This window comes from Ovis aries, chromosome 1 (genome assembly GCF_016772045.2).
Source record: "Ovis aries strain OAR_USU_Benz2616 breed Rambouillet chromosome 1, ARS-UI_Ramb_v3.0, whole genome shotgun sequence".
Lineage (NCBI taxonomy): Eukaryota > Metazoa > Chordata > Mammalia > Artiodactyla > Bovidae > Ovis > Ovis aries.
Genome location: NC_056054.1, coordinates 163,754,066 through 163,815,013, shown reverse-complemented (window position 1 = coordinate 163,815,013; position 60,948 = coordinate 163,754,066). Strand labels below are relative to the sequence as shown.

The window sequence follows — 60,948 nt, the reverse complement described above, 5'->3', positions numbered from 1 at the left end:
CCTCCTGACGCTTACATGTCCAGACATAATGGAACTGTGGCATGGATACAGGAACCAAAAATCCATCAAATCTCTGTTAGCTTCTTTCCTTATTTCTCTAAAGTGAGTGAGTGAGTGTGTGTGTGTGTGTGTGTGTGTGTGTGTGTGTGTGTGTATATGTTGAGGGGGTAGGTGAATGTCCTGCCTAGTTAACAGGAGTTATTCGAAGCGTGAAAAATATTTGGCAGCATCCTACAACTGTAGGGTAAGTATTTTTAAATCTCTATTCCTTGATCACTCAAACACACCAGGTCATGAGTTTTATGCTGCTTTAGTTCTATTCAGTTCAGTCAGTTCAGTCACTCAGTCGTATCCAACTCTTTATGACCCCATGAATTGCAGCACGCCAGGCCTCCCTGTCCATCACCAACTCCCGGAATTCACTCAGACTCACGTCCATCCAGTCGGTGATGCCATCCAGCCATCTCATCCTCTGTGGTCCCCTTTTCCTCCTGCCCCCAATCCCTCCCAGCATCAGAGTCTTTTCCAATGAGTTCTATTAGGTAGTTAGAAAAGGAAAAAGGAGTCCAGAATGGTGGTGGCTGAAAGACGAGAAAGGGAAAAACCCATGAAAATAAAACAAAGGAAGGTCAGAGGACCAGAGTGAGGACCTCAGGTAAAACAAACAGCACTCCTGGCTAGCCTAATTTACACAGGGCAGACCCAGGGGGAAGAGAGAAAAACAAAAACAGGAGCCAAAATTGGGCTGGGGGCCTCTCTCCTCTTCAGGTCTTCCAGTCGGCATGCCCTCTCGGCTTGAGGATGTATTTCCCTTTACCTTCTAAATAAAACTCAGCTGCAGCACAGAGCTGTAACACTAGTCCAACCCAGGGCTGTTACACGGATCTGTCCAAGGGCTGTAAAGCTGGTCTATCTGCTGCTTCAAATTTTTGTTGTGAGGAGACAGAACCGGAGGAAATTACAAACTCCCCCACCAGTACAATACTTTGCTTTTCTTATTTCTAAAATAATTGAGTGGGCACTGTATAGGCAAGGTCTGGGAAGATTTTAATGCTAGGCCTGTGCTATGTAGTTGATCCCAGAAATTCTTTTCCCAGAATTTTCCTATGGGCCTGATTATACCTTTTCTTACTCCCTTTAAAAACTATTTCATTGGTAAGGAGTTTCCCAGGCTCCCCCCACAATCGTCCAAGCTCTAGAAGCCTTAGAGGACTAGAACTGGGGACAAAGGGAAACACAAGAGTCAGAGGATTTGCAACTCGGTTTAAAAATTAAAGTCGGGGCAGGGGTCTCTGGCCGTATTTCTGCTCTGTTTAGCCCTTGGCGCGGCCAGCCCTATTTCGCCTTCTCCTTGTGATTGGTTGAACCGACAGAGGTTGTACGTGACAAAAAGGCCTTTCTTATCTTTGCTTTCGCTTTCCTTGCCCTCTCCCAGCACCCCAGTTCTCCTCCCATGGGACCCGCCCTTCTGGGGACTCTGGATTCTTTTATCTCCCCGGCGCGCCCCTGCAGGCGGCGATAGGAGCCGGGACTACAGATCCCGGCATCCCCCACTTCCCGCCCGCCACCGCCTCCGCCGCCGCCGGGGATCGACCCGGTAGTATCTCTTCTCCAGCCAAGGTTCCCAGTACCGGCGCCACTTGCCCCCGAGGATCTCGGGGGACTCAGGGGCCGGCCTGCGGGAGGCGGGCACTGCTCGGGGTGACAGCGCGAGAGCATGGCCATGCATCTGCGCTGGCTGAGCGCGGCTCCCTGCTGGCGCGCGGTGCGGGGCGCTTGCGGGGAGCTGCGCGCCTACGGGGAGCTGCGCGCTTGGGCCCCGCGCTGCGCAGCCGGACGCCTGTGCCGCCCCCCTGGTACCGCTTGCCGCGAGCAGAGCCGCGGGCTGGGGTACGGCCCCCCGGTGGGAGGCGGCTCCCGGCTGAGGACTCGGCTAGCCGCGGGGCTGGCGGGGCTGGTGGGACTAGCCGCCGCCGCCTTCGGGCACGTGGAGCGGGCGGAGATGGTGCGCAAGAGCTCCGGGGCGCAGAGCGCATCGCCCGGCAGGCCCGAGGAGGAGGACGATGAGCTGGCCCGCCGCTGCCGCTGCTTCATGGCCCCGCCGGTGACCGACCTGCGCGAGCTGCGGAGGAGGCCGGACGACATGAAGACCAAGATGGAGCTGCTGATACTGGAGACCCAGGCCCAGGTGTGCCAGGCGCTGGCACAGGTGGACGGGGGCGCCCGCTTCTCTGTGGACCGGTGGGAGAGGAAGGAAGGTGAGGAGGTCGGCCCCTAGCGGGAGGTGGAGATGGGGAAGAGAGGTCGGGTTTTAGTTTGCGGGGAGAAAATGACTCAGAATAAGGAATGGGAGTAGAGAAGGGGTACCTACACAGCGGCTGCCAGGTTAAAAGGTTCACCTTTAAAACGGTTGACACTGACAGGGTCATCAGCCCTCAGCTTCCAAACCTGCTGTCACTCTAGTGGACATTTCAAAAATCTTTGCAGTTTTATATGGCACTTTTCAAAGAAGTCTTAAGGTCAGTTTTAACCCACAGGCAAGGATGCCCAAGGTTGTAATTGAGCATAGATTTGTCGCTACGTTTCATCTCTTTCTCCGGGTTCGTTTAGCCATTCTCCTTCTCTGGAGATGGAAAGAGAGAGTCTCTTGCTTACTGCCAGCTAGACTCCTGCTGCTGAGGGTGTTGTGACTGTGTCTTTTGCCCAGGTTTCGCAAGAAATGGCTAGCAGTTCAGCCAAGTGCACCCATCGTATTTCCTGCTGGAAGAGTGTTTACCTCAGATGGCAAGATACTTAAGGATTAAGACCCAGTTCTTATAGACTCATATATTCATGTTATTACCTATACCGTGAAACCCTATATCTTGGTCATAAACTTAAAGGATTTTTGATCCTTCTTACCTGGAAATACTACAGCAACTTCTTATCAGCTGGTTTTGGATTGTGATATTGACACATTTATTTTAAATGAAACTAAGTCTGGTTTTCTTAGTGTTTTTCGTCTTGTAGCTTTTTATTTAAGCCTTCTTTTTTTTTTTTTTCCCCCCCTGGCCTTGCCTTCTGGCTTGTGGGACCTTAGTTCCCTGACCAGGGACTGAACCTTGGTCCTCAGCAGTTACGGTTCAGAGTCCTAACCACTGGACTGCCAGGGAATTCCCTATCTTGTAATGTTTTTAAGTGAAGACTGTTGATTCAGGAGACAACTTGGACTGGCTGTGTGACCTTCCAAAGTTACTTTTTGTGCCTCTGTTTCCTCATCTATGAAATGAAATTTTGTATGAGTGTTCAGTTCAGTTCAGTCGCTCAGTCGTGTCCAACTCTTTGCGACCCCAAGAATCGCAGCACGCCAGGCCTCCCTGTCCATCACCAACTCCTGGCGTTCACTCAGTCTCACGTCCATCGAGTCAGTGATGCCATCCAGCCATCTCATCCTCTGTCATCCCCTTCTCCTGCCCCCAATCCCTCCCAGCATGAGTCTTTTCCAGTGAGTCAACTCTTCGCATGAGGTGGCCAAAGCACTGGAGTTTCAGCCTTAGCATCATTCCCTCCAAAGAAACCCCGGGGCTGATCTCCTTCAGAATGGACTGGTTGGATCTCCTTGCAGTCCAAGGGACTCTCAACAATCTTCTCCAACACCACAACATGAATATATATGAACTGCTACAGATACTGTTTGATGCTTAGAAGGCACTGAGACAAATTGTTTGGGTCATTTGCTAGTTGTGTGTTTCTGGAGACAGTGTTTTGCTTTCTGGGCCTCAGTTTTCTCATTTGAAATATACAAGGGTTGTACTGGATCCCATCAAGCTCTAAAAATTCTTAGAAATAAAACAAGCCAAACATGAAGCTTCAGGAAACAATTAATTCTAGTGTCTTAAAAAAACAAAGCTACTGGGAGTAAAGCTCATATTGACTCTTTGCAACCCTAGGGACTGTAGCCCTCCAGACTCCTCTGTCCAAGGAATTCTCCAGGCAAGAATATTGGAGTGGATTGCCATTTCCTTCTCCAGGGGATCTTCCCCACAAAGGGATCGAACCTGCTTCTCTTACGTTTGCTGCATTGGCAGGCGGTTCTTTACCACTAGCACTGCCTGAGAAGCCTTAAAGGTCATATACCTAAACGTTAATGTGTATCTCACTCAGTTTAAGCCTCTGAATCCCTTAAGCATTCAGATAGCTACTGTTTTTTAATTACCTGTAAACGAAATTAAAAGGCAAACAGCACACTGAGAGAAAACCAACTGAAACAATATGGAACTCTTGAAAGTGAGAGTGAAATCGCTCAGTTGTGTCCGACTCTTTGCGACCCCATGGACTATAGCCTACCAGGCTCCTCAGTCCATGGAATTTTCCAGGCAAGAGTACTGGAATGGGTTGCCATTTCCTTCTCCAGGGGATCTTCCTGACCCAGGGATTGAACCCAGGTCTCCTGCATTGCAGGCAGATGCTTTTACTGTCTGAGCCAAGTTCAAATATATTCATTCCAGTTTTTAATCTTAGTTTTCTCACATACCATAACAAATAGATGCCATTCTGGATGGTCTTATTTGAAGGGAAACTATTTCAGTAATTTATTTTAGAGGATGATGTAAGGATGTAGGGGCTTCCCAGGTGGCTTAGTGGTAAAGAATCTACCTGTTAATGCAGGAGAAATGGGTTCCAAGCCTGGGTTTGGAAAATCCCCTAGAAAAGGAAATGGCAACCCACTCCAGTATTCTTGCCTGGACTATCCCATGAACAGTGAAGCCTGGCAGGCTACAGTCCATGGGGTTGCAAAGAGTCAGACAGGACTTAGCAACTAAACAACAACAAACAGTGACATAGAAGAAATGGTGATGTGAAGAGTTAAAATATTTGCTTATAGTCAATAGAAAATATCATAGTGCTAAGCTAGTTATCTAATTTTATTGTATTTAACAATTATAAATATACTGATATGGAAGATTTGGAAAGTAGAGAAGGAAAATAACTCCTAATCCCACCATCTTCTTGCGGCAGTAGTTTTCAGCTTTGTACATAACCCTTACATTCTCTCCTCATTTTACATTTCTGTTCACAGGAGGTGGCGGCATCAGCTGTGTACTTCAAGATGGGCATGTTTTTGAAAAGGCTGGGGTTAGCATTTCTGTCGTTCATGGAAATCTTTCTGAGGAAGCAGCAAAACAAATGAGAAGCAGAGGAAAACTACTGAAGACAAAAGATGGTAAATCTGACAATCTCAGTTCAGTTCAGTCGCTGAGTTGTGTCCGACTCTTCATGACCCAGTGGACCACAGCACACCAGGCCTCCCTGTCCATTACCAAATCCCAGAGTACTGAAACTCATCTCTATTGAGTCGGTGGTGCCATCTAACCATCTCATCCTCTGTCGTCTCCTTCTCCTGCCTTCAATCTTTCCCAGTATCAGGGTCTTTTCAAATGAGTCAGCTCTTTGCATTAGGTTGTCAAAGTATTGGAGTTTCATCTTCAACATCAGTCCTTCCAATGAACACTCAGGACTGGTCTCCTTTAGGATGGACTGGTTGGATCTCCTTGCAGTCCAAGGGACTCTCAAGAGTCTTCTCCAACACCATAGTTCAGAAACATCAATTCTTTGGTGCTCAGCTTTCTTTATAGCCCAACTCTCACATTCATATATGACTACTGGAAAAACCATAGCCTTGATGAGACAAGCCTTTGTTGGCAAAGTAATGTCTCTGCTTTTTAGTATGCAGACAATCTCGGCAGCCCTTTAATAGTTCCTGCAAACCTTTTCTCCCCATAAATTTTATTTGTAAAAGTAACACTGATTCTATAAAATTCCATTCAGTTGCATATACCAGATAAACCTGTTCACAGATTTTTTTAATGACAACTCACTCCAGTATTCTTGATTGAGGAATTCCGTTGACAGAGGAACCTTGCAGGCAACAGTCCATGGGGTCGCAAAGAGTCGGACATGACTGAGCAATTAAGCATACACACAAACATATGTAGGTATATATACACTCACACACATTTGCACATAGGCACATGTGCTAAAGTGTTAGCAGTTGTCTGTTTGTTCGTTTTTTGACCTTGAGGTATGTGGGATCTTAGTTCCCTGACCAGGGATTGAACCGCAGGCTTTTGGCAGTCAGAGTGAGGAGTCCTAAGCTCTGTACCAGCTGGGGATTCCTCACAGTTATTTTTTAAAAATTATGTTTTAAGAGATAAATAAAAAAGCAACCTTTGAAAATTGATTCAGAAACCATGTTGGAGTTAATTTGTATCAAGCCTGGTGTTCAAGTGCAGTTCTCTCTATTCCTTTCCAGGTAAATTGCCGTTTTCTGCCATGGGCGTGAGCTCTGTCATTCACCCCAAGAATCCTCATACTCCTACTATCCATTTCAACTACAGATACTTCGAGGTGGAAGAAGCTGACGGTAAGCATCTCAAGCTGTGAAAAGTATTATTGTGCAAAATGAGTATTTTAAAACAGGTTATTAGGCATAACACCTAAAGTCAAGAAAAATTAAGTACAGTCTTAATTGTTTCAGGAGGCACGTGAAGGCTTACTCCTTGGCAGGTGCAATGGATTATATACACTAGACATGAAAAGTGAAAGCAGTGTTGGCTGGACTCTGATGTCCCCATATTTCCTCCAACGCAAAGAATGGTGTAATGCCCCTGAACTAAAAGTGCACATAGGGTTCTTTGCAAATACTAATTTATTACAAACAAAGGGAAACCTCACGTGCAATGTTAAGTTGCCACTGAGAATTTGCTTTTGGAAATTATTTTCCACATATGTAGCTTTGCCAGTCCCCAGTGCATTATCAGTGGCTTTACGATGGGGTACAGTTGATCATGCCTCAGGATGTAAATATGGTTCCAGCCTATGTGTGCCATTAGTTGGGCTGTTACCCTGTCCAAGCTCCTGAGCAGTGCATGCCGCTGCTGTGCTTGTCTCTGCAGGTGATGGCATTTAAAGCAACGTGTCTAACTTTTCCTTTAGAGCAGCATCCACTTGAATCACATGTCTTGATTTGGTAGGTAACACCCTGTGGTGGTTTGGTGGTGGATGTGACCTTACCCCAACATACTTGAACCAAGAGGATGCGGTCCATTTTCACAGGACTCTCAAGGAGGCATGTGACCAGCATGGTCCAGATCTCTATCCCAGATTTAAAAAGTGGTAGGTAAAGTTATTGAACTTCTCATGATCCCTACATGTGTACCATTCCTTCTATAGCTCCTGAAGGCACTACTGTGTCACTACATACCTTTTGCAGCTTATGGAGGGTTGAACTGTTTTCTTTGCCCAGCAGAAGTGAGATACCAGTTTTACATGGTTTTAATGTTAAACCAGATGATTAGCATATAAACTTGAAGGTGATCTATGCCTGAGAATCGGAGACTTTTTAATCCTAAGTTGGGATACAGTAAGTCCCCTACAAATAAACAAGTTCCATTCCAAGAGTGCGTTCATAAGTCCAACAAAGTTAGCCTAGGTACCCAGGTAATACAATCAGTCATATAGTATTGTACTGGAATAGATTTATAATGTTTTTCACACAAATAATATATAAATAGACAAACACAGACAGGAAATAAAGAAAACATTTTTAATCTAACAAACAGTACAGTAACTTGAGAAGTACAGCATAGTACCAGCTGCAGACTGCCGTTTTTGTGCTTGCTTCTGAGCATCCTGGGCTCGAAATAAGGGTACTGTACACTGTGTGGTACTGGACTGTAAAGTGCACAGAAGCACATGTACTTGCATGTACACCAGACACGGGAACTAACTTAGAAGATTGGGCGTGCACAACTGTAGAAGCTTTGAAAATTTGCAACTTGAAGGTTCGTATGTAAGGGACTTACTGTATTAAATTCTCACCCCACATGAGGATTATCATCTCGTTGTTGCCATAGAAATGTGTTAGAGCATGGGAAGAGTTGGAGAACTGTTAGGAGAGGTGCAAATGTACCGGAGATTTGGGACAAGGAGAACACTGGGGTTGGAAACTTTGTGAAAGAAACTCTAATGATAAAGGAAAGAGTTACCCAGGGTATTTGATAGACATGAACTGGAATCTCTGCATAAGTTAACTGGAATAAGAATAAAGTACTCATCACTGCTTGGAGCTAAATGCCATTCTAGAAAAAGAAGGAACAGAAAGGGTTTTGGGTGGGTTGTTTTTGCTTTGTTTTTAGTGCTAACATTTGTAGACTCTTGCTGTTATTTATGTAAGAGTATGGAGTTCAGTTTTAAAATCCTCAGAAAAGATAAGACATTTACATAACCTCTTTTTGATTTGACATTACCACTGAATACTGCATAGCCGTGGAACAGAGGTGTAAGAATTGTTTTTTTTGTTACATATTAGCTTCCTTCCAGCAGGAGGATGGGATATTCTTTTTTTTTTGTTTGTTTCCTTTTATCCCTGTTACTGAAGAACTTTATCTGAGTCGTATTAAGAAAATATCTCAGATACAGGCTAGTTAAAAAGTTTTTAGTGTATTTAGTTAAATCTCTTAATTTCATAATCCCATGAAAAGAGATGTGGAATTAATATGATTTCATTAAAGCTGGCTTTACAGCCTTGCTCCGGCTGTTCTTTAACTCTGTTAATAAAATGGATGTGTGAAAAAAAGTCAAGAAGGTGCAGTCAAGATGAATTATACCAGTGCATCAGTTCTAGGGATTTGTATCTTCTGCCCCTGGCCCCCACCTTTTTTTAAATTTTAAACTATTAAGGCTATTTTCACGATAACCTTTTCAGTAGTTTTTAGTTTTCGTTTGTACAATTTTTCCTATTTACAAACCCTTATTATATCAAGATAATGGAAAGAAGTCAACTATTTCCACGAAGTCAGCTGTTAGCAGTTAGGAAGTCTCTTAGGAAATCTGCTCTAGTGGGCCCAGATGGGGAAGACTGTAGACCAAATTGATAGTCTCATGCGCTGGCTCACAAGGGCAGCCTTTAACATTCTGAGGACTCTTGCTCTCTGAACGTTTCCTTCCAGCAACCCTCCCCTGAGTCACGCATACTGTAGAGTCATCACGTTTTATTGCTGAGAGAGACCTTAGAGGTAATTTACTGTACCTTCCTTTGGTGAATAAGAACTGATTCAGAGAGCTTAGGGGTTAGCCCCTGGTCATGGACTTTCTGGCATTGTTGGTGGAGGGTTCCTGCCTCCTGCAAAAGCAGCAATGCTTCCGAGGGCAGCAGCATCATTTATTTTAAGAAATACGACTAGTAAGAGTGGACTCTGTTTTTCTTTTCAGTAAAGGTCTTACAACGCCACGTTAGATAGACTTGTATTCACTTGCCTACTTGATTTGTAGGTAAAAGTGTAAGCGTTTTCTACATCGGTAATAACTGCAGGAAATCTGTCTAAAACTCTAGTTTCATTTTAGATGTGCACAGAAAGAAAGGGCACTGTGCTGGCATTAGTCAGGGATGGTGCTGTAAGCTGAAATGCTCACACTGATTTCACGTACGTCTCTTTTTCCTTCTGTGGTCCTGCTGTGTTTTCCAGGTGTGACGATTACTTTTTTATAGCCCATCGTGGGGAGCGGAGGGGTATCGGGGGTATCTTTTTTGATGACCTCGACTCTCCATCCAAGGAGGAGGTGTTTCGCTTTGTGCAGAGCTGCACCCAGGCGATCATTCCTTCTTACGTCCCCCTTGTGAAGAAGCACTGTGATGACTCCTTCACTCCCCAGGAGAAGCTGTGGCAGCAGCTCCGCAGAGGACGGTGAGTGAGCGACAGGAGCGTGAACCTTCTCGTGTCATAAGAGGTGGGAGGGTGGAGTGGAGCAACTGTAATAACCGTGGGTGATGGTCATCTTGGCCAGTACTTTGTCAGAGCTGTGTTAATGCTCACCCTGCTTTCTTTTCATAACTAGATAAATAACAAAGTGAATTAAAAAAACACTGTGAAATAGTATTATAAAAAGAGCAAAGTTTGTTTAATCTGTCTGTACATTAGAGACTCATATTAGGCTTATAGTTAGTACTTGTTGAATTTAATTCAGCTGATTTCTTTTAGTTTTTCTTCGAGCAATACCTTCCAACCTTCTGCCAAGGTAGGAGAATCATTTAATGTTTTTGCTGCTTTGTAAATTCTGAATCGTACCTTTTTTTTGTTTAACTTCAGGTTTTCATGGAAGTCATTATAATGAAAATGATTGTTTTAGAAATTGTTAGGGAACTGTAATGATATTCGTTTGTTATGGAACTGTTCATATGTGCTGGCCAGTACGTTAGGCAGTTTGCATCTAATTTTTCATCACAAACCTGTGGAACTGGTATAACTGTCATCATTTTACAGATGATAAAACTTAGTGTCAGCGAAGTAAGTCCCTTGCCCAAGTTTACACCGCTGGCAAATCAAAGATCCCAGATGTGGAACCAGGCCATTGTGCCTTCAAACCCTGCAGGCCTTCTTCCATGTGAATGGTTAAGCAGCTAGTGTTGCCAGCCGCGATGCTCATTTTGGCCACCCCCCTCTGTGCGCTGAGTTGGTGAGCTCAGTTGGATGACCCGCACGGGGGCATCTTCAGCTGGGGTGTGATTGTGAATCTGCTGCAGATGAGCCACTCTTCCAGCTCACAGTGGTTTCTCATTACCATCTTAAATCGCATGTGTTCTACTGGTCCATGCCTACAAAAATGGATTTTCTCATTTATATTAATTCTGTCTTGGGCATATGAAGCTTTGGGAACTGAAGGAGATAAGGCTAATGCCCTGAAAACGTTCAGTTAGATACTGTTCCCAGTCTAAAGATAAATGTTTGTTATTTACACTTTCTTAGAACTGCCTGTGCCTGCCTACTCCCTGTGTATAAAACTTGGGAAAATGAGAATTGATTGTGTTCTTGTCAGACATTTATTAAACAGGGGCATTTTTTTAAGGACAGGTGTGTTTTTTGGTCCTATGATTTCCCAAATGCACCCTTTCTCCTCCTTCCCTTTCTCTTGACATTCATCCTATGCCGCTATGGCCAGGGCCCATGCTGGGCAGAGATGTTCATAGTTTAGTGGGGAGGACCATCCTAAGAGGGTAAATTAAAACTCTGGAAAAAAGTAAAACAAAAGTAAAACAAAAGAACAAAAAAAGAGAAACAATTAATACATAAATAAACCACACTCTGTGGAAAGTGCAATGTTCTTGTTTTACGTGAGATTTCTTATGCAAAGCCAGCAGGGTTTGTTACTACTTAAGAGGTGAAGCCTTTAAAACTTTTTGGACATAGGAATAATGTCTTATTCTGTTTGTTTTATTATTGTTATTAATTGACAGCATATTTTGAGAGTTCCATTTGCGTGTATCATTGCATGTCGTGTTTTTTGAATTTGGCAGAAGTGTGGGGTGTTAGGTTAATTTTCTGTGGTGTGGTAGGTGACGGTACTTTTCAAAGAGGCCCATTCTACTGTCCTTATCTCTGGGCCTTAAAATGGCAGTCAACTCTGGGACTTAAGATAACCCTAGCTCTTTTTTGTGGTTATGAGCCCTGACATCACTTTCTTACATGGCATTCATAACCCATTATCTGTATTACTTTTCCCCACTTTCTGTCGCCCCAAATAAAACTTTCCCCTGTGGTGGTCAGGCTGCTTATCTTTTGACTTGACAGCCTCTTCTTTGGCAGTCTCATTTAGTCTTGTGGTGGTACACTGGTAATGAACCTGCCTGCCAATGCAGGAGACGCGGCTTGGATCCCTAGGTCGGGAAGATGCCTTGGAGGAGGAAACGGAAACCCAGTCCATTATTCTTGTCTGGGAAATCCCATGGACAGAGAAGTCTGGCAGGCTACAGTCCACAGGGTCGCAAAGAGTCAGACATGGTTGAACACACGTGCCTGCCCTCAGTTACTTTTGTTCTCTCCCCAGACCTTGAACCTCCAGTCTTAGGAGGTGCTTTTCTAGTTTCTTTTTCGGAGAAACTAAACATCTGTAACTTATTTTGTTGTATTTTGGGACAGGGAAACAGGATAGATGGATATCAAGGTAGATATCAGTTATATTAAAGGGAATGGCTGAGGTTCATAGTTTACAGATATCTCGGAGAGGATAAATGTATGGAAAGGATCGGAAAGATCAGATCTAAGCAAAACCTGGTGAAAGTCAGGCTACACAAGAAGGAACATTGTTCACTTAAACAGGAGAGCAGCACAAGGATTCGCTCATGAGCACAAGAGGCTCATTTGGGAGCTCCTTACAGGGGTCTCTGAACAAGACGTCAGTACAAGTAGAGAATCACAGCCATCCCTTAAATATCACGTTTCAGAAAGATAACATCAGGGGTGCGAAAGGAAGTTGAGAGACTGATGTTTTTTTCCTGTGGTCTTAGGAAGAAGTTAAGAAGATTGACTTAAGTTATCTTTTGAAACAGACTAAAGAAGGTATTAGTTATTAGTGCACAAAACTTAATCGGTGATAAATGATGAGAAGTAGAAAGGGGGTCCATGAATGTAACTTATTTAAATTTTCTCAGAGCCATTGGCAAGTTTCCACAGTGAAGGGTGCTTTCTAAAAATTGAAGTACTGTTGAAATCTAGAGAATATGTTTTTTGTTATTGTTGTGATTAAATTATAGTAATCAGTGCATAAATGATAATATCTGAGGGAAGTTTGGACCAAGAGACTAGTTTTTGAAGGAGTTGAGAAATGATTTGAAGGGGGAACTGTTTATTGAAATTTTCAGCTTTATGAGTCATTTTTTGGCTAGTAGAAATGATCTTTTTGAAGTATCTCCAAGAAGTTGGAGAGAAAAGACCCTTTTGTAAAGAATCTTTTGATGTTAAAGGAAATCACAGATTTTTAAGCTAGACGGAGTTTAGATATGACTCTGTGTCTGTTAATGGCAGACTTATATCCTGAACCAGGTTTTAGTTGATGTTAAGGATATTTTTCTAAGAAAATAAAGCTAAGCATTGCAACTCAAATCACTACTACCTTTCATTATGACTTTTGTCATCAGTCTGCAGCAAGACAGAATTGTATGACTGCTTAACTACTTTAAGGAAAGGAAATACCTGGGATATGTTAGTAACTATAGATAGAGTTCTGTTAACTGTTCTTGGGTTTTCAGTTACAAGAACTTTACACTGTCTTAGTTCATGTGAGTTATTAGCAGTGAAATGAAGTCTTCGACTCAAACATCTCAGACTCAATGGGAGCCCCAGAGAGAGCTGCTCTATCCTGATAAAGGGTGCCATTTGCTTATCTTAATTGTTTTTGTGCCTTCAAGTTCTAAGCTTTGTGTTCATCCTGTTTATTTATTGGAAAACATAACCTTATTGTTTTGTAACTGCTCTGTGCTGGGGCTGAATCTATATCCTCTTGTTTGCTGGATAGAATACCCTTTTCTTTATGCCTGTCCGGATGGAGAAAAGTCAGCTGATGAGACTGGTGTTTCCTGTGCCAGTTACAGCTGATGGGGTGAGGGTGGTGGGAAGATGCCCACCAACCCCCACACACCCCCCCACCCATCTCCCCCCATGAAGTATTTATTATGGACTAATTGTAAGACTATACTCACAAGCTCTTAATCGTATTTGATGTCTTCATCTCAGGTATGTAGAATTTAACCTGCTGTACGATCGGGGTACAAAGTTTGGCCTCTTCACTCCGGGATCCAGGATCGAAAGCATCTTGATGTCTTTACCTCTCACTGCCCGGTAAGAATAACTCATGAGAAAGATAGGTATTCTTCACCCCCTCCCTGCCCCCAGTCCTCTGACCCCTACACAGCATGAAGATTGATAACTACAAATAGCTTTCCTAAAGATTTCATTGGTTTTGACTTTGCTGTCTTTATAAGAAAATCACAGGCAAAAAAGGAATAGGCTACAGCCTGCAAAATGTATGTGACCCCAAGAGCCCAAGATATTTATTATTCAACCCTTTACAGGGAAAGTTATCTAGGTGATTTAGTTGCTAAGTCGTGTCCGACTCTTTGCGACCCCATAGACTGTAGCCTGCCAGGCTTCTCTGTCCGTGGGATTTCCCAGGCAAGAGTACTGGAGTAGGTTGCCATTCCCTTCTTCAGGGGATCTTCCTGATCCAGGGATTGAACCTGTGTCTACTGCCATCAGTGAAGCCCAAAGTTTGCCAGCCCCCGGTCTAAACCAGTGTTTGCTGCTGCTGCTAAGTCGCTTCAGTCGTCGTGTCTGACTCTGTGTGACCCCATAGACGGCAGCCCACCAGGCTCCCCCGTCCCCAGGATCCTCCAGGCAAGAACACTGGAGTGGGTTGCCATTTCCTTCTCTAATGCATGAAAGTGAACAGTGAAAGTGGAGTCGCTCAGTCGTGTCCGACTCTTAGCAACCCCATGGACTGCAGCCCACCAGGCTCCTCCATCCATGGGATTCTCCAGGCAAGAGTACTGGAGTGGGGTGCCGTTGCCTTCTCCGTTTACCAGAGTTCATACTACAGTTTTAGCCATTTTCACCATTGTTTATATATTTGTATATAATAATCTGACATATTATTTACTTAAATTTTGTATTCATATTTTCAGAGAGAAAAATTAAAGACAAACCAACAGTTTTGTCATAAATAGAAATGAACACATTAAAATAAAAGAAAAAGTACTAAGCTAAAAAAAAAGTTTGCCCATGGATCATCTGAGGTTCTATACTTTATGAAAACCTAGATTGTAGTAAAAGTGTGTTTTGGCTCTGGAATATTAATATTAGCTAGACTTTGCTCCAGGAATTATATTAAGAAACTTTATTTCTTTAGCAGCAAATATTTTTTGAAAGCTTAGTGGAGACAAAGAGTTATAGGACTTTTTATTACCCTTAGAATTTTATTTAGTTTAGATAAAGAGGTGTGTATGTTGTTTATTTATTTTTTATTGTTATTACATGTTTTTGCTTCTGTTTTGAACCTCCACAGATGGGAGTACATGCATTCACCCTCAGAGAACTCCAAAGAAGCTGAAATTCTCGAAGTTTTGCGCCATCCGAGGGACTGGGTACCTTGATGCAGACAGAGCAGCCTTCCCGGGGCCCGGGGGGACATCAGTGCACCTCCTGATCCACTGGCCGACACCACCCCCATGGTGTGGCACTTAGTTACCTGTGTCTTAGAGTTCCAGTCTTCTTTCTCTACCCTGGAGTCTGCCTCCTTGACAGGTGGTGAAATGTGTTTTAAGCACGGGAAGCTTCCACCAAATGCTGTTGGTGATGGGTAGTGAGGTGGCAGCTTGTCAACTGGTTGATGTAAAAGCTCATTTGTACTTTAGAATCATTTTATATGACAAGTTTACAAACAATGACATTGTATTTCCAAGAATTGGTTAAGAGGATCTAACTATTATAATTTGTTTCAGGAAACTTCTCATGTTACTTTTGCTTCATGTATTAAGATTTAGTTTCTGCCACAAAAGTCTGTTTTGGGGTAAATTTTATTTTCATTAATTCAATAAGATTTAGAATGGTAAGTTTAGAAAGCTGCTGGAAATGAAGGTAAAAATTTTACTTTGTCATTGCTGAAGTTTCTTAGATCATAATCTTTATATCTTTGGAGACCATAATTTGGTAAAATATTCATTTTTATAATGATAGATGTTTAGAAACACTGGAAATTTTCTTAATCTCTGCATGTGTTACAATTCAGTGATTACCTACAGTTTACTGTAAAGTGACATCACTGTTATTTAAACAAGAAATATCTAAGTGGCATTTTGATTTTTGTTGATGTTGAAAGTCTATGCACTTTTCAGCGTGAAAACTTATATCCTTGAATTCCGATATTTGCACACTTCTTTACAGAGGTTTAGACTAAGAACAATCGGGGGATGTTGTAAATTTAGGGAATGTTTCTCATTTAGGAAGTGAGAAACATTTTCCTTCTGTAATTAGAGCAGACTTAACTAATGTAAGAAGCGTGTAGGCATTTTATAAACATATTTCTTAGGAGATGCACTAATTGAAATGACCCTCTTTTAAAATTAGAGATTCTGCAAGTCTTACCTTTGCTCCTAAGAGAAAATCACAACAGAGTTTCTGAGACTTTTTTGTTCAAGAAATAAAATGAATGTATTTTATTCATAATATATTGTAGTTTATAAGGAATGGTGTCTTCCTACACGTTATTAAGCATTATTTTGGAATATGTTGAATGTATGGTTGTGTGTGACTCTTCAGAGCTTGAAGATGTATGACTTCTTCAGTTCTCTTCCTGCAAGTATGCTGATAAGTTTTGTTATGAAGTATACCTAAGGAAGGTTTGTACTTTTCATTTTTTTCTAGGATAGTTGATTTAGGAAAGATGCATATTTCTTAGTACTCAAACCATAATTCGTCATTCCTGAGTATTTTAGCCAAGAAAAATGTAGGTTTTGTACTTGAGTTTTCATAGCAGGTATATTCTCAGTAGCCATTTGGAAATAACACAAATGCCCATCAGCAGGTAAATGGGTAACCAGGTTATAAGATATCCTTATGTTAAAATACTACTCCACAGTGACAGGAAACGTCTGCTGATAAATGCAGCAACATGGGTGAATATCACAAAATGGTTATGCTAAGTAAAAGAAACCAGACCGAAAAGAACACACTCACTGTATGACCTCATTATATGGAAACCTAGAAAAGTCAAAACTCTTAACAAGAGAAAGCGTATCAGTGATTGCCAGGGGCTGGGTAGGGGAATCCACTGTGAAAGGGAGCAAAAGAATGTTTTGAAGTGATGCGGATATTCTGTATATTGGTGTATTGATTGGGGCACTGACACCAGACTATACATTTATCAGAGCTCATTGAGCTGGACACTTAAAATCATGGAATTTTATTTTGTTTATGACTTATAATTCAACAAAGTCGGACAAATAAAAAAAATATTATTAGGCATATAGGAGCAAAATGTTCAGTATACTTCAGTTTGCCTTTTACAATAAAAAGTCCCTATCATATAGATCTGCCAACCTTGTGTTTGGGGTTATTGGGGTCTGGGCATTGGACTAAGATAGATTTCATAAATTTTCGGTACATGTCAGTTTTTTTATACTCTTCAGTAATCTTGTCTTTTTCTTACAGATGAGACTATAGGGGAAAAAATAGCAGAATTGCATAACTATTGGAAAATCATTCTGTTGTTATTCAAAGTGAATTTTTGTTTCAAATGTGTGTTGATAGAGCCTGTTGGAGGCCCAGGGTACACCTCTAAATGCCTTGGACACCTAACTGCTGCTGTCTTACACGTTATATTGATGGTCATAAAGAGTGGAAATTTGGGGGAGGGATATAGATGCTTTGGAGCAAATTTCTAACCTCTACTTTATGACTGTATTCTGCTTACCCACCTGTTCAACTGAGTAATTAATGAGATAAAAACTTCTGCATGCTAAAGAGTATCAGATTAGAAGACCAAATAATATTTTTTTTTTTTTTTTTAATGCTTTATGCTTCCATGAGTCATTTGCTGTTACAATTCATCAAGGCTGGAATCGTGTTCGGGTTTGTTTTACTCACGCCTGTGCCTGGTTAGGCTGACTCAGAGGTTAGGCTCAGCTCCAATGGTGAATCTAGTGTCTGCAGGTGGCTCAGAGCACACATTCCACCCAGCAAGGCAGAGGCAGTGCCTTCTGATCTCGCCCCAGAGGCTGTGCAGTGTCGCTTCTTCACCTTCTTTTGGTTACAAGTGAGTCACTAAGAACGGCTCCTGATCCACAAGGGCAGGAATTGTACCCCAGCTCTCAGTGGGAGGCGTGCCACGGATCTGTGATTATCTTCAAGACTGCCACAGAGCCTTTCACTCTCAAAACCACAGAATAGATTTGGCACCCCTCCCTCATTGCCCTAGTCAAATCCTGTTGCGTCCCCCTTTGAAATGTTTCTTTTCCCCACCTCTGTCCACTGCTATCACTGCTTTGGTCCCACGTTCCCTCTCACCTGAATGTTTGCAATCCAGCACCTGCCCTTGGTCACTCCGACCTCCATCCTCTCCCTATAATAATTCACTGAACCCCATAATCATGCCCTCAAATATACTGAGCAGCCTCCCTTCTACAGAGAAGTTTCTAACCTCAGTCTGATATTGAAAGCCATCCAGCATCTTTCCCCAGATCTCTCAGCCCTAACTTCTGTTTCCACCCTCCCTTGTATGGCATTCTCAGACTCAGGTCAGCACCCGTTGTTTTTCTGAGCATTTTGTAAGTTTCTACCATCCGACCTGTGCTCCGGCTGCTGCCCTCTCTGCTTGGAGTCTGTCTCCTTCAGCGCAGTTTGCTCATCACTGTGTATATTCATATAGTCACTGAGTATACACTATACTTATTTCAAAATATTTAAGGTGAGTCTATCCATGGGGTCACACAGCAGAGCATCCTCATTTTATAACATCTACCTTTGGAATGACATGTTAACCTTTTCCTTTCAGCATTGTTTTCCATTATACTGTGGCGCTGATAGCTTACGGTGAATGAGGTCAGATTCATGATCTCTGAAGTTTTAGTGTTGGGACCAGGGACCAGGCTTGATCACTCAAGAGCTTTTGTGTAGCAGTTTTAAAGTGTAAAGAAGGGAAGAGAGAGCTTCTGACGTAGACATCAGAAGGGGAACAGAGACTGCCCCACTCTCTAGTCGTAGCAAGGCCTTATATACTTTTATCAGACCCACTCCTACGACATACATCTTAGATTAACAAGGTTAGAGCTAACAACAGAAAGGTCTCACCAGGCCAGCTCCCACAGTATACAAAATTTAAGAACAAGATTAGTCAGAAGGTTCTTGTTACAGAGAAACATCCTTGAGCAAGATACATTGTTATATTAACTAAGACAAAGCAATGTAGAAAAAAAAAATGTTCGTCCTTTTCTTCTTGAGAGCCTCAGACCCCTCTCTCCTCCTTGAGACCCTGGGCTTCTTAACCTGCCTAGGAATTGACTCTCAGTATCAAGCTTCATGTTTGGCTTTCTTTATAACTGTCTCATTCCTGGTCTGTGAAGACAGAAGTCCCCAGTATACATCTTTTAAGAACCCATTTAGAAATTGTTTTCAAGGGTGCTTGTATTGTTCCTGTCAAATATTAACTATGTATTTGAAATCCCATGTTTATAGAAAGTTGCTTCTTTCCAAAGAAGCATATAAATTCTACTTTCATAATAAATTAGCATATTCAAGTTAGTGAAGCTTAGACATTTACAATATGGCTTGACTGATTATCTTTGTGTTACGACCTGAAACTGGCACGGGTCGCACAATGTAAACCTCTCAGACCTGTTTCTGTAGGTGGTTTTACTCTGCACACAGCCCAGCATCCATGGGCAGAGCAAGGTGATTAAACTGTTCCCATCTTCCAATCAGTGCACTTGATTTTGATTCTAGAAGGTAAACTCATTAGTATTTTAAAGTATCCTTCACTTACTAATTCCTGTTCACATTTCAAAACATGTTTGAATGTAACACTTGACATACCCGAATCCGCCATGGTTTCAATCAGTTGACACAAATTCAGTCACTTAGGAATGCAAGTTGACTTTGTGGTCATGTAAGAGTTGCTGCGTCAACTCTGTCATGAATGTATTTTCTTATGAGATGGTTAGGGAGGTTCCAAACTAAAGTTCACAATTAAGTTGTACTAGTTGAAGTCTCTCTTATTTAACAGCAAGTGAATAATGCATTTTTAAAGTAAAACGTGCTTCTGTTTTTTGATTTGATGAGGCAGCCTGAGGCTTTTAGAATACTCCATGCCTGCTGCTTGACGTCTTTCTAACCATGAGTGTAATATGCAAAATTTTGACCCAATTTATCGATTTCTTTTAGTTCAAGTTGTAGTTTATGAAAAATAATTTGGTAGATATTCTCAATGTTTAAAATAATATTGTCAACTGAAAAAAGTACACAACTGAAAGTTGAGAGTCATGTTTTATTTGGTGACCTTACTGAACACTATAGCCCAGGATGGCAACCTCTCAGATAGTTCTGAGAAATAGTTCCAAAGAAGAAAGGGAGCAGCCAGGGTATAAGGGAGTTTTTGCTGGGAAAAAAAGTAGTCAAACATCCATAGATTACTGTAATCACAAAAAATCCCAGATATCTTAAGGTAGTGATTTTAGTGCTTTTCTATATATGGGGAGATGCAATAGTCTGGGCTCACTGAAATTATTCCTTTGACATACATCTTAACTAAGCCCAGTATTTGTTTTTTTTTTTTTTTTTTTTTTTCATCCTGAACTTCCTTAAGGGTGCACAGTTGGGGGCGGCTGCAGGGGCTGATAACTTTATGGCCAAAATAATTCTTTGTTCACAGAAATGTAGGTTACATTGTCCATAGTATGAATACAAATTAATTTACTAACTTATGCTGAGTAACTTTTAATTCTTTAATGTGTACTTGATCTCATGCTTTTAAACAAGAGGATGGCTTTAAAATACAGTGAATATATCTCAAGGAAACAACACACACTTCCTTTTCATCTTCACCTCTCTCTCATTTGATGAAGTGAGGAAGATATGGTATCTTTCTTATAGTAGCAAAAGGTGGTCTGCTCAGCTCCACCTAGCTATGTTTTCTGTGCTCCCTCGGACTCCTGATTCTCAGAATCTGTGAGCAGAAGAGCATGGTTGTTGCTTTGTGTCACTACATTTGAGGTGGCTTGTTAAACAGCAGTGAATAACTAGAAGAAGTTGTGTGCTAAGTCATTCAGTCATGCCCAACTCTTTGCAACCTGATGGACTGTAGCCCACCAGGCTCCTCTGTCCATGGAATTCTCCAAGCAAGAATACTGGAGTGGGTAGTCATTCCCTTCTCCAGAGAACAGGTTGGATGTCATTTAAAACATGAGAAGAGTGAATTGGGTGAGCTTGACATGCCTGTGAGGCACCTTCCTACACTTGTATTTGGAGATGTGAGTCTAAAGCTCAAGAGAGAAGTCTAGAAATATATATTTACCAATTGTTTGTGTGAAGGTCTTAACTGAAAAAACGGGTGAGCCATCTGGAGAAGCAAGTGTAGTGTAGTAAGAAAGAGTACATGACTGAACTGGGGGGTAGAAATGAGCAGGGAGAAAGGTGTCAAGAAAGGGTCCTGAGAGTAGCTCCCTGAACAAGTAGAATAGGGAGGAAGGGAATCAAAAAGGACAAGTTGGGTGTGATTGTAATTAAGGGTTAAAACGTTACTATGTTTCTACATAGAATATATTAAAATAATACATGCTACAAGAAACATGTTTGATAACTTAGGAATTAAGTTCAGATTTTTAGAAATGATCTTACTCTATAAATTACCAAGGTTTTCTCAGGTACTAAAATGTGTTAGGTAATAAAATTATTTTCATTGACATATATTGGATAGTTCTTTAGTTTCTCAGTGTATGTTAGTTGCACAGTCGAGTCCAGCTCTTTGTGACCCCGTGGACTGTAGCCCACCAGGCTCCTCTGTCCATGGAATTCTCCAGGGAAGAGTACTGGAGTGGGTAGTCATTCTTTTCTCCAGGGGATCTTTCTGACTCAGAGGTTGAACTCAGATCTCCTTCATTGCAGGTGGGTTCTTTACCATCTGAACCACCAGAGAAGCCCAGTTTCTCAAGTTTGTGTTTAAATATGAAATTCCTTAGGGTGTCCCTGATGGCTCAGCTGGTAAAGACTCCGCCTGCAATGCAGGAGACCTGGGCTCGATCCCTGGGTTGGGAAGATCCCCTGGAGAAGGGAAAAGGCTTCCCACTCTAGTATTCTGGCCTGGAGAATTCCATGGACTGTCTAGTCTGAGGGGTCGCAAAGAGTCGGACATGACTGAGCGACTTTCACTCACATGAAATTCCTGAAGGAACCAGTAGGTGGAGCCCGTTTGCTCAAGAAAATCTAACCCTGAGTGTTGAGTTTTGTTTTTGTTTTGCTGGTGGGTGTTGAGAAATTGAAGAGAAAGGGAGCAGGGTGATGAGAGAGACATAGAGCAGGACAGCAAAAGACGAGAGGGAGGCAGGAAAAGGGAGGAGATGAGAGAATGCAGATCTCGCCTTCGCTGAACTATGGTATAGTCGGAGAGACTATCTACAGGAGTTATCACATATTTAATCAAGCACGGTTAATTCCACTATGATGTTTCTGTCTTATCAACTGGCTCCACCCTGTTTCACTTCTCTCTTAAGGACAAAGAGATTCTGAAGTTGGCAATGTCTATAATCCCAATAATTTTGAGTGTCTAAAGCAAGGTCTTCATCTTGAGTTCCTACAGAATTCCTGAACTGTGAGTTGCCTGAAATCATGAGAAAATGTGTGCCTTTTTCTTTGAGTTCCTGATGTTAACCTGACTCAAAGGGATACATAATCCTGAAAAGATGGAGCACCACGCATCTGAATTGAGAGGGTGTCTATGCTGGGGGAGGGAGTGAATGGGTGGATGAGTGATAGTTCTGTGAGGAAAAATAAGAAAACATCCTCTTTTCAAAAGTTCTATTTTTACGTGTAATGTAATTATTTGTCCATAATAAATTAGTACATTAATGCATATATTCACAAAGATATTGGAGTATTAAAATTATTGACATCAAAAATTTCAAAACTTTCTGGTAAAAATAGTGTACATTTTTATGCTTTTAAAGGACTAAAAATGAAGTTGGAGAATTCAGAAAGCAGAATATCTTGATAAATCAAAGGAAGAAAAAGATAACAGTAAAGTTTGTTTTCTTACCCCAGGCTGGAGTCACTGGGGAGGAAATGAAAATATGCTAATATCTCATCAGTTTTAGAGGGGCTAATGGATACTGTCTAAAAGAAATGGAGACCATAGATGTTGAATAAAGATGTTACAGTAGAGATGTTCATTGGAATAAAAATATAAACTAGGATTATCCATAAAACTCACAAACATAATATGAGGCGAGAAAAGCAACTTGTAGAATAAAACATACATTTTGATTCCATTTGTATAAAATTCAGAAGATGCAAAGCTAGGCCATAAACTGTGTTTAGGTGATAAAACTAATGAAAAGCCAAGGACAAATACAGTTCTGCTGAGTGGGGAAAAGGACTGAGGCAAAGCTTCCAAGAGCTTCAAAGTTAGCAGTGTTCTATTTCTTAGCTGGATTCTTATATGCAAGCAGCCATTTCAGTATACCAAGGGGATTTTCCTCAATATCCTCATATTTTCTAAATATTAAAAAACAGTAAATATTTAATTATACCCTTTAAGCTAAGGCAGAAAGATTCTTTTACTTTGATACCAGCATGTATCTACTTCTGTGAGTTTTCCTTTTGGCATCCTGATATGTGTTTCTTTAAAAATCAAGTATTTTACCCTAATATTTAAATCAGTGTCTATACTTTATGGAAATTTTGGAAAACAGCTGTATCAAAAGGAAATAATCATCACATTTTGTACCACTGTTCAGAAATAACTATAGCCATAACCACTTAGTATCTTGGTGTAGTTCTTTCTAGCTACCTCATGTAAATTTGAATTAAGTCAAGTCATACTGTATACACAATTTTGTATACTAATTTCCCCCTTAACTTTATATCTTAAACACTTCCCTCTGTTATTTAAAATCTTCAAAAATAGAGGACAGGCTGGCACTGAAATAGGGATTTTCTTGAAAAGTGACCTCCTGACAGGACTTTTCTCTCAAGGGAATTTCACCTGCAGCTGGGCAGGAAATTCAAGAGCTCTTTTCTAGACAACAATTTCATAGAATAGTTCTAGACACACACAAAAAAAGCTTTACCCCTAGGAGGGATCTTTGGCATTTTCACCATGCACAACTCTTTTCTTATCCTGCACCCTCATAATCCCTGACATCTCAAGTTTTCAGTCTAATTTTTGTTGCCTTTTTAAGATCATAGATCATCAGATATTTGAAGAAAACTTCCAAATGTAAGACAGAGAAGCAGAGAAAACAGACACCTCTAATTAATATTCTCAGAAAAGGGATTAAGCTGATCATTTAATATTATAGAAGTTAACAGAAGATAGATCTAAAAGGTTTAAAACAAGTTGCTTTTGTAGATCAGAACTACGGATAGATGCCTAGGGACAGAGAATTGCTACATTTCATTATAAACCTTTATTCCTATTTGATTTTTTAACTGCTAACATTTATCAGATTAATTTAAAAGTAAAGGCCATGATTTTTTTTAAGATCTCACGTTTTATTTAAGATCTCAAAACACTTATCATTATGTATACTTTTCCATCGTATCAGTTCAGTTCAGTTCAGTTCAGTCGCTCAGTTGTGTCTGACTCTTTGTGACCCCATGAATCGCTGAATGCTAGGCCTCCCTGTCCATCACCAACTCCTGGAGTTCACTTAGACTCGCGTCCATCAAGTCCGTGATGCCATCCAGCCATCTCATCCTCTTGTCCCCTTCTCCTCCTGCCCCCAGTCCCTCCCAGCATCAGGGTCTTTTCCAATGAGTCAACTCTTCGCATGAGGTGGCCAAAGTACTGGAGTTTCAGCTTCAACATCATTCCCTCCAAAGAAATCCCAGGGCTGATCTCCTTCAGAATAGACTGGTTGGATCTCCTTGCAGTCCAAGGAACTCTCAAGAGTCTTCTCAAACACCACAGTTCAAAAGCATCAATTCTTCGGCGCTCAGCCTTCTTCACAGTCCAACTCTCACATCCATACATGACCACAGGAAAAACCAAAGCCTTGACTAGACAGACCTTTGTTGGCAAAGTAATGTCTCTGCTTTTCAATATGCTATCTAGATTGGTCATAACTTTTCTTCCAAGGAGTAAGCATCTTTTAATTTAGTTGTTTCTTTTTTTTTTTTTTTGAAGTTTGAGAAGATTTATTTTATTAAATTTTTTTTCTTTTTTAAAAATTTATTTTAATTGGAGGCTAATTACTTTACAATATTGTGGTGGTTTTTGCCATACATTCACATGAATCAGCCATGGATTTACATGTGTTCCCCATCCTGACCCTCCTTCCCACCTCCCTCCCCATCCCATCCATCTGGGTCATCTCAGTGCACCAGCCCCGAGCGCCCTGTCTCATGCATCAAACCTGGACTGGTGATCCATTTCACATATAATAATATACATGTTTCAGTGCTATTCTCTCAAATCTCCCACCCTCGCCTTCTCCCACAGAGTCCAAAAGACTGTTCTTTACATCTGTGTCTCTTTTGCTGTCTCGCATATAGGGTCATCATTACCATCTTTCTAAATTCCATATATATGCGTTAATATACTGTATTGGTGTTTTTCTTTCTAACGTACTTTACTCTGTATAATAGGCTCTAGTTTCATCCACCTCATTTGAACCGATTCAAATGCATTCTTTTTAATAGCTGAGTAATATTCCATATTCAAAAGCAGAGACATTACTTTGCCAACAGAGGTCCATCTAGTCAAGGCTATGGTTTTTCTGTGGACTGTAAAGAAAGCTGGGCGCTGAAGAATTAATGCTTTTGAACTGTGGTGTTGGAGAAGACTTTTGAGAGTCCCTTGGACTGCAAGGAGATCCAACCAGTCCATTCTGAAGGAGATCAGTCCTGGGTGTTCTTTGGAGGGAATGATGCTAAAGCTGAAACTCCAGTACTTTGGCCACTTCATGCGAAGAGTTGACTCATTGGAAAAGACTCTGATGCTGGGAGGGATTGGGGGCAGGAGGAGAAGGGGCCGACAGAGGATGAGATGGCTGGATGGCATCACTGACTTGATGGACGTGAGTCTGAGTGAACTCCGGGAGTTGGTGGACATGGACACCATGTTGGTGGAGATGGACAGGGAGGCCTGACGTGCTGCAATTCATGGGGTTGCAAAGAGCTGGACATGACTGAGCGACTGGACTGAACTGAACTGAACATTCCATTGTGTATATGTACCACAGCTTTCTTATCCACTTGTCTGCCGATGGATATCTAGGTTGCTTCCATGTCCTGGCTATTGTAAACAGTGCTACAATGATCATTGGGGTACATGTGTCTCTTTCAATTCTGGTTTCCTTGGTGTAGATTTTTTTTTTTATCATGAGTTGCCATTACCTTATCAGTGTTTTAAAGACCTCTTCCTGTTTTCAACTTCATGTTAAGATTCATTAAATGCACGGAATCTTCTAACTAGTTCAAGAGTCAGATGTGCTAGGAAAGAATTATTTAACAGGTTTTAATACTCAAGATCCATAGAACTTTCAGTGTGGTACTAAAGTGACTTTTCTGTCTATGCTAATAAGTAAAACTATTTGTCATAAAATAAACAATCACAGATTTCATACATATCAATGTATATAGAGAAGGCATTTCAAAGGGTCAGTGCTAGATAATGTCCCAGATGTGTGACCTCTTTAAAGGTTCTGCTTGGGAGATTAGAAGTTATATTGAAATCAGTGGCCATCTAACAACTTGACCACTGTTTCTGGGGTTGTATTTTGTAAACATAACAGCCCTCTGGCTTAACCACAGAAGCATCTCATGAGTTATAGAGGAACTTGAGCAGAGTTGTATTTGTAAAGAAAGAAACCTAAAAAAAAAATAATAATAATAAACATTTCCGTTTTTATAGATCTACTTTGTTTTCTTCCAATTATGTTTTAGTGACAACTTGAAGGACTTGCTACCAGTGGCTGAAAACCTCGACATGGTTTCCTTGGCAATCAGTAGACTATGAAATGGAAATGAAAGGAAAGTTACCTAAAGAAAAGCTCTTGACTCCTGACTGTTCCTCCTTGATCCCCTCCAGATTAGAGGAAATTCAGTGGAAGTAATGAGCCAGCCTGGGACTTGGAACAAGTAATCTGGCCTCCTCCTTGGACTGTCGATCAAACAATCTTTGTGCTGCTGCTACAGTGTGGCTAATTCATGGTGGGACTGGTGTGAGATACACCACAGGAGAGCAAGGAAATCAGATTGAGAGATGTTTTCTATTTAGGAAAGATGAGTTGTTAAATGCGCAATGCTTCTTCCTGAGGTCTGTGGGCTTACTCTCAATGTTTCACCCAGGCGAGATTCTCGCGTGGGCAGGTGGGTGGAGGCTTCTCATTCCTTCTCTTCTTTTGTGGTATGACATTCTGAGTTCACTGTTGTTTGTTCCTCATGATTTCTAGTGTCTTTTTGTAATCACAGATAATCAGAAAAGCCCTAAAGTCCTCTTATTGACACAGCATGAAATTTTATCTGCATTTTTTAAATTTAGAAAAATATTTTAGAATAAGAAGCATACACATTTTGAAAAGCATATGTATGAAGACAACATCGCAATGTTTTCATTACTTGTATCATATCCTTGAACCCTTTACTTTTCTCACACCAGAAAATATTTTTAATTATATAATTTTTATAAAAATTTAGGTAGGCCTACTAACAACTCATTTCCCTTTTGTTACTCATCTTTTTTCTTTTGAAATATAGAATTTTTGGTTCTTGCTTACATATCTGTGGTTTGACGTTTATCCTCTGAATTAATTTCAATACTTTCTGTTCTTTTACCAAAACACTTTCCTTTGTACCCACACTTGGAATTCTGTATCTCCTCATCATTTTGTTCTTCAGTTAGTTCAGTTCAGTTCAGTTGCTCAGTTGTGTCTGACTCTTTGAGACCCCATGAACTGTAGCACACCAGGCCTCCCTGTCCATTACCAACTCCTGGAGTTTACTCAAACTTATGTCCATTGAGTCGGTGATGCCATCCAATCATCTCATCCTCTGTTGTCCCCTTCTCCTTCCACCTTCAATCTTTGCCAGCATCAGGGTCTTTTCCAATGAGTCAGCTCTTCATGTCAAGTGGCCAAAGTATTGGAGTTTCAGCTTCAACATCAGTCCTTCCAGTGAATATTCAGGACTGATTTTCTTTAGGATGGACTGGTTGGATCTTCAACCAAGGGACTCTCAAGAGTCTTCTCCAACACCACAGTTCAAAGGCATCAATTCTTTGGTGCTCAGCTTTCTTTATAGTCCAACTCTCACATCCATACATGACTACTGGAAAAACCATAGCCTTGACTAGATGGACCTTTGTTGGCAAAGTAATGTCTCTGCTTTTTAATATGCTGTCTAGGTTGGTCATAACACTCCTTCCAAGGAGTAAATGTCTTTTAATTTCATGGCTGAAATCACCATCTGCAGTGATTGGGGAACCCCCCAAAATAAAGTCTGTCACTGTTTCCATTGTTTTGCAGTCTATTTGCCATGAAGTGATGGGACCAGATGCCATGATCTTAGTTTTCTGAATGTTGAGCTTTAAGCCAACTTTTTCACTGTCCTCTTTCACTTTCATCAAGAGGCTCTTTAGTTCTTCTTCACTTTCTGCCATAAGGGTGGTGTCCTCTGCATATCTGAGGTTATTGATATTTCTCCTGGAAATCTTGATTCCAACTTGTGCTTTATCAAGCCCAGCATTTCTCATGATATACTCTGCATATAAGTTAAATAAGCAGGGTGACAATATATAGTCTTGATGTACTCCTTTCTTCCTTATAGGTAGCAATCTAAATCTAGCCTCAAATCATAGCTTCAGATGATGAGGATCTATTTACTTATTTATACTTCTAACATCCTAAAAAGGAATTAAGGGGACTTATAATAACACATGAAGTATAATAGGATGTATTCAATTAAAAGTAAGAAAAGTTGGCAAGGAAAAACTATTGTTGGAAAATTAAGAAGCCAAAGGTGAGATCAGTATACAGATACTTGCCAGTTAGAGTCACACCTGGCTTGGTGCACAATCCCTGGTTTTTGTTCACCAGCTTTAAATCCCCTCCTTGTAGGCTGAGGACTATAACCCACCTGTATGAGGGCTCTCCAGAGAAACTGAACCTATAGGAGATACATATCTCTCTATCTCTTAACTCAAGAAACTTAATGAATTGGCTCCATAATGCCATTATGGAGGCTGACAAATCTAAGCAATTTAAGTTTTAATGCCATCAGCCTGCAGACCCAGGGAAGAGACAGTGCTGTAGTTCAAGTCAAATGAAAGCCAAGACTTCCCAGGTGGTCCAGTGGCTAAGACTCCATGCTCCCAGTGCAGGAGGCCCAGGTTCTATCCCTGGTCAGGGAACTAGATCCCACATGCCTTAACTGAGACCTGGTGCAACTAAATAAATAAAGAACAACAAAGGCCATCTGCTGGCAGAATTTCCTCTTGCTCAGGAAGGTCAGGCTTTTGTTCTTTTTAGGCTTTCAGCTGATTGGAAGTGGCCTACCCACATTATGAAAAGCAATCTGCTTTACTCAAGCTCCACTCATTTAAGTGTTAGTCTCATTTGAAAAACACGCTTATGGAAACATCTAGAATAATATTTGACTACATGACTGGACACCATGGCCCTGCCAAGTTGATACATAAAATTTACTATCACACCACTGAAATCTTCTCCTTCCTTGCCTTTACCATCCACTTGCCTTTTTAAGGGGTTACTTTTCCCCTCCCATTTTCTCCTAAACCATGAAGTTTCTCTTCATCTGCTTTTCTTACTCCTTCCACTCATGAGACTCAGAAGTCCATAGTTCATCAGGCCATGAGGTTCTATTTCCAGGATTGGGTGAACATTCTTTCTGGTGGCCAACAATTGCTTATGAATAGGCTCCTAAGTTATCTTGGGCTTTCTGCTAATCTCTCCTCCAACAACCCTGGTGCCCAGTCCTTTGTAAAAACTCCTTACATTGTTGCAAGTCTATTGTCATGAGCCACCACTTATGCTAAAGAGTTTTACAGTAGGAAGCAGCTTTGCCAGCCTTTGCATTGGCCCCATTTTCTGGGGCCAATGACACCAACACACAGGTCTGTAGCTTTAACAATTTACTTTCATCCCTAATGAGGAAAAAAAGTGAAGTGAAAGTCACTCAGTTGTGTCTGACTCTTTGCAATTCCATAGACTATACAGTTCATGGAATTCTCCAGGCCAGAATACTGGAGTGGGTAGCCTTTCCCTTCTCCAAGGGATCTTCCCAACCCAGGGATCAAACCCAGGTCTCCCTCATTGCAGGCAGATTCTTTACCAGGTGAGCTGCAAGGAAAGTTATAAAGGATATGAGGATAAAGCTATGAGGATAAACAATAGGACAATTCCTGGGAAGATTTCCAAAGGCCCAGCAGTCCAGTGTGTCTCTGCTTGATTCCCCTTCTTACTCACCTGAAGGATAGAGACCAGACCATAGTCAGGAATTGCAGGAATTAGTTGCTAATTCTGGCAGGCTTCAGAAGCTTGTGAGGAAAAATAACTTTCAATAGGGAAAGCAAAAAAAAAAAAAAAAGAAATAAAGTAAGACAAATAAATAACAACACAAAAAATTTATAGACAGAGATTCAAATATAACTCTGTACTGTTCTCCCCTTTTCTTTTTTTAATCAGTCAACTGACAAGGACTCTTCAAGGCATAACAATCATTTCTGATACTTTTGCTAACATTCCCATACCACCTGAGCCCAGATCTGAGACCAGTCAGAAGCTGTGGGATCCAGGGAAAGTCACACAGACTCTACTCTTGTTACCACATCTGTAAAACAGAATGAGTAATGTGTTCCTCTCAAAATTACTGTGAGAGGTAACTGATAGAGTACATGGGAAAGAGTTCTGTAAACTGTCAAGTGCATCCAGACAGTACGTATTTAGTACATCTGGTAAGGTGTACTCAAGACATTAAAACAAGTCAGATATTTCATAAAAAGAAAGCAAAGTAAATGATTAGTTATCATTTTAAAAGTCAGAATAAGAGTAAATGAGATGAGTCAGGAAGAAGAATTTAGTCATTTGCAAGGTACCCTTACTCCTCTCCCAGTAAAAAATGTAGATGTGCATGTGTTTAGATTATACAGACAGATGCCTCAGTCAATTGCTTTTCACTTTGTCAGGTCAACATCAAAAATAATAATTATTTTTAAAGCTAAGAAATTCGAGTAATCTGATGGAAGAATTTAGCTGGAAGAGTGAAAAAAATATCAATATTAAGCACATATTTTTATACATACATATGTTTTATTTGGGAAGGAAATAACATGTTATTTCTTAGTGCATTTTAATTCTTTTGTGTATCATTGTTTCCCACCTATTGTTTAACTTTTTGATTCTCTTCTATTTTTTTTTTTTTTTATTTTGTGGTCAAGTGTTATATCATAGACCACCTTAGATTAGCTGAGAAAATTTTACTCGTGACAGAATTTGAAAGTATGCCACATCAAAGGTGGGCAAAAGAATCCGTTTCTTGGCTCTCCTCTCCTCGCCTTGAGAGTCTGCCCCAGTGGCCCCTACCACTCCCACTGGTAACCATCTCACCCCACTTTGAACCCAGGTGTATTTAGTATCTCTAACTCTCATCTGATTCTCACATGCCACTCAGTAACATAACATCTCTTTGCAAATTTAGATTTACACTTGAACGTTCCATTTCCCCTCACACCAGCTAATATTAATAGCTAACGCTAATTGACGGTTTTCTATGTGCCTATGTGCCAGGCAGAGTTCTAAAATTGCACAAGTTAACTTATTCAATATTTGAAAGGATCCTCTGAAAGAGGTACTATTATTTCTATTGCATATGTGAGAAAAACTGAAGGGTGAATGGAGTATTTGCTCAACACCCCAGAGCCAAGTGTTCTAGTTCTTCCAACCTCAGGCCTCCAGAGGTCTGGTTTTGAGGTTGAACTGAACTACTGAGTTATTGGAAGCTCAGAGATGTCAGTCAAGACCTTTCCTCTCATTGCTGGTACCACCAGCACCTCACCGTGATTTGCATTCAATAAGGGACAGTAAATGTCTTACGGTTGTAGCTCTATGAAAAGAAGTCCTATTGTTATGGAAAAAATAAAGAAACAAAAGGTAGGAAACTTATGTTCTACTAATGCTATTTTCATTGTTTTCTCCTTATCTTCCTTTTCCCATACTAAACTAAAAATTTTAGATTAAGCTGATTTGTTCTGAGTTCAGAATCAAGGAATGTTAATGATATCGAGGGTTTTCTTGCACTGATTTTTTTTCTTGGTATCAGTCTGTGGTTTGGTGGTGTAACTATAGAAACATGGATAGAAACTCCCTATTATGCAACAAACCACTTCCTGTGTCTGTTTGTTCATTTATCTGCAGTGTCTTAGCTAAACCTTCTCTACCTGAAGGGTCTTGTAATTGCAACTATCTCACTACGCGGAGCATAAACATTGTAGAGTGCTGAAGAGCACGGACTTGGTACCCAGAATTTGAGGTTAGAATCTTAAGGTAAATCCTGTGTACATAATATGTACCTCACTAGGGTGTTATGAAGGATTACCTATGTTAATCTATGTAAAGCACTTTAAACAATGCCATGCGTATAATAAGTACTTAAGTGTTTGCTATCATCTTTAAAACCCTACACTCTCAAGAAATATCCTCTATCCAGCCTTGTGCAATTAGAAGCTTCCATTCAATTCAACCCAAAGCATAACGAAATGAAGCCTTTATTCTCATAGAAACATTGGAACTTAGATTTGAAATAGAACCCAATGGTAAGCTGCTCACATTTCTCTGTATTATACCTAACAGGTAGTAACTGTGATTCTGCTTAAACATTCCCAGTGATGTAAAGGAAAATACCTCTACCTCTCAGGAAAATAGATTGAATAGCTTAATTCTGAATAAGCTTATGCTTTATACCGAACAGAAATCTCCCCTTCCGTGAGTTCCACTGATGGTTTCCAGTCATGGGTCAACTAAGCAGCATTCTTCTATTTCCTTGGGCAGAAGTGCTTCATGAATTCTTAAAATGTTTGATTCCATGTTTTTCTTTTTTTTAAGTACATTTTTGAGTTATTTGCCAAACCAAAATTCAAAAAAAAAAAAAAAAGGTGCATAATATCCTTGGGAAGTTTGCTTTGTTGCATCAGTCACACAGTTGTATCCAACTCTTTGTGACCCCGCGGACTGCAGCACGTCAGGCCTCCCTATCTCTTACCAGCTCCTGAAGTTTTCCCAAATTCATGTCCATTGCATCGGTGATGCCATCCAGCCATCTCATCCTCTGATGCCCTCTTCTCCTTCTGCTCTCAATCTTTCCCAGCATCAGGGACTTTTCCAATGAGTCAGCTGTTGGCTGACTTACTAATCACTATTATTCGCTTACTAATCATATCCATTTTCCAAGTTAAAAAGTTGAGAACTGGAGAGGCTAACTTTCCCAAGTATGTTATACACCTTATTTGCCAAACCGAAATTTTAAAAAAAAGGTGCATAATATCTTTGGGAGGTTTGCTTAGCCTCTCCAGTTCTCAGCTTTTTAACTTGGAAAATGGATATGACTAGTAAGTGAACAATTAGCACTTCTCATCTGGAGAAGGGAATAGCAATCCATGCCAGTAGTCCCGTCTGGAGAATTTCATGGACAGAGGGGACTGGCAGGCTACAGTCCATGGGGTTGCAAAGAGTCAGACATAACTGAGCGACTAACACCACCCTCCTCCCACACACACAAATGTCAGATGCACCTTTAATAATTATTATCATTGTATTATTGGCATTTGATATAAGCTTTTAGGAGGCTCCCTTAAAACCCTGTGACTCCATTTTGTTGCTGTAGACAATTCTCAGCTATCTTCTTTCTCAACCCAGTGGAAGACATCTTCCAGGCTTCAAACCCCAAACTTGGCCTTATAATAAACTGAGCGTGGGCTTTCCTGGGCTCCAACCCATTCAAGATAATCCGGCAGGAGTGATCACTCAACTTCCAGCAGCTGAAAATCTTCCAGAGCAGGTGTTCACATGCCCCAGTGGGTAGCAGACACTTTGGAAATCCACTGGAGCCAAGGTTTGCTAACATCAAGGTGTTAAGAGGCATTCCGGGGTGGTGTGACCCTGGGTCCTTGCTGCCTACTGCAAACCCTACCATTCCTGCACATCTCAGCTGACAGACACTCCAAAGGCCCCTGTGCCCTCAGATAGGAAGCTATCCACTACAGAACACATTTCTACTTTGGGGACAGTTCCTGCAGAGGCTGGAGACTAGAAGACTTGGAAGACTGGCAGTACTCAGTCCTCAGCTCAGTAAACCATCTTGTGTTTTCCCTGCTTATCTACTCAGCTCTTCCAGGCAGGAGCTAGAATCTGAAGGAAGTCTGCCTAAGCTTGGGTAAAATAATGTCCCCCTTTGGCTGTCTGTCCTGTAATATCTGTGGAGCATATTGTTAACTAGCTTTAAAAATTATATATGTGCACAGTAACATTTTTTCAAACATTTCTATTATAAGTTCAGAGCATACAATAAAAAGCTATATATGCCTAACCACTATCACCCCCAGTTTCACTGTCCACTGATAGCTCTCCTTGTAAACTATTGCAGATATTTCATGCTCCTATGCATGTAATTGTACATATATGCCTATTTTTATAAGAATATCAAGGGATTCTTATTATAAAAGTATAGATATGTGCTTTACATACATATTTTGGGCATTTTTCCATCACAGCAGAGATAGGGTGTTTCTTTCTTTTCAATGGTTCTATAACATTTTATTAAGTTAAAAAAATTTAACCAGTATTTTATTAATGAATATTGAGATTCTTTTTTTTTTCTTGTTAGTCCAAATGGTGTAAACTAGCCTCACAAGATGGCCTCCAATGAGCCTTTCTTCCTGGTCTTTGTGCCCTCTTCTATACAGTTCCCTAACTGAATTGGGTTGACCTGTGTAACTAGGATATTGTGGAAGTGGTCAGGTGTGACTTCCAGGACTAAATCCTATGAAGCGCTGTGGCTTCTGCTTGCTCTTTCCCAGATCGCTCGCTCTGATGGAAGCCAGCTGTCCTGTGCTGGGGACACTGCAACAGTCCTACAGAGAGGTCTTTGGGGTGACAGACCAAGGTCTCCTACAACTTGTCAGCCATGAGTATGAGTCACATTGGAACTGGATCTTCCAGCCTCAGTCAGATCTGCAGACGACTGCAGCCTCCACCCACACCATGACTACAACCTCGTGAGATACCCACCCAGCTAAGCTGCTCTCCAGCTCCTGACACACAGACACTGCATGAAATAATAATGTTTGGTATGACGTTAAGCTTTTAAGTTTTGGGGTAATTTCTTAGGCTGTGATACATAACTTTCATCCAAACAGTCATAACAATCATCCCTGTCTTACTTTTGTGAGTCTATGAAAGTCTTTAAAACCAATTCCTAGAAGTAGAATTACTAAATTAAAACAAATATGAATTTTAAATTTCACTTAATAATATCAAATTTAATTTAATCCTGTCTCACAGTGAATGAATAAACTTCCCCATATCTACCCTCATAATCACAACCCAGACTAAATTTTGGCCATTGTATAGGTTTAAAATTTTTTTTCAGTTTGGATTTTTTAGTTAGGTGTGAGGTTGAGCAGTTTTTTCATGTATTTATTGGACAGCTTCATATTTATGTTAACTGTCAGTTGATGTCTTTCAATCATCTTTACATTGAATAACTCTTTTCCCTGTTAGCATTCTTTGTATATTAAGAAAATTAGCCCTGTTTTATCTGTATACATATTTTCACCCATTTTGACATTTTAACTTTGGTATTACAGAAGTTTTTCAGAGTAGAAGGTTTTTACTTTCTGTAGTAAACTGTATTTTGGATTTTTATAAAAAGTTTTCTCTACCATTTCTAAAATTATTAAGAGAAAAATACTCACATTATTTTCTGGTTCACATCTTACTTTTTTTTTTAACCTTCTAGAACTGGTGACTGGAAAATTGAATCTCAAGAAACAAAAAGTAAAGCTCTGATTTGTAATATTTGCCAATTTCTGAAGTGTGAACACCCCACCATGATCAATTACAAGCTATTTATGTAACTTTACTTTAAACACAGAGTTAGAAAAAGATGTGCACAGTTGCCTCTTGTCAGCTGGCTGTATGCCGGTTCCAGTGCATCTCTGCACCAGAAATGAATTTTGACGTAAAGAATGAGGGAAATCCAGCTTTCCACCCTGCTCCCATGTAACTTCCCCCACATGTGTCAAATTCATTTTTTTCCATACTGAAGGGTTCAACTTGATCATATTCATGTCTTCTATATGTATTTGGGTCTATTTCTTATTTTTTTTTGGGGGGGTCTATTTCTATACCCTCTTTCATTGATTATCTGCTCCACCACACAGTTTAATTACTAGAGGCTTATCATATTCTTTAATACTTGGCAAGGCTGGCTCTTTTAAATAGTCTTCTTTCCCAGAGTTTTCCCTGGCTCTGTTCATATAGAGTTCTTACAGATGTACCCTTGGCTTAGAAAGGTTTATAGCTTTGCACTAGTCATTTAAACATTTAAGCCTCTGACTATGCACAGCTAAGACTACACCATAATAATACTTCAGTGATCGTGTTCCTGGCAAAACTCAGGAATGCTTTTTGGTGAATTCTTTCCTTAAGGACTAGTACAATACAATACAATTGGATAAAAGCAATTGAACAAAAAACTTGGTCATATTTTGGTAATATTTTGACATAGATGCTGTTAATACTGACTGTACATTTTTAGGTGTGTCTTAGACTTTCATGTTTATACTGAAGAATGCAAACAAGTTGTTAGCGCTGTTCCAAACTTCTGATTCAGTTTAATGGAAATAGTCCTAGACTGCAGTGTGAATTCCTTTAAAGAACCATTTGCAAATATTTGTTACTATGAATTGGATTTTAATCTCAATACCATTAAACTAAATCGAAATTTTAAAAATGGACTGGAGGCTGTCAGCTGAGGTCGATGCTGGGGTGCAGATAAGATTATAGCTTTCATTAAAATAGCTGAACGTTCATGCTAACATATTTATATCAATTACATTCTTCTTATATTATGCGTAAAAATATGTGCTTTTACTTCAACATAGGTTTTCACTGTTAAAACTGTTTCAGATCCACTGAGCTGAGTCTTCAGCAAGATGTGAGGATGGGTGGGGCAGAGAAAGGTGTGTCTAACTTACTTATAAAGTTGCTTGAGTTTCTGTCTAGGTCTTCGGTTTCCCCACTCACATCAACCCATGTACCTTGAGTCTAAATGCTCTTGTCTTCTGTGTTTGATTGTTCATTTGTTTTAATTTTCATTCTCCCCTCCCATCAAAAACTAATTTCCCAGTATAAAGATCAGTGGTTGCCAAAGGCTAGGGAACAGGCAGAGAACAGAGGATTTTTAGGGCAGTGAAACTACACTGCATGCTACTATAATGGTGGATATATGTCATGATACATTTGTCCAGACCTACAAAATATATAACACCAAGAGTGAACTCTGAACTGTGGTTTGGGGTGATAACAATGTGTTAATGTACATTCATCAATTGTAACGAACATTCTACTCTGGTAGGGGATGTTGAAAACATAACATGGGTGGGCCAGGGGAAGGCTGTGCATGGGTAGGGTAAGGGGTACATGGGAAATCTCTGGACCTTCCAATCAATTTTGCTGTGAACCTGAAAATACCCTAAGAAATAAGTCTATTAAAGACAAACTGGTCTCAGTCCCTTTGTCATACTAAAGTGCAAATGATGGATGAAGGATTAAAGTGCTGTCTCTTGTTAGGACCTTTGTCTTTCAACAGGGAAACAAGCTGTAAAGTTGATGGGCTGAAGCTTCAGTTCTGGCTGCAAGTAGATGTGAGAGTTTAAGAACATCACAGCCCTCTCATGAATCATAAAGAGAGGAGGGAGCAGAGATGAAAAGCAAAGGGAAAGATTGAAAAAGCAGAAGAATTGAGGGCACAGGATTTATGCTCTGATCTTGGCTCTATAATTTCCAGGATGAGTGATCTTGAGAACACCCTGAGACTCGTTTTTCTCACCTGAGTAACAAGCCTAATAATAAGAACATCCTATCGGTGCTTTAATGAAGATGAATTCAGTTACTATAGGAGGACATGCTTCAGTAATTGAATTAATAAAAATATGTTGGTTATTAGTCACAAAGAAGGCAGATGTGCTTTTGAAACATTTAGTCTCCAGATTGACAATGGGAGTCAGTCTGTCTGTTTTTCTCACCTTTTCCATTAACTATGCATCTGAACTTTATCATCTTTAAACTTGAGATAATATTTACTTCCCCAGGATATTTTAAAGATTAAAAATATATGTCTATAAAGTGTCTGTCTGTCCCCACTCCTATCCCAAGAAGTATTCCACAAATGTTTTGGTCATTTCTACTTCTTTTCCAGGGCTTCCCCTTCCCTGGTGGCTCAGTGGTAAAGAACCCACCTGCCAATGCAGGAGATGTCGGTTCAATCCCTGGGTCAGGAAGATTGCCTGGAGAAGGAAATGGCAACTCCCTCCAGCGTTCTTGCCTGGGAAATCCCATGAAAAGGGGAGCTTGGTGGGCTACAGTCCCTAGGGCTGGAAAGATTCAGACATGACTTAGCATCTAAACAACAGCAAGAATTTCCTTCCCAAATCCATGAGAGAAGACATTACTGTCTACTTCCGAAGTTCAACTCAATCAGAAGTCAAGCCCCATTGACTCTGGAAAGAAGAATCCTTGACTTTCCCACGACTTCTTTCAGGGCAATTACTGCTTTTTATCTTCCCCTGCTCATTGTTCCCATTGCTCACTCTTCAGTCCTATGGGTGGGTTTGTGGCTTTTGCCCTGACCGTTCTATTAAAAGTGCACCTATTTTAGAGGAAGTAAACTATGAAGGGTTCTTTGGACAGTTAAAAGTGAAGTGATGCATTTAGAAAGGGAGAGAATTTTTAAAACACTGAGCAACGATCAATTCTATTTTAAATAGCACTATTTACAGTTAAGAGCATAGGGTATAAATGAGAAGTAGAATAATTCTGATTGTTACTGTGGTATATATTTCTGAAAAAGATATTTATTCTTCTTTTCTTCATGTTTATATTCTCAGTTACCACCTGCTTGCTTGTATAGAATTTACTCCCTTTCTACCGAGCTGCTGGGTTTCTCAGGGAGTGGGGAGCTTCTGAACCTCGCGTGTGATTGCTTCCCTCAGCTTGGTAAAGAGATCAGTCACCAAGTCACCCTTTGCTCTCCAGTGATAGTTGCCACCTCTCGTTTTCACAAGAAATGATAAAACAAATGAGTCAGCCCCAAGGACCCTTCAAGAATGGCACGCGATGCTCAGGCTAGCTTCAGCTTTAGCTAGAGCTGAAAAGGTTTCAAGAAAATAAAATAAAATAAAACCTTTCAGAAACCCTTCTTTCAGACATACAGGCAGGCATCTGGCTTCTTTGCTGTCTCTCTTTGCTTTGTATCTGTCTTTTTGGATTTCACTTAACTTTAAAAAAAACCCACAAAGATATGATTTTTAGTTTGAACAAAAAAGCAGTGATATAGTAGCCTGTGATCTTCCTCTTTAAGGTAAGATTCTGCATAATTATGTATAGAGAGAAGGTATTTGGAATAGCAGAAGAGGGCAGACATGTTTATTCTCCTGATTTTCAGTCATTTCCTCATCAACAAGTGTAATTCTAGAAAGACCTTTTTGCTTATGCTGCATTGTTGGTTTCCTTTTCTTCTTGAGATAAATTTTGTTTCAATGACTTTTTCTTCACCCACTGGTTTTCCTCTGTTGTTTTTCTAACTATGTTTTTTAAAAAATCATATTTTTTTTGTTTTAAGTACTGGGAATGGTGTATACATTAAAATAATTGTCAATAATAGGTGAAAGACAAAATATGCAGCTGAGAAATTCTAAATGAAACTCATATCTAAACTACTTTTTTGAGCAGCTTTGTACATGATCACTTGTATGAAAAGGAGGTATTAATTTATGCGGTGAAAGGGAGAAGGATTTTAGTTCCTTTGAAATTTCATTACTGTTTATGTATACTCTAGAAAGAAAACAAACCAATAGCATTTTGAAATTATTCAGTCACTTAGCATAGTATCCCACAAGCATTCCTTCTTGTTTGCAGGAGTTCAGTGTCTTGTCATCAGACTGGGTAAAGTGAAGTTGTGGGGACAAGAACTTTGGGCAACAGGACAGTGGATCAAGTTGGTGGCAAAGGAAGCTTTGATATTAGAGAAACTGGTTTAGCCCAGCACAGAGCATAGGCAAAGCCAACTATATGTTTTTCCAAAGCACTTGTCTTTAAAAAAAAAAAAGGAATTTTAGTCATGTAAACAAGTGGGACTTCAGTTTTAGTGTTTATGTTTGTCTGTTTATACATTCTTTGTAATAACTCAGATCAAAGGGTTTGTATTAGATGCCTTATGCTTATGTAATTGAAGAAATCAACATCCACAATAAAAATGTTACTGAAGTAAAGTGAAGTCGCTTAGTCGTGTCCAACTCCTTGCGACCCCATGGACTGTAGCCTACAAGACTCCTCTGTCCATGGAATTTTCCAGGGAAGAGTACTGGAGTGGGTTGCCATTTCCTTCTCCAGGGGATCTTCCCCGCCCAGGGATCGAACCCGGGTCTCCCTCATTGCAGGCAGACGTTTTTTACCGTCTGAGCCAGCAGGGAAGCTAAAAAATGTTATTAAGTTATGGCAAATCTATGATCCACCCATCTGATTCAGACTGATTCAGGGTTAATGTGTGCAATGACCTGGTGACTGCCCTCCAGACAACTTCTGAAGTTTAGGAAGAGCCTGTAAACAATGCCGATAACAGTGCCTGGCAAATATTTGGCTTGGGAGTACTTAATATTTGCTGAACAAATGAATGAGCCATGAAGTCAACCAGCACGTAGTTATCTATGTTCCTTTGGAGCTAATCTTAGTTTATGTTACCAAGTGTACATGACAAGTTCTTTGTTTTCATTGTCTATTATCTTCAACATTACCTCTTTTAAACATCAAGAAAGGTTCCCGGCCACCCCCCCCCCCCCCCCACCCCCACCCGCAGCTTTGGTATTCCAGGATTTGATTTGATTGGTCTTGAACAGAGGAGCCTAGCATGGTGCAGTCCATGGGGTTGCAAAGAGTAGGACTGAGCAACAACAAAGCGCAAGACACAGAAGAGTGCTATATCCCCCTAGTCGATGCTCTCCGTGCCTCAGTTGGCCCTTTTTCAGTCAGAAGTGGAAGAATTCTGCCTTAGTTTATAAACAACGTCCCCGTAAGAAAACACACTGATTACCACAGTGTTTACAGCATGCACTACCTGAAGGATAAATGTTAATTAGTTGTGACTAGTCCTTAACACCAGGGATGTTACAAGATTAAGGGAAGCAGATGAGAAAGAGAAGCATGATATATAAGTAAGCTGGCAGAAGGGTGATTACAGGGAGTGAGCTATTATTACATGGTAATGGTTTATTGCAATAGGTCCTAAGAAGGCTTTTATAGTACATATTCATAGCACTTTGAAAATTCTGTTTCCTAAGGGAGGAAACAGAGGCAGAATTTGTTGACAGAGACACTCAGTACCGTATTTTTTAGTCATATCAGTTGAGTGTATATGGGAGTGAAGAATGGAAGCGCAGTAATCAGAAATCTTCCAGCAAACAAAAGCCCAGGTCCAGATGGCTTCACAGCTGAATTCTACCAAAAATTTCGAGAAGAGCTAACACCTATCCTCCTCAAACTCTTCCAGAAAATTGCAGAGGAAGGTAAACTTCCAAACTCATTCTATGAGGCCACCATCGCCCTAATACCAAAACCTGACAAAGATGTCACAAAAAAAGAAAACTACAGGCCAATATCTCTGATGAACATAGATGCAAAAATCCTCAACAAAATTCTAGCAATCAGAATCCAAAGAATGGAAGCGCTTTGCTATCTCAGGTTAGATATCGAATAATTTTGCTATTCTTTTGGGTAGAAATACAACTAAGAGAATTGATCCAACTGGGGTTTTAAAATAAGCATAGCAGATAAAGCAGGACACCGTGAAAGATTCTCAGATTAAAGGAGCCCTGTGGTAAGACTGTAGAAGTTTGACCCTGGTGGCCTCCTGAAGCAATGCTGGGCATTTGTGAGAGAGCTCTAGAGTGAATTCCCCCAGTTTTGTGTTTTTCTTTTAATTTTTGGCTGTACTGGGTCTTTACTGCCACACGTGGGCTTTCTCTAGTTGCAGTGAGCGGGGTTACTCTGTAGTGGCAGAGCATGGACTTCCCATTGCGGTGGCTTCTCGTTGCGGAGCGTGGCTTCCAGGGTGCAGGGGCTCAGTAGTGGTATCATACGGGCTTAGTTGCCCTGCGGCTTGTGGGATCTTCCCAGAGCAGGGATTGAACCTGTTTCCCCTGCATTGGCAGGCAAATTCTTAACCACCGGCCGACCAGCGAAGTCCTCACCCCCCAGTTTTAAGTCTAAATGTTTGGTCACAGGTTAAGTATTAATATAATCACAGAGTGTATCCAAAGAAAAACTAGTCTTTCATGTATTTAATTACAAAGAATAACAAGTAGCTAACTTTTAGAACTTTTTATTTTTATTTTTTACCAACTCTTTCATCTCTGGTGGAGGAACAATTTCTGGGGTTAAGGAATCGTATTGGATACTTATACCTCAGTTCAGTTCAGTTCAGTCGCTCAATCATGTCTGACTCTTTGCGACCCCATGAATCGCAGCACGCCAGGCCTCCCTGTCCATCACCAACTCCCAGAGTCTACCCAAACTCATGTCCATCGAGTCGGTGATGCTATCCAGCCATCTCATCCTCTGTCGTCCCCGTCTCATACTTATACCTATCCCACACCAAAAAATTTACGTTGCATCACCGACTCAATGAACATGAATTTGAGCAAGTTCCAGGAGTTGGTGATGGACAGGGAAGCCTGGTGTGCTGTCGTCCATGGGATTGCAAAGAGTTGGACATGACTGAGCGATTGAACTGAACTGAATGGATAAGCTCTGTTGTTACAATCCCAGGCTACTGCCCTACACCTTGTGATCTTTCTTTATTAAGCCCCTCTTAAATTATCTTAATTTGAGATTACCATCTTTTCCCTCCTGGAATCCTGTTATATTACCTAAGATCATGAAAGAGTATGAGTCATTCTCAGTGTGAGGTGAGAGTTTAGTAAGTAAGAGCAATCGGGGAAAGACAGGGAGAGACAGAGACAGAGAGAGAGTTCACTAGGGGATCACCCAACGTGTGATGATCCTGCTGGCCCAGTGGGACCCACTCCCTGGGAATGGGTGGTCTGCTGCACCTGGAAGTCTTACTTCTCTATTTCCAGGTAGCATCATTTAATACTGTAGCACTTTCCTTGGGAATCTACCACAAAACCCTCTAACTTTCCTTTGGTAACATCACCGTCTTTTTGGTCAGGGTTCTTTTTTTTCTTCTTAAAATTCGCCTAAGGTGTCAGGTCATTACATCATGGTAGCACCCACACCCTGCTCTCTTGTGAGTTTAGAATCAAAGTCATAGGATATTTGTCTGACCTTCAGTTCAGTTCATTTCAGTCGCTCAGTCATGTCCGACTCTTTGCGACCCCATGAATCGCAGCACGCCAGGCCTCCTGTCCATCACCAACTCAGACTCATGTCCATCGAGTCAGTGATGTCATCTAGCTATCTCATCCTTGGTCGTCCCCTTCTCCTCCTGCCCCCAATCCCTCCCAGCATCAGAGTCCTTTCCAATGAGTCAACTCTTCGCATGAGGTGGCCAAAGTACTGGAGTTTCAGCTTTAGCATCATTCCCTCCAAAGAAATCCCAGGGCTGATCTCCCTCATAATGGACTGGTTGGATATCCTTGCAGTCCAAGGGACTCTCAAGAGTCTTCTCCAACACCACAGTTCAAAAGCATCAATTCTTTGGCACTCAGCCTTCTTCACAGTCCAACTCTCTCATCCATACATGACCACAGGAAAAACCATAGCCTTGACTAGTCGGAACTTAGTCGGCAAAGTAATGTCTCTGCTTTTGAATATGCTATCTAGGTTGGTCATAACTTTTCTTCCAAGGAGTAAGAGTCTTTTAATTGCATGGCTGCAGTCACCATCTGCAGTAATTTTGGAGCCCCCCAAAATAAAGTCTGACATTGTTTCCACTGTTTCCCCATCTATTTCCCATGGAGTGATGGGACCAGATGCCATGATCTTTGTTTTCTGAATGTTGAGCTTTAAGCCAACTTTTTCACTCTCCTCTTTCACTTTCATCAAGAGGCTTTTTAGTTCCTCTTCACTTTCTGCCATAAGGGTGGTGTCATCTGCATATCTGAGGTGATTGATATTTCTCCCGGCAATCTTGATTCCAGCTTGTGTTTCTTCCAGTCCAGCGTTTCTCATGATGTACTCTGCATGGAAGTTAAATAAGCTGGGTGACAATACACAGCCTTGACGTACTCCTTTTCCTATTTGGAACCAGTCTGTTGTTCCATGTCCAGTTCTAACTGTTGCTTCCTGACCTGCATACAGATTTCTGAAGAGGCAGGTCAGGTGGTCTGTATTTCCATCTCTTTCAGAATTTTCCACAGTTTATTGTGATCCACACAGTCAAAGGCTTTGGCATAGTCAAGAAAGCAGAAATAGATGTTTTTCTGGAACTCTCTTGCTTTTTCGATGATCCAGCAGATGTTGGCAATTTGATCTCTGATTCCTCTGCCTTTTCTAAAACCAGCTTGAACATCTGGAAGTTCACAGTTCACGTATTGCTAAAGCCTGGAGAATTTTGAGCATTACTTTACTAGCATGTGAGATGAGTGCAATTGTGCGGTAGTTTGAGCATTCTTTGGTATTGCTTTTCTTTGGGATTGGAATGAAAACTGACCTTTTCCAGTCCCATGACCACTGCTGAGTTTTCCAATATGTTGGCATATTGAGTGTAGCACTTTCACAGCATTATCTTTCAGGATTTGAAATAGCTCCACTGGAATTCCATCACCTCTACTAGCTTTGTTTGTAGTGATGTTTTCTAAGGCCCACTTGACTTCACATTCCAGGATGTCTGGCTCTAGATGAGTGATCACACCATTGTGATTATCCTGGTCGTTAAAATCTTTTTTTTTGCACAATTCTTCTGTGTATTCTTGCCACCTCTTCTTAATATCTTCTGCTTCTGTTAGGTCCATACCATTTCTGTACCTTCCTGGTTATCTATTTTATATATAGTAGTTTGTATATGTCAATCCCAATTTCCCAATTTATTCCTTCCCCCTTTTGCCCTCTGGTAACCATAAGTTTGTTTTTTACATCGGTGACTCTATTTCTGTTTTGTAAATAAGTTCATTTGTATCTTTCTTTAGATTCCACTTTTTAGATTCCATTTTTAGATATGCATATAAGTGACATCATATGTTATCTGTTGTACAGCACAGGGAACTCTACTTAGTACTCTGTAATGACCTATGTAGGAAAAGAATCTTAAAAGATTCATATATGTATATGTATAACTGATTCACTTAGCTGTACAGCAGGAACTAACACAACATTGTAAGTCAACTATGTGTGTGTGTGCACTTAGTCGCTCAGTCATGTTCAACTCTTCCCAACCTCATGGACTATAGCCCACCAGGCTCCTCTGTCCATGGAATTCTCCAGGAAAAAATCCTGGACTGGGTAGCCATTCCTTTCTCCAGAGGATCTTCCCAACCCAAAGATTGAACTCAGGTCTCGGGCATTGCAGACTGACTCCACAGTCCGAGCCACCAAGGAAGCCAAATTAACTATATGTCTATAAAGATGAAAACAAACAAACAAAACAAAAGAATCAAAGTCAAAGGGTTTTTAAGTTGTTTGAAGCCATGTAGTACAGCTTCCTCATTTCACACGTAAGAATCTGAGGTTTCTGTAGCCAATGCGGAAGGGGCTCGTGCAAAGCCCCACCACAGCGTGTGGTTATCCCAGTCTTAGAAACCTGAAGCCCTGTTTTCCCTGGTCTAATTTCTCTGTCCAGAGACTTTGGGCTTAACAGGTGATGCTATTCAGATTAGAGGTCTGAGGGACAAAGGCCTCCATGGGGAGTTTTGCAGAACAAATAGGGAGAAGAGAAAAATACAAAACAGGGAAACTGTTTTTAACTCCTGTGAGAATTTTCTGAGGTATGCTTTGAGGACTGTGCTTTCCCAGGAATCCTGCCACAATCCAGCCAACAAAACCTCTTGCCATTTTTTTCCAATAGTGTGGATGTTTTCAGCAAATAGTCAGGGTTATGTATGAGGCAGGGAGCTTAAGAAAGCTGTTCACTTCCTACCCTGCTTTGCTTTAGTCATGCCCAGTGAATGAGGGCTCCAGGGGAACTCAGAGGCCGTGTGTGCAAGGCTGAGCTGGACTTAAGCTCTGACCTGTTAGTTACTGGAAATAATCCTCTGAGTGGAGCCAATGAATGTTCAAGAATTGCTATCAATCCTTGGATCCCAGGGTTATTCATTATAATTAAAATTTATTCTTAATGTAATATACCTGGTCTTTAACACTAATATTTTACTTTTAAATGTGGCAGTCTGGGGACTTCCCTGGTGGCCCAGTGGTTATGACTCTATGCTTCTACTGCATGGGGCACAGGTTCGATCCCTGCTTGGGAAAGTAATACCCTACCTAGTAATACCCTATTTATTTGCCCCCAAATAAATAAAGAGTGAAGAGTATTTTTTTAAATTTATGTTTATTTTTTTATTTTTTTAAATTTTAATTTTTACTTTATTTTACTTTACAATACTGTATTGGTTTTGCCATACATTGACATGAATCCACCATGGGTGTACATGCGTTCCCAAACATGAACCCCCCTCCCACCTCCCTCCCCATATCATCTCTCTGGGTCATCCCCGTGCACCAGCCCCAAGCATCCTGTATCCTGCATCTTTAATCTAGCAATCTCAGAGGCAGAATATGCTTGTGACTCCCTTCAGTAAAAGAGATGCTTTCTTAACCATTTAAATAAAAATTGGAAATACTGAAATGGCATTCTTTAATTTTATCTCCATTGTATCATCATTTTATAGCATTCTTTTGTGTATACATCTACTAACTTCAAAGGGCAGAACCTGAGATTTGATGAGCTAACAAAAGTTGGCAGAAAAAAGGATAGATTAGTAATTTGGATGTCTGGAAGGACATACTTTCATACACTGTATTGGTTTCCTAGGTCTAGCATGACAAAGTACTGGGTGGCTTACAGAAACAAATCTATGGTTTCATAGATCTGGAGACCTGAAGTTTGAAGGCAAGGTGTCAGCAAGGCCATGGTCCTTCCGAGGGGCCTAGGAAAGTGTCTGTTTGGAGGTCTCTCTCCCAGCTTCCAGCATTCCTTGGCTTGCAGATGACCATTTTCTCTCTGTGTCACTTCACATCGTCTTCCATCTGCATGCTCAGTCACTTCAGTTGTGTCCGACTCTTTGTCCTCATGGACTGTAGCCCGCCAGGTTCCTCTGTCCATGGGATTCTTTAGGCAAGAATACTGGAGTGGGTTGCCATGCCCTCCTCCAGGGGATCTTCCTGAACCAGAGCTCAAACCTGCATCTCCTGAATCTTCTGCATTGCAAGTAGGTTCTTTCCTGCGGTGCCACTGGGGAAGCCCTCTGGGTCTGTGTCCAAATTTCCCCCTTTTATACCGACATCAGTCATACTGGAATAAAGCCCACCCTAGTTACCCTATTTGATTATAAAGACCTTGTCTTCAAATAAAGTCACATTCTAAGGTACTGGGGGTTAAGACTTCAACACATCTTTTTTGAGGGGGACACAACTCATACCATGACAATATAGTCTGTTGAAATTGAACGGAATTACTTCTCAAGATTGCTGAACTACTCAGACCCAATCGTTCTGATGGGACTTTTCACCAACTCACCTAGAGCCCACCTTTCCTTGGTGTGCTGCTTATGGCAGGTTAGGATACAACTGTGTGTTTAAAATTAGTGATCTTGAGGCATATGCTGGTGGGGCTGGCTGTTTTTCTTTCTGCCCTTTCTGAGTTGCATGTGAAAGTGAGACATTGCTTAAAAATTAATGACAGCGGGATGCTTGTCTTGTACTCCAAGTCATAAGACTGTGGCTTCAGGCAGAGCTGCAAAAGTTGAAAAATCACAGAACAAAAATGCACTTTTTGGGAAATTTGGTTAGAAGATAGACAGTGTTGTGTTTTGTAATGATTATATTCTTATCCAAAGTTGCTAATAATATTTGTTTCTTTTGGGTTAAGCATTCTCCTTTCTTTAAAGGGGAATGGGGCTTTCCTGGTGACTCAGATGGTAAAGTATCTGCCTGCGATGCGGGAGACCTGGGTTTGATCCCTGGGTAGAGAAAGATTCTCCTGGAGAAAGGAATGGTTACCCACTCCATATTCTTGCCTGGAGAAACCCATGGTCAGAAGAGCCTGGTGGGCAACAGTCCTTGGGGTTACAAAGAGTTGGACATGACTGAGTGACTAACACTTTACCTCACTTTCTTTAAAAATAAAAGATACAAAATAATTCCTAATTATGTATTTTCTAACTATGTGAAAATGTCTACATTTCAGAAAAGGTTTTACATGGCTAAAATATTGGGATGGCCAAAAAGTTTGATTAAAGTATTTTGTAAGATGTTATGGAAAGACCAAGATGAACTTTTTGGTCAACTCAGTACAAGAGGATACAAAATTTTAGTATTATTCAAGGACTCTACAGGCATTTTGATTCACTTCAGTTCAGTCGCTCAGTTGTGTCCGACTCTTTGCGACCCCATGAATCGCAGCACACCAGGCCTCTCTGTCCATCACCAACTCCTGGAGTTCATGCAGATTCATGTTCATCAAGTCAGTGATGCCATTCAGCCACCTCATCCTCTGTCGTCCCCTTCTCCTCCTGTCCCCAATCCCTCCCAGCATCAGAGTCTTTTCCAATGAGTCAACTCTTCGCACAAGGTGGCCAAACTACTGGAGTTTCAGCTTTAGAACCATTTCTTCCAAAGAAATCCCAGGGCTGATCTCCTTCAGAATGGACTGGTTGGATCTCCTTGCAGTCCAAGGGACTTTCAAGAGTCTTCTCCAACACCACAGTTCAAAAGCATCAATTCTTCGGCACTCAGCTTTCTTCACAGTCCAACTCTCTCATCCATACATGACCACAGGAAAAATCATAGCCTTGACTAGTCGGACCTTAGTTGGCAAAGTAATGTCTCTGCTTTTGAATATGCTATCTAGGTTGGTCATAACTTTTCTTCCAAGGAGTAAGCATCTTTTAATTGCATGGCTGCAGTCACCATCTGCAGTGATTTTGGACCCCCCCAAAATAAAGTCTGACGCTGTTTCCACTGTTTCCCCATCTATTTCCCATGGAGTGATAGGATCAGATGCCATGATCTTCATTTTCTGAATGTTGAGCTTTAAGCCAACTTTTTCACTCTCCACTATCACTTTCATCGAGAGGCTTTTGAGTTCCTCTTCATTTTCTGCCATAAGGGTGGTGTCATCTGCATATCTGAGGTTATTGATATTTCTCCTGCAATCTTGATTCCAGCTTGTGTTTCTTCCAGTCCAGCGTTTCTCATGATGTACTCTGCATAGAAGTTAAATAAGCAGGGTGACAATACACAGCCTTGACGTACTCCTTTTCCTATTTGTAACCAGTCTGTTGCTCCATGTCCAGTTCTAACTGTTGCTTCCTGACCTACATACAGATTTCTCAAGAGGCAAGTCAGGTGGTCTGGTATTTCCATCTCTTTCAAAATTTTCCACAGTTTATTGTGATCCACACAGTCAAAGGCTTTGGCATAGTCAAGAAAGCAGAAATAGATGTTTTTCTGGAACTCTCTTGCTTTTTCGATGATCCAGCAGATGTTGGCAATTTGATCTCTGGTTCCTCTGCCTTTTCTAAAACCAGCTTGAACATCTGGAAGTTCACAGTTCACGTATTGCTAAAGCCTGGCTTGGAGAATTTTGAACATTACTTTACTAGCATGTGAGATGAGTGCAATTGTGCGGTAGTTTGAGCATTCTTTGGTATTGCTTTTCTTTGGGATTGGAATGAAAACTGACCTTTTCCAGTCCTATGGCCACTGCTGAGTTTTCCAATATGTTGGCATATTGAGTGTAGCACTTTCACAGCATCATCTTTCAGGATTTGAAATAGCTCCACTGGAATTCCATCACCTCCACTAGCTTTGTTCGTAGTGATGCTTTCTAAGGCCAACTTGACTTCACATTCTAGGATGTCTGGCTCTAGATGAGTGATCACACCATTGTGATTATCTGGGTCATGAAGATCTTTTTCGTACAGTTCTTCTGTGTATTCTTGCCATATTCAAATGTATGGAAACATTTGCTTTTTTTTAAATTTTATTTTTACTTTAGTTTACTTTTCAATACTGTATTGGTTTTGCCATACATTGACATGAATCCACCACGGGTGTATACGAGCTCCCAATCCTGAATCCTCCTTCCACCTCCAACCCCATATCATCTCTCTGGATCATCCCCATGCACCAGCCCCGAGCATCCTGTATCCTGGATCAAACATAGACTGGCACTTCATTTCTTACACGATAGTATACATGTTTCAATGCCATTCTTTCAAATCATCCCACCCTCTCCCTCTCCCTCAGAGTCCAAAAGTCTATTCTATACATCTGTGTCTCTTTTGCTGTCTCGCATACAGGGTCATCATTACCATCATTCTAAATTCCGTATATATGTGTCAGTATACTGTATTGGTGTTTTTCTTTCTGGCTTACTTCATTCTGTATAATCGGCTCCAGTTTCATCCATCTCATTAGAACTGATTCAAATATAGTCTTTTTAATGGCTGAGTAATACTCCATTGTGTATATGTACCACAGCTTTCTTATCCATTCGTCTGCTGATGGACATCTAGGTTGCTTCCATGTCCTGGCTATTTTTTTTTTCTTTTTCTTTATTTTTTTTTAAATTTTAAAATCTTTAATTCTTACCTGTGTTCCCAAACATGACCCCCCCTCCCACCTCCCTCTCCACAACATCTCTCTGGGTCATCCCCATGCACCAGCCCCAAGCATGCTGCACCCTACGTCAGACATGGACTGGCGATTCAATTCTTACGTGATAGTATACATGTTTCAATGCCATTCTCCCAAATCATCCCACCCTCTCCCTCTCCCTCTGAGTCCAAAAGTCCATTATACACATCTGTGTCTTTTTTCCTGTCTTGCATATAGGGTCGTCATTGCCATCTTCCTAAATTCCATATATATGTGTTAGTATACTGTATTGGTGTTTTTCTTTCTGGCTTACTTCACTCTGTATAATTGGCTCCAGTTTCATCCATCTCATCAGAACTGATTCAAATGAATTCTTTTTAACGGCTGAGTAATACTCCATTGTGTATATGTACCACTGCTTTCTTATCCATTCATCTGCTGATGGACATCTAGGTTGTTTCCATGTCCTGGCTATTATAAACAGTGCTGTGATGAACATTGGGGTACACGTGTCTCTTTCAATTCTGGTTTCCTCAGTGTGTATGCCCAGCAGTGGGATTGCTGGGTCATAAGGCAGCTCTATTTGTAATTTTCTAAGGAATCTCCACACTGCTCTCCATAGTGGCTGTACTAGTTTGCATTCCCACCAACAGTGTAAGAGGGTTCCCTTTTCTCCACATCCTCTCCAGCATTTACTGCTTGTAGACTTTTGGATCGCAGCCATTCTGACTGGTGTGAAATGGTACCTCATTGTGGTCTTGATTTGCATTTCTCTGATAATGAGTGATGTTGAGCATCTTTTCATGTGTTTGTTAGCCATCCGTATGTCTTCTTTGGAGAAATGTCTATTTAGTTCTTTGGCCCATTTTTTGATTGGGTCATTTATTTTTCTGGAGTTGAGCTGCATAAGTTGCTTGTATATTTTTGAGATTAGTTGTTTGTCAGTTGCTTCATTTGCTATTGTTTTCTCCCATTCAGAAGGCGGTCTTTTCACCTTACTTATAGTTTCCTTTGTTGTGCAGAAGCTTTTAATTTTAATTAGATCCCATTTGTTTATTTTTGCTTTTATTTCCAGTATTCTGGGAGGTGGATCATAGAGGATCCTGTTGTGATTTATGTCGGAGAGTGTTTTGCCTATGTTCTCCTCTAGGAGTTTTATAGTTTCTGGTCTTACTTTTAGATCTTTAATCCATTTTGAGTTTATTTTTGTGTGTGGTGTTAGAAAGTGATCTAGTTTCATTCTTTTACAAGTAGTTGACCGGTTTTCCCAGCACCACTTGTTAAAGAGGTTGTCTTTACTCCATTGTATCTTCTTGCCTCCTTTGTCGAAGATAAGGTGTCCATAGGTGTGTGGATTTAAAAATATGGAATGCTTCATGAATTTGCATGTCATCCTTGAGCAGGGGCCATGCTAATCTTCTCTGTATCGTTCCAATTTTAGTATATGTGCTGCCGAAGCGAGCACACATTTGCTTTTTTTAGACCAGTAAAATCAGAAACACAGGAATTTGCAAAATGACATGTCTTAGTGTAATCAAAACTCAGTTTGCCATTTTTTAATTGTCACCTAGGCAACCCCAGTACTACTGCTTATACTGCTACTAATGCTGATACTCCTACTATTAATAACAGCTGATGTTTACTGAGGACATATTCTGTGTCAGGCACTGTTCCAAGTGCTTTGGCACTTTGGAGGCCAGTCTGTGTAGGGCCAAAGATGTATAGGGACAAATCTATATCTAGTGTGGACAAATCTATATCTCCCAGCTGATGGACTAGGGGACATAGACATCCTGAGGGAATGAGGAGTATCACTCAAGTCTTGAGTATTGATGCTGGAGAGGTTCCCCTATGAAGAAACATTTAAAGAACCTGAATGTTGGCCCATATGAGTCACCTTCACCATCCCCCACACCCAAAGAACATAGTCATTCAGCAAAGTAAGAACTATATCTCCCCTTACCTTTTCTCCTTGCTTTTACTTACCATTCCTGGAAAAAAAATCAAGATCTTCAGTTAAATTTGAATTTCAGGTATACAATGAACATTTTTATTATAAACATAAGTATATCCCATGCAATATTTGGGACATGTTTATATTAAAAAAATATATGCCATTTGTCTGAATTTCAAATATTACTAGGCATCTCATATTTTAATCTATTAATTCTGGCAACTTACCCCACCCCAACTTTCCCCAAAGAACTGGTTATTAGGTGAAGAAAAGAACAAAGTTATTTTGTTTTCTGAAGTAATGTTGTGATTTGAGATTTAAAAGTCTTCCCCCCAAAATAAGTAGAAAAGTCAATAAATCTCGCAAGGTCTTCAGGTAAGGGGCAATTACTGTGATGAATACATTCAAAAAAGATTAGGTAAGAATAAAAAATAACAGTTATATTTTGAGTACACCACAATCTTCTTTGTGAGTTGATCCAGGTCTATTTTAGTTGACTTTATTGAGCCGTTCCTCTCCAGGACCATAATAAATATTAACTTCTCTTACAGTTCATGTTCTTTGGAAGACATTTTGGGAAATTCTGTTTTGTTTCATAGCTTTGTGATATATTTAACTAAAGTGCTGTACTGAAGAATTCTCGCAAAACTGCTGGAGGACCTTTGAGGTCTTTTGAGGTTTGAAATAAAACTCAACTCAAACGGGCTTAAACAACAACAGAAAACAACAAACGGGGTGAGTTCAGGTGACTCGCAAGTCCAGATGTAGGGAGGACCTAGGTTCATCGATCTAGCAGCTCAGCCGTGACAGTAAAAACTCAGTTTTAAAATTCTGGTTTGTGTTGCTTTGTTTTTATGTCTTCTCTCCTAACTGTTAACCACGTTAATTTTATTCTGACTGGCCCCCTTGCTGTTAATAAGGTGGTTGCAAGTTTCCATGCAGCCCAGCTGGGGAGAGAGCAATGCTGACCCGGCACTCTGAACTGCCTAGTTGACTGGTCACATGCTCACCCTGTGGTGGCTGTGGCCAAGGCGTGGAAGGAACTGAGGCGCTGAAGTCTGTTAAGGCTTTTCTGTGGGCCTGAGAGTGGGTTCAGCTTTTATCAAAACACATGAGCTGGGTGGGAAGGAGCAAATGACTGCCTGAGGGTAGGGGTAAAGCATCGGAATGGATGCTGGCTCAATTGACCGGTGTCCGATGCAGCTGGGAATTTTAAGTTTCTGTCATTGACTGCAGGCAGGGGTGATGTTCACAACTGTTTAACAATCTGAATCTTCATGGGCACCACTTCAGGAAGAACCTGTCTCCCAAGGGCCTCCTGCTTACAAAGGGTTAACCCTTTAGTTGGTTGATGTTGAAGGGCCCAGGAGCTCCTAGGAAAGATGACCAAAGGCCATGAGAGGTGAGCGCTTAGAGTACTCAGGGGTGGCTACTTATCACCAGCAACAGAAATGTATCACTATCTTAACAATGTTTATAATAGTACCCATGTGTATCAGCTTAATGATTTTTTTTAAAAAAACACAAAGGACTTTTGCTTCTGAATAAGACTCTACACTTAGTTTCTTCACTTGAAAAATGAGTGGGTTGAGGTAGATGATTTTACAAGTCCTTTGACAGAAATGTTTGTGTTGTATTCTATAAAAATTGCATAAATAAGCCTTTAACTCTGTCATGCACATAGTGATATGTCTATATTAAACAGAATATTATAAATAGTTGTTATACATTTTAAAATGCAGAGAACCACATTTCCATTTGAAATTTGGCACAATAAATCTAACAATTTGGATCTGAATTTAACTAGATTTTTACATTGAAAATTTCAAATGCATTATTTCTAAAGGCCATGAGGATTTTCTAATGTGTCTCACTGTGTTTTATAGTAAAGCAAGGGGGAAAAACAATCATTTATCATATTAAAAACTCATGTGTGTTTTTAAACATGTTAAGACTCCTTTAGGAAAACAGGCAGATTTGTGTCTTTGACATAAATCACAACAATATGTTTTTTGGGTCCTTCTCCTAAAGAAAAGGAAATAAAAGCAAAAACAAACAAATAGGACCTAATTAAGATTCAAAGTTTTTGCACAGCAAAGGAGACCATAAACAAAACAGAAAGACAATCTACTTAATAGGAGGGGATATGGGAGAAAATTTTTGCAAATGATATGACCAATAAGAGGTTAATATTAAATGCATATAAATAGTTCATACAAAAAGCAATTTTTAAAAAAAATTGAAAAATGGGATACTTACCTGGCAGGGGAGTTACCATGATCACGAAGGTGGTTTGCCCCAGGTGAGACTTACCCATTGCACTCTGGGTGTGCTGACTGATTTCTCTAAACATGGGAAACTCGTCCGCATAACTTCTGGTAGAGGGGGACTGCATTCACACTTTTCCCAAAGAGGGAGAAATGGGCAGAAGAAGTGGATGCATAATTTTCCAAAGAGGAAATGCAGATGGCCAACAGGCACTTGAAAAGCTTGCTGATCATCAGGGAAGTGCAAGTCAAAATCACAGTGAGCTGTCACTGCACATCTGTCAGAGTGGCTATTAACAAAAAGAAGGCAGATGACAAACGTTGTCAAGGATGTGGAGAAAAGGAAACACTTGTACGCTGTTGGGGGCAATGTGAATTGGTGTAGCCACTATGGAAACTGTAATGGAGGTTTCTCAAAAAACGAAAAATAGAACTACCATATGACCCAGCAATTCCACTCCTGGGTACATATCTGAAAAACACAGAAACACTAATTTGAAAAGATCATGCAACCCAAGGTTCTTAACAGGATTGTTTACAATTGCCAAGGTATGGAAGCAGTGTTCATCAACAGATAAATGGATTAAAGAAGATTCAATTGTATGTATATATTCACATACATACAATTGAATACACACATACATGTGATAGGATATTATTCAGCCATAGAAAAGAATGCAATTTTGCCGTTTGCAGCAAAGTGGATGGAAGTGGAGGGCATTACACTAAGTGAAATATGTCAGACAGAGAAAGAAAAATACAATGTTTCACATATGTGGATCTAAAAAATATAACAAACTAGTGAATAAAACAAAAGAAGCAGACTCACCCAGAGAAAGAACCAGTGGTTACCAGTGGAGAGAGGGAAAGGGGAGCGGCAACAGAGGGTAGGAGAAAAAAAAAACAAACATTAGTATGGGATTATATGAAATCATGTGTGTGAAACTTTTGCAAATTGTAAAGCCATCATAGAATGTAAAGCATCTTTAATTCAGTTAAAAAATTAGTGCTGTTTTTACTCTAATGGAAAGTGCAGAGGCACAAAAACAAAAAAGATTAAAGAAAAAGTGAAGATGGAAGTCATGCATTCGTGTGAAGATGGTTCAGTGGCTGAAGTAAGACACTCATGGCAGGCTTATCCAATGGTGGAGGATATGGAGGGGGTAATGACTCTGAGGTCATTCCCCTCTCCCACTGGGTCAGTGTCCTTACAGGGTGGAGCTGAAGTGCAGTCGGAGAAGGTGAATTTTTCTCCTAGGCTTCACCCGTCTGTTCTAACTCCCTGAGAAGCCTTCCCAACACCTTACATTCTCAGCTGGCTAGTCATCTTAGATACAAAAAACCACAGAGTAGGAACTTTTTCCTAAAATAAATGGAAAATCAGCAACAATGATGATGGTGTCTCCTATCTCCCACTCCCTTGTCCCTCTGCCAACCACACCCCCTGCCCCAAAACAGAGTTGTTTTTCCCAGAGGGCAATGTTGTAAGCACCACAATTATAGGCAAGCGGGAAGAATACTATATTTCTTATTTTCTCTACATAAAGACATAAATAAAATGTTTGTGACATATTGAACTTTGTCTGATGAAGCATTTTAAACATTTGCAGATCTATATTTGTAGGTTTTTCTGCACTTTAACTCATCAAAAATGTCAAAACCAAGAAAGGCTTTGACTTTCAAAGAGAGAACTTCTTGCCTGTAGCTAGCACTTTCTTCTATCTTCGGAGCAAAATGGTGACTTTGTAAATCCTTAAGTTCCTCCTTCCCTCTTTATATATAATTTCTGATAGAGTTATAGATATACATGCACAACTGTGTTAATTAACCCAGCTGAAAAACCTTACTTACAGAGACTTCTGAGGAAAGACATCTATGTCTAATTCTCTTCTTGCTTTAAAGATATTTTCTGTTATAGCACTGCTGCAGCTGCTGCTAAGTCGCTTCAGTCGTGTTCGACTCTGTGCGACCCCAGACACAGCAGCCCACCAGGCTCCCCCATCCCTGGGATTCTCCAGGCAAGAACACTGGAGTGGGGTGCCATTTCCTTCTCTAATGCATGAAAGTGAAAAATGAAAGTGAAGTTGCTCAGTCGTGTCTGACTCTTAGCAACCTCATGGACTGCAGCCCACCAGGCTCCTCCGTCCATGGGATTTTCCAGGCAAGAGTACTGGAGTTGGGGTGCCATTGCCTTCTCTGGTTATAGCACTAGCAAGAACTAAGTAATACTAGCAAGAACTAAATAATAAATGTATAATAATGCTTTGAATAAAAATAGTTCTCAAACATAGTTGATAAAATTTGTTGCCCAAGAGCTAAAATAAATTTATTAGCTGTGAATGAGGATGCTGGTTTTTTGGGTCTGCCTGTTTAGGTATGTATATATTATGACTAATATACAATGTTACATGATGTTTATATGTACTCCAACAACTTGAAACATTTTAAGTCCTCACAATTAAATTACTAAAAATTAAAATTTGTTAAAATATATATTTTTATGTTTGTGCATATAGGATCAATAAATAATATAAAAACAAAACAGACATTATTTGTGTGACCTATCTCAACAACTCCATGGAAAACAGTGTTATCCTCATTCAACAGGTAAAAACTTGAGGCAGAGAATGTCAATAGCTTGTCCAAGTTCATACTGATGTTACTAGTGGTCTGTTGTTATGGTTTCTAACTCAAATTTTCTGATATTAAAGCTCTTATGTTTCCAACTATATTACACTACACTTTTGTAGTTATGCCATTATGTTAAGGCACTCTTCTTTTGAATTTTCCAGGGAAGTGGGAGAAAGGTGCAAGAAAACTCCAATAATAGCTACAATATTACTTATCGCTATAGCACTAAGAATTATTACCTATTACTTAAGGTGTCATTGAGGACTTTCCTTAAGCCAGATAATCAAGATACTTCTCAGAGGCACACTTTTATAATTCTCTATTATTTATATATGATTTTATATATGAAGTATGAAAATGCATAAAATGCTTATTATTCCATTGTATAGCATGCTCTATTTTGACATGTCGGAAAGGAAAGCACTTCCCCAAAGAATTCTTGAACCTTCAGAAAATTTTATTCTCTCAGAAAAAAAAAGTTTTCTTCCTATGTTAGCTCTAGTTTGCAGAGAAGCAGACCTCAAGACAAGAATAGGCAAGAGATTTATTGGAGATGGAGCTAGAGAAGGTGGGGAGAGACCTTTGGATTGAGATGGAGGGTCTGACTGCTATGAGAAAAGAAGGGAAGGGAGGAAGGTGGACTGGATTAAATTAAGTGTGTTAATACCTGTGAAGCACTTTATAGATCGTTGGGAGTTGTAGGTATTTATTACGAGCCATCTTCCCTGTGCATTTTTCTTGGTAATAGAGCTGTACTATTACAATGGAAAATTGATGTTAGGCCAGTAGTTCTCCTTCCTTGAAAGCTTAGTAAACAACATTCAGACGTCAATGATGCTACAATACTTTGTAGCTAAATCCGAGTGAAGTAGAAAAATGCTAAAAGTCACTATTCATTCTCATATGACTCCTCAAATAAAAAGTTCATTACTTGTATTTCAGAAAGTTTTCACTTGGAAATATTTTCACTTTTTCCAGAAATATCATATTATTTGCAAATGTTCTGAAAGAGAGCATTTGAAATTAATTGGCAAGACCTATAGTCAACTATCATTCTGTTGAACCAGTTCTAATTTACATTTAATCGAAAGTTAAAATACTTAAAAAAATAATGTAAAAACTGCACTTACATACTCAAACTAGGCTGACATTTAACTTAATGGGCAAGTCAATTTAGAAAAGGAAATTGGAATCTTTGACCCAAATAATTACTTGCTGCATTTGATATGAGAACAAATATGACTTGGCTAAGCTTTAATTTGGTAAGACTATGTCCAAAGTTAAATCATTCCAAAGTTATGGATATAGAATTTAAAATTGAACATGACATTTAAAAAAATCCCTATTTTTGACTTTAGAGGAAGATGCAAAGTTGTACTGAAATATTAATGTGTATTTTATGCCACATGTAACATTTTATTTCAGCATCTTTTATTTTAAAGTTTAAAAAAGAAAATACATATTCATTATAGGAAATGTAGAATAGTCATAAAATGTAAAGAAAAATAAATCAAAATTAAAAGTGAATCTGTCCTTGGTTCTACTATATTAAAAAAACCATTATTAATATTTTAATATATTCCCTAAATAAAACAAGCTGAAGTAATTATTCTTTGTTGTTAAAAATAAATAGCAGGTTTAATACTTGAGTACCATGCTTTCTTATGCTTAAAAATTATATTTTCTTTTTCCTTAAATGTGGGCCAGTAATTATTAACCTTATTATCATTTTACTTTGTAACATTCTTAATTCTCCTTCCTAAAAATGCTGCATGGTAAATATTTCTTATTTAATGTAAATTTAAATCAAATTTTTACCTTATGTTTGGGGTAGTTTATAATGTTTATAAGTTTACAATGTTTATAAGAAGGCTGAGCACTGAAGAATTGATGCTTTCGAATTGTGGTGCTGGAGAAAACTCTTGAGAGTCTCTTGGACAGCAAGGAGATCAAACCAGTCAATCCTAAAGGAAACCAGCCCTGAATATTCATTGAAAGGATTGATGCTGAAGCTAAAGCTGTAATACTTTGGCCTCCTGATGACTCATTGGAAAAGACCCTGATGCTGGGGAAGATTGAGGGCAGAAGGAGAAGGGGGTGACAGAAGATGAGATGGTTGGATGACATCACCTATTCAATGGACATGAGTTTGAACAAACTTTTGAACAAACTCTGGGGGATAGTGAAGGACCAAGAAGACTGGCGTGCTACAGTTCATGTGGTTGCAAAGAGTCAGACATGACTTGGTGACTGAACAACAACAATAATGTTCCTAATCTGAGAAACTTCTATGTTTCTCAAAACTACATTGGAGAGTCCCTACTGAAATCAGGAAGCCATTTATACAAATGTGCCTTCTGAAAAGTGTAAACAAAGTTCCTGAAAGACAGGAGCACTGGCTACTGAATGTCTTCTGCACATGGATCAGGGCAGCTTCTTGGCATAATGAATAGCGCTTAATAAGAAAGATGGTGGAACTTCAATTTCTGGACCAGTTTAGGCTGCATTGCCCACACTGTCTACAGCGTGAACTTTGGCGTTAGATTTACTTTTTCTTCTTGCTGTGAGTATATTCTCAGAAATCTGGGACTAGAAATATTTGAGGGATTAAAAAAATGAAACTATGATTCTTACTTAGTACATATTCATGGTTAAAAAAAAGTGTTTTCCTGTGAAAGCCTCTGTCATAATGCTACTATCCTTTAGTGTGGGGTTGGGTGGGAGGGGGAGTAAAATAGATAATTGTCCATTTCTTACGTGCAGCCTGCATCTGTTTTTCTAGATAAGAATTTTTAGTGACTGTTGGATGGAAGATGCTGTTTCTGAAAGGTCATAGTTAAGAGATCATGGGAAACATGTTACAAGAAAATGTTTTACTTTTGAAAAAAAAAATACTTTCAGTAAAATGAACTTCCTTCTCCCTCAGGAAATGTTAGTCAAGAACAGACAAAGGGTTTGGTGATTTGAGAGATTTGCATTGGAAAAAATAATGAACAAGTGAAGGTTGTTAACAGAGTCTGTTAAAGAGTAAGGGAATCAGAGGAAAAAAATATGGCATCATGGAAAAAGCATGAGCTTTGAAATTGCATAGGCTTCAGTTTGACTAAAATCAGGTTTCATTTTTTATTCAGTTCACTAAGAATTATGTGAAACTTGATTTCTTTGAATTCTGTTTTCTTCACCTGTAATCTAAGATGGAGTTATTTCTCAACTATTATTTATCAAGCTCTTAATATGTACCAGTCTCTTTTGCAAACAGTGCTGCAATAAAAATGCATGAATGTATATCTTTGCATGTTGCCATAATTACATTGCGTGGTAAAATCCTAGAAGTGGAATTTCTTTTCATAGATTTTCTAAATATACTGTAGAAAGCTTAATTAAGTTATACTCAATCAATAGCCCAAGAAGTCTTGCCCACACTTCACACCTTTAATTCTGGTAAGCCTCAGTATTTAATGTTTAAATATTTGTTAACTTAATAGGTAAAATTATATTTTTTATTTGGTCATCTT

General features: G+C 40.1%; 1 protein-coding gene and 2 non-coding genes across 3 annotated transcripts; 2 read left to right on the top strand and 1 right to left on the bottom strand.

The window, feature by feature from the left end:
* The first annotated feature begins 1,599 nt into the window (after positions 1-1,599).
* Positions 1,600-16,896, top strand: CPOX (coproporphyrinogen oxidase). The gene is made up of 7 exons (XM_012188501.4): positions 1,600-2,258; positions 5,060-5,203; positions 6,293-6,403; positions 7,014-7,155; positions 9,507-9,725; positions 13,548-13,652; positions 14,875-16,896. The coding sequence occupies exons 1-7, from the start codon at positions 1,718-1,720 to the stop codon at positions 14,960-14,962; spliced, it is 1,350 nt and encodes a 449-aa protein (XP_012043891.3). The 5' UTR covers positions 1,600-1,717; the 3' UTR covers positions 14,963-16,896.
* A 35,043-nt stretch (positions 16,897-51,939) lies between these two features.
* On the bottom strand, positions 51,940-52,046 carry LOC114111008 (U6 spliceosomal RNA). Its single transcript, XR_003587139.1, has one exon. It is a non-coding gene; the product is annotated as a U6 spliceosomal RNA (small nuclear RNA).
* A 2,740-nt stretch (positions 52,047-54,786) lies between these two features.
* LOC114110864 (U1 spliceosomal RNA) lies at positions 54,787-54,945 on the top strand. Its single transcript, XR_003587039.1, has one exon. It is a non-coding gene; the product is annotated as a U1 spliceosomal RNA (small nuclear RNA).
* Positions 54,946-60,948: the final 6,003 nt, after the last annotated feature.

Coding starts and splice junctions, on each gene's coding strand:
- CPOX (XM_012188501.4), top strand. CDS start 1,718: ATGGCCATGCATCTGCGCTGGCTGAGCGCGGCTCCCTGCTGGCGCGCG. Junction 6,404..7,013: donor CGAGGTGGAAGAAGCTGACG/GTAAGCATCTCA, acceptor TTGATTTGGTAG/GTAACACCCTGTGGTGGTTT. Junction 9,726..13,547: donor CAGCAGCTCCGCAGAGGACG/GTGAGTGAGCGA, acceptor TCTTCATCTCAG/GTATGTAGAATTTAACCTGC.